This window comes from Lynx canadensis, chromosome F2 (assembly GCF_007474595.2).
Source record: "Lynx canadensis isolate LIC74 chromosome F2, mLynCan4.pri.v2, whole genome shotgun sequence".
In the NCBI taxonomy this organism is placed as follows: Eukaryota; Metazoa; Chordata; class Mammalia; order Carnivora; family Felidae; genus Lynx; species Lynx canadensis.
The window spans coordinates 34,895,117-34,967,016 of NC_044320.2; the positions used below are offsets into that span (position 1 = coordinate 34,895,117).

At 46.4% G+C, this 71,900-nt stretch overlaps 1 protein-coding gene across 1 annotated transcript; it reads right to left on the reverse strand.

The window, feature by feature from the left end:
• Positions 1 to 38,535: 38,535 nt before the first annotated feature.
• ODF1 (outer dense fiber of sperm tails 1) lies at positions 38,536 to 47,442 on the reverse strand. The gene is made up of 2 exons (XM_030304524.1): positions 47,126 to 47,442; positions 38,536 to 38,977 (listed from the first exon to the last, which is right to left on the reverse strand). Exons 1-2 carry the CDS (start codon positions 47,440 to 47,442, stop codon positions 38,536 to 38,538), a joined length of 759 nt encoding a protein of 252 aa, XP_030160384.1.
• Positions 47,443 to 71,900: the final 24,458 nt, after the last annotated feature.

Sequence of the window (71,900 nt, forward strand, 5' to 3'; positions counted from 1 at the left end):
GACTGTTCTATTGCTTTAAATGTGTAAACTCATTTAATCCCACAGCAGTCCTGTAAGGTAGGTCCCTTATTCTACCTCATATCCCCAGTCCCAGACATCACTGACCCACTGAATCCACCAACTCTCAATTTGCCTACCTCCTGACTTCTTATGCTACATAATATAGCACTCACTGCTTACGCCACTTTGTTTTTTTGGTTTTTTGTTTTTAATTTTTTTTTCTTAATGTTTTTATTTATTTTTGAGACAGAGAGAGACAGAGCATGAGCAGGGAAGGGGCAGAGAGAGAGGGAGACACAGAATTGGAAGCAGACTCCAGGCTCTGAGCCATCAGCACAGAGCCCGATGTGGAGCTCGAACTCACAGACTGTGAGATCATGACCTGAGCCGAAGTCGGACGCCCAACCGACTGAGCCACCCAGGCGCCCCTGCTTATGCCACTTTGAATGAATTAGTCTGTTTCTTGGAGCCAAGAGCACTCTAATTTGTCTATACTTCCTACCCGCCTCCCATCCACCTAGACCCTAAGTTCTATGAGGGCAAAGGCTGTGTCATTTGAGTCCAGCAGCTCTGGGAACAGTGCCTGGCACATAGGAGTGCTCGACAAATATTTGTTGAATGATGGATTAATCAAGTGTTTTGAAATTGAAGCTAAGGACACAACTGTTTTTGGTATGAGTATTGTTGAGAAAGTCATCGCCATCATCGTCGTGGGAGATGGAACCCAAAAGACAGGTGGGTGTCCATTTGGTGAGAAATGGCACTCATGCAGAAGGAAAAGTCTAAGCAAGCCCTGGAGCTGTGAGCACGTGGCCCATGGTTCTGGCACCAAGGAGTGGTCTTACGTAAACCGAAGAAATGGGAACGGCAGGAGTTGAGGTTGGAAAGGTTGGCTCAGATGCCAGAGTCTAAGGAAGGCCATGCTGAAGAATTTGGGCATTCTCCTCAATGGCTGGGGGTCACTGAAGAGTTCTAGGCAGGAAGATGGTGTCTAGATCAGCAGCTTAGAAAGATCCATCTGGCTTGGATGCTGGCAAGCCTGGAGACAGGAAGACCAATTAGGAGATATATTTATCAGGTCCTTTTTTGTTGCAGTTGGCAAAAATCCAATTCAAATGGCTAAAAGTGGAATGTCTGAGCTCCATGACCCCAGGAAGGGCAGATGTATAGTTGGGCTTTAGGAACACCTAGAACCTGGGTCTGGATCGCTGCCAGGCCTCCCCTTGGCTGTCCTGGTCTCAGTCCCAGCTGCAGGTTCCATTGGCTGCCTGGGGACAAGTTCCAAATGGCAGAGGCTTGAAGCTTCCCTTTAGCTGAAGATGAGACTGTTGCCCTGGGCAGGAAGAGAAGCCCATTTTCCACACTGCTGCTACCCACCAAAGGCCACCTCCTGAAGAAATACCATTTGGAACTTTCCATCTGGCCTTGATTCTGGGTGGAAAGAAGGCCAAAGGAACAGAGATGATAGTGTCACTCTTGGTTGACGGGAGGGCCAAGTGGTTGTCCTCAGCTCACCCTGTGGTGGCTGCTGGCTGCAGGTCTCTGGCAGTCTGGCCGGGGCTGGGGGGGTGAGAAGGGGCGCTCAGCCAAGAGAACTCACGGGGACTGGTGTCTGCCCAGCGTCTGTTAGCAGAAGCACATCTGGCTGTGCCCAGTCAGACGCCCAGCAGTTCCACCCAAGGCCCAGGAAGCCCAGGGGCGGGTGGGACCCACTGCACTCGGCCAGCCCCACCGGGAGGGAGAAAGCCAGAGGCCTTCACCAAACCTGGGCCAAGAGAGGCAAGGCCCCCGGCAGTGTAGGTGAAAGTGAGGTGAAGTGGGGGGAGGGGGGTGGTCATTTTAAAGCATGTACCTAAGCTGCCAGGAAAAGCTTACCCCACCTGGAAGATCCAAGGAGGCTCTTAGTGGGTCAGACCTTTGAGTTATTTTTAACTCTGGATCAGGTTACAGAAAGCATTTAGCCCACAGGCTGAACAGCTCTGGAAGGCAGACCACTGTGCTGGCAGGAGCTGGCAGGAGAGGGCCCCGCAGCTGATTCTTAGGTCACGCTGACAGGGACAGCCGCCAACACGGGGGGGGGGGGGGGGGCCAGCTCAAGTGCAAAACCACGGAGCCCTGAGCTTCAGCAGCGACCTAGCTCCCTCCGCGGGTCCCCTTTCCCTTCAGGAAGTTTTGCACTTTAGCAAGAAAGTGGTCATAGAGTTAGATTCGCGGCAAGAGGAAGGAGCAGACGCCTGCGACCCTGCATGTAGGGGAGACAGTGTGCCAAGGGACAAAGCTCAGGGCTGTCCGTCAAGGAGAAGGCATCTGGACGCATCTAGGCAGGCTGGGTCTAGGACCAAACAAGAGTTTATAAGCAAAGGGCCACAAAAGCAGAGAAGCCTGGGTGTTTGGGGTGGGGGGTAGGGGTGGGGTGGGAGCTGGAACTCGAGGCAGGGACATGGGAGGAGGTTGACTGCTGGACCTTGGAGGCTGGGTAGGATTTGCTGGGCACACGGGGTATGGGGCAGGCGGGAAGAGCCACAGAGGAAATAGCCTGAGCCAGAAATAGGAGGGCTCTGGGCCCGCTGGTGAGAGGTTTTGTACCTATGGTTTATAACTCTGGGAGTCCGGGGAGAATCTCCAGAGGGTATACTGTTAACTGCCTCTCCAGGAGCTCTGACTTTCAGCCATAGGCAGGTGGAGTCAAAGAAGGGTTTGAACAGGGAATATCGTGGTCTGAGTCACACTTTATAAACGCTTCTTGGATGGCTGTGAGTAAGGCCAGGCTGGAAGGGGAGAGCCTGAATGCAGAGAGGCTGGGCAGGAGGCTTGTACGGCAGCTCGGGTGGTGGGAAGAAGGAAATGGACAGGAACGGACAGGAGCCCTTATCTGGGGATCGCTCAGTCATGTGGGAGCACGAGGCACCAGGGCTTGGGGACGGGAGTTGATGATACCAAATTTGGGGCCTGAGTGACCAGGAGTGTGGTGGCTCCTCTAGAGGACAGGGAAGGCAGAGGGAGGTCATGGGGGGAGCGTGCAGGTGGATCTGGGTGTGGGGCAGCCCGGGATGCAGTCGGGCTGGAACCTCGCGGGTCACCGTGTGGAGGACAGAGTGGAGACAGGGTGAGGTGCCCAGGGAGAGAAGACAGAGAAAGAAGCCAGGGATGCTGGCAGAGACTGCTCATTGTTGCCGGGATCCACTGTCCCTAGTTGGAGCCGGGCACATGGCCACCCAGCTTGAGATGATGTTTCTTTCCCAGGTTGACCGCCCCCCTCACCCCACCTTGCTGTGGCCACGTGACCAAGTGGATGTGAGTGGAAGTGGCGATGTGTGCGACGCCTAGGTCATGCCTTTTAAAAAGGAAACTGTTTCCTTTCTGTCATTCTCTTTTCCCACTGTCAACAGGGGGGGGGGGGGGGGCGGGGGGAGGCAGCTCTGATCACCAAAACAATGATACCTTTCGTAGGAATGGTGGGAGAGCTAGACAGAAATAACCCGGCTCCCGGATGGTCTGTGGAACACAGACGGCTAGCAAGTGAAAGGGAAACACACTTGTCTCTCGTGGGAGCTGGTGTCGTGGGTTACTCTGTGGGGAAGCCGGAGGGCAAGAGTGTCTTTTTTGCCACAGCAGCTAAGCCTGTATCCTAAGATCGACTAAGTTTCATTCTGTGGAGAAGAAAATGTTGAGAGATGCCAACCCTTGTGATGTACAAGTGGGGGAAAGTGGAGATAAAAAAGAGAAGAGAGGGGCCCCTGGGTGGCTCAGCCGGTTGAGCATCTGACTTGGGCCCAGGTCATGTGGTTCGTGAATTCGAGCCCCGCATCAGGCTCCGTGCTGACAGCTTGGAGCCTGGAGCCTGCTTTGGATTCCGTGTCTCCCTCTCTCTCTCTGCCCTTCCCCTGTTCGCACTCTGTCTCTCTCTCTCAAAAATGAATAAACATTTTTAAGAAATTGCTTTAAAAAAAAAAAAAAAGAGAGAAGACAAAGTAAACTGTTAACAGGTATCCAAAGGAAGAGAATAAAAAAGCAGAGGGCAAATAGGGTTAGATGCAGCAGAAAAGTCTACAAAAACAAAGGTCATCAAGAGACGCTCTGCAGCGCAGCAGATTGACAGGGGCTGAAGTGAGGCTAGGGGCTTACACCAGAATGGAGGGAAGAGTCACATTTAGGCCATCCCTGTGCAGACGGCAGACTTTTTGTAAAGGTGTCACTGATTTGGACATTTTTAGTTCTGCATTGACCTTTTAAACATTGCGTTGACCTTAAAAACAATCGAGGCGATACATGTGTGCATACTGGTGCTTATCTGCATGAATCATGATTTTGGTGGTATGATGCCAACACAAAACTTTTAAGCATTTAAGTGTTTGTATTCATCAAAGCATGCTTATTTTTCTCGTCAGTTGACTTTGTAATAGTGAGAAGTTAAATAGGCAGAATTATGCATTTGATGCACTAAGCTGCACTAGCTAGGAATTTTTTTAATTTAATGTTTTCTTTATATTGAGAGAGAGAGAGAGAGAGAGAGAGAGAGCCTGCTTTGGGGGCTCAAACTCACAAACCATGAGATCATGACCTGAATCAAAGTCAGATGCTCGACCGAAGGAGCCACCCAGGTGCCCCATAGCTAGGAATTTTTTTTTTTTTTTTTTTTACTGCAAGTCAAAGATAAGTCAAACCAATCTTTTTTAAACAGAAAAGTAATTCACTAGCTCACCAAACTGAAAAAGTCAGAAGTAGGCCTGCCTTCAGGCACAGTTTGATCAGGGGCTCCCAGTTTGTTGCTGAGACTTAGTTTCTCTCTTTCTTTCCCTCAGTCCTATAATGGCTTCCTTCATAAAGAATGTGGGGGCAGGGGGCTGGCTGCACTGCTCCTCACATCTACCCTACTTCAAGCACAAGTGAGAACAAAAGTCTCTTATGGAGAAGCCCCAGCAATTGCATCATATAGGCTCTTATTTGCTCCCAGGTACAATGCTGAACCAATCATACTAGTGAGAGGAAAATACAGCTTATTAGCTGTGTGCCTTGGGCAAGTGATTTAAGTTCTCTTAATGTTCTCCTTTCCAAAATGAGAATGGTACTCCTCCGATAGGGTTGTCATGTAGCCTAAATAAGTTAACATTTAGAAAGTAGTTAGGAGGGGGTTGCCCGGGTGGCCCAGTCTGTTAAGCAACCAACTCTTGATTTTGGCTGAGGTCGTGAGATCGAGCCCCACATCGGGCTCTGCCTTGACAGTGTGGAGCCTGCTCGGGATTCTCTCTTTCCCACTCTCTCTGCCCCTCCCCCCCTCAAAACAAAAAAACAGACTTAAAAAATATATTTTAAAAAAGTACTTAGAAGAGTGCCTCGGTCAGTGTAAGCAGCAAGTATCTGTTGACCAGGCCCGAGTCACAGGCCCCCGTAACTTCCCCCCTTACACCATAGTGACTGTGTGGGAAGGATGGCAGGTATAGGACAGAGGGGAGATGGATCCCAGGGACACGAGTGACCCATGTTCCTAAAGGGCTGGAACAGCAGGAATGGAAGACCTCACTGTTGGGTGAGGTGGAAGGCTAGATTTAGGAGGGTAGGAGAGTGTAATCAGGGAGGGGAATTTGGGGGGTGGAGGCTTAAACAGTGCTACAGTTCATGAAAAGGATCCACGAGTGGTTCTGCCTTGGGTTACTGAAGTAAATAAAGCTGGAAGCTAAGGATAATTATAAGTTCAAATTATCCAAAGATTTATCTGTGACAATCCTTGGAGACCTTTTTTTTTTTTGGTAGGAGACCTGCCCTCATTCCTTTTTCTAGTCTTTTTTTTTTTCCCCCTTTGGATAAATTTCATAAGATTTTAGGTCCAAAGCGATCTAAGAGGTCCCCACCAGCCCAACTTCTTCTGGTCTTGAGGGTCAAGGGAGGGTAAAGAGATTTAACCTGAAATCCAAGGGTGGTGGGAGCCCCCACCCCATCTCTGACTGCCCTGCCCCATCCTGTTCCCCTCCTGGGCTTTGTCAAATAGACAGCAGGAGCCACAGCGGCAAAGTGAAGCGTGAGTTTCACCACGAGTGGAATTAGATCGAATGACTCAGGACACTTGGGTGGAAATGGGGCTTCTTCTCTCCCGTCAGGGCGGAGCTGCCTGGACTTTGGCCCGCACGAGTGGCCCCAGCACAGCCTGCGGGTGGGTGTGTTACCCTAGGCCTCCCGCAGACAAGCTGTATTATGAGGCCAGGCTGCAACCTGGAACTTGTAGGACTGGGGAGCAGTCAGGGCAGCCCTTCCTCTCCGCGGGGAGGCTGAGCGAAGGGAGAAGGGAGTTTGCCAGCTCAAATATTCCACTCACTATTGCCTTAACGGTCCTCATCTCCTTAAGCCCCATGTCCATGGAGAGTCCTCTGAGAACCTAGATATTCTTCTGTCAAAGCACTGAATCTTTCTTGCATTTTAGTTTAGAAATCCAATCTGGGGGGACTCCACCCTCCTTCCTACACTGATTCCTACTGGGTTTTTTTTTGTCTCAGTGTTAAAACATGCCTAATATGACAGTGTGAGAGGTGGGAAGTTAAAAGGGCATCACACAGACCCCAACTGAATCCCAGCCACCCCCTTGCCATGTGACTTTTGGGAGAGAGAGTAGACCTCTCTGGACATCAGATTTCCTTTCTGTAAAATGGGGATCATGATGACAGTTATCTCACGGGGCTGTGCATGGGGCAGGGGTGGAGGTTAGGAGGAATGATGTTTGCAAAGTGCCCTGCACAGTTCCTGGGATATAGTGATTAATATGTCAGGAAAGTGGGTGATTGTCTTGCTTCCTGGAAATCAGTGAGAGATTTGAGTGGAAGGTTCGTTACAGCCTCATAGCCCGTCTTCACTGGGGGGCTCTCCCCTGAAACACAAGTCTTTGTTTTGAAGAGTCTCAGTGGTTTAGTCCCCTGGGCGCTCAAAAATTGCTTTGTAGCCTTGAAATCACTTCCACAGCAATCTTGTTTGACCATCCTTAATCCTGTTTTTAAGCAGTTTCCTCAAGCGATTAAAAAAGAACAAATGATGCAGGGCAAGTTGGAAAATACGTGCCACACTGAAAGCTGTCTTGAGGTGTATAGGTTGCCTTTTTATAATTATTTTTACTGTTCATTTCATAATAAGCAAAAATTTGAGAGTTGGACCATATTGATGTACTAAAATACATTAAAAAAATTTTTTTAACGTTTATTTATTTTTGAGACAGAGAGAGATAGAGCATGAACAGGGAAGGGCAGAGAGAGAGGGAGACACAGAATCTGAAACAGGCTCCAGGCTCTGAGCTGTCAGCACAAAGCCCGATGCGGGGCTTGAACTCACGGACCGCGAGATCATGACCTGAGCCGAAGTCGGATGCCCAACCGATCAAGCCACCCAGGCGCCCCCTAAAATACATTTTTATGTTTGTGAAATGAAAGTATAATCCCCATAAGCTAGTATCGATATAATGTCCTCAACACAAATACATGTAGAACCGAAAAATAGAAACATTTAGGGGTCTATTTTTCTTGCTTGCTTTTTTTTTTTTTTTTTATTTTTTTTTTTTAATTTTTTTTTTTTTTTCTCAACGTTTATTTATTTTTGGGACAGAGAGAGACAGAGCATGAACGGGGGAGGGGCAGAGAGAGAGAGGGAGACACAGAATCGGAAACAGGCTCCAGGCTCTGAGCCATCAGCCCAGAGCCTGACGCGGGGCTCGAACTCACGGACTGCGAGATCGTGACCTGGCTGAAGTCGGACGCTTAACCGACTGTGCCACCCAGGCGCCCCGCTTGCTTTTATTTTTAATCTCTCAAATCTGAATTTTATTTTAGCTTTTCCCTTGTTTAAAATATTTTTTTATGAATCTGCAGATATTTAAACTTTATGTGATGAAGCTTAAGATGTATGTTTTTTTCTGTAAACAGATTATTAGGGAAACAGCTTTCTTGTACTTCAGTTTTCCTATGGCTACAAACTTAAATCCAGGAGCTGGCTTCCCTGTTCTAAGAACCAGATAGTCTTTCTAGTTACTTTATCTTTGAACTTAAACTATTTCACTTTTTTTTTTTTTTTTTTTAGTAATCTCTACACCCCACATGGGACTCGAACTCACGACCCTGAGATTAAAAGTCACATGCTCTTCTGAGCCAGCCAGGTGCTCCTCAGACTATTTAACTTTTATACAGATGGCATAAATAGTTCAAAAAGCAGTATCTCTTCTTTAGCATTACATAACTGCAATTAACATGTAATTTATAGCTCTAGGTAAAAAAAGAAATCAATCCCTCCCTCAAATATTAAGAGTCAAGTGTCTAATGTTACAGGCTAAACTTAACACCATTTGACCCTATTATATATATTTTTTGCTGTTTATTGAATTATCTTTCCTTTTTCTACCGAAATGGAATCGGTGACTGAACCACATCTGGATCTGTCTCTTCCTCTTCAGCCTCATTTATAATTTTTTTTTAACATTTATTTATTATTGAGAAACAGAGACAGAGCATGAGCAGGGGAGGGGCAGAGAGAGGGGGAGACACACAAACCGGAGCAGGCTCCAGGCTCTGAGATGTCAGCACAGAGCCTGACGTGGGGCTCGAACTCACAAACCGTGAGATCATGACCTGAGCCAAAGTAGGATGCCCAACTGACTGAGCCACCCAGGTGCCCCTGGGATCAGTGCTTTTAAGGCAACTTGAAAAACAGCATGATCTTTTGAGCCGATCCTAAGTTTTAAAATAATTCACCTTTTTAAAACCTTTCCTTCAAAGTTGAGGACATAACATAGGACTCATAAAGCAATACTTAGAAATACAGATCGAGATTTCATACAGAGATGTTTCATCACAGTGAGATGGTGAAATAAACACAGTTTTCATGTATTGCAGGGAAAAATTGTGAGCCACCCAGATGTTAGGAAAAGGTGATCTATTCCGATAGGCTAAAGTATAGCTATTACAAATAATAGATTATGTATCATCTTTCCTTTTTATTTCATTATTGGCTCCTTTTTATTTATAAATTAACTCAGTACAAAGTGTACTGATTGAGAAGCTTCCAGCACAAACACTACAAAGGAAACCTGATTAAAAAAAATTTTTTTTTAAGTTTATTTATTTTGAAAGAGAGAAAATGAAGTAGGGGCAGAGAGAGAGAGAGGAGAGAGAGAATCCAAAGCAGACTCCACACTGTCAGCACAGAGCCTGACGCAGGGCTCGAACTCATGAACTGTGAGATCACGACCTGAGCCAAAATCAAGAGTCGGACACTCAACTGACTGAGCCATCCAGGTGCCCTGGAAAACCTAATTTTTAAGGACTTTACTCACAACCCAACAGTAAGAAAAAGCATAAAATTCAACATATAACCTGATCTCAGTCACATAGATTTATCCGTGGCAATATCCCATACTAATGTCGGCTGTCTCTGGCTTATGGAATTCTAGGGTGTTTTTAATTTTCTCTCTTTCTTTCTTTTACTTTTTAGCATATTCCAGAATCTCTACAATAAACATGTAAACTTTTATAATCAAAATTAATGAAAGGTAAAATTTATTAAAAGAAAAATATCTAGTAGAAATGAAAAGGACAGAAAATACAGAGGCCAAAGAATTTTTTAGACTTTGGGGGGAAAGACCATACCGACTAATGAATGTGTTTCGGGGTATTTCATACCAGCAGACCTCAGCCTGGGGATAGTTTCTGATGTCACTAACAAGCTTTGTTCCACCAGGAAAGGTGCTCATGTGTCAGCCGGGCTGCTGATATGTGGCTCTGCTCTGGGCAAACCATTTCATCTTCAGGGCCCTCCTTTCCTCTTCTGAAGGTTTAGGTCTGTGCAGTGTCCAAGTCCTAAGAGTCCCTTTCCAAAACCGTCTACTGAAAAATATTCCATTTTGGCTAAGAAGGTTGATTTCTACTGAACACACTTGCCCTTTTGCCAGGCACTGGGATGAATTGGCCATAGTCAGGCCAGGAACAATCCCAATCCCTACTTGAAAGGCGTTTGCCATCCGATGAGAGGGCAAGATATGAACAGACAGTGGGGATGTGTTAAAAGAATGCATGGATTGCTGAGAGCACAGAGATGGGAGTTTAGACCAGTCGACTCTGGGCTTAGAGACATTCTGCCAGAAGAGATGACATTCGAGCTGAGTTGTAGAGAAAAAATAAGGTAGCCAGAACCGGGAAGGTATAAAGGTCTTTCTCCTCGCAGCGCACCGGGCAATGCTTAGGCAGTGAGAATGATCAATTTAAAATTTGAGGAATTCAAGACCCAACGACTTTCTAGTGGTTACTCAAGAAGGTCAGTGAGTAGTTAGCACCAAGTAGATCACGTCATCCACTGTGATGCCCCTCAACATCTGGGATGACAAAGACACTATTGTTTTTTTCTGGTAATTAATATACAGGTGTTGTATTAGTTTCAGGTGCAGCAAATAATAATTCAACAATTCTCTACATTACTCAGTGCTCACCATAATTAAGTGTATTCTTTTTTCATTTAAAAAAATTTTTCTTTTTTAATGTTTTATTTATTCTTGAGAGAGAGAGAGAGAGAGAGAGAGAGAGAGAGCATGAACAGGGGAGGGGCAGAGCGAGAGAGGGAGACACAGAATCCGAAGCAGGTTCCAGGCTCTGAGCTGTCAGCATAGAGCCCGATGCGGGGCTCCAACTCACGAACCGTGAGATCATGACCTAAGCCGAAGTCAGATGCTTAACCGACTGAGCCACCTAGGCGCCCCCCCAAAATTTCCTTTTTTAATGTTTTATTTATTCTTGAGAGAGAGAGAAAGAGAGAGAGAGCATGAACAGGGGAGGGGCAGAGCAAGAGAGGAAGACACAGAATCAGAAGCAGGCTCCAGGCTCTGAGCTGTCAGCACAGAGCCCGATGCGGGGCTCGAACCCACAAGCTGTGAGATCATGACCTGAGCCGAAGTTGGACGCTTTACCTAACTGAGCCACCCAGGTGCCCCTTAGGTGTATTCTTAATCCCCTTTATTTCAACCATCCCACCACCTGTCTTTGCTCTGGCAACCACCAGTTTGTTCTCTGCATTTAAGAGTCTGTATTTTTATCTCTTCTTTGTTCATTTGGTTTGTTTCTTAAATTTTACACATAAGTGAAGTCGCATGGTATTTATCTTTCTCTGACTTATTTCACTTAGCGTAATACCCTCTAGGCATCCATGTTGTTGCAAATGGCAAGATCTCATTTTTCTACGGTTGAGTAATATTACAGTGTGTGTGTATATATATATATATACATACACATATATATATATATATATATATACATACACACATATATATATATGTGTATGTATATATTTACGTGTGCTTCCATATCTTGGCTATGGTAAATAATGCTGCAGTAAACATAGGGGTACGTGTATCTTTTTGAGTTAGTGTGTTCATTTTCTTGGGTAGATACCCAGCAGAGGAATTACTGGATCATATGGTAATTCTATTTTTAATTTTTTTGAGGACACTCCATACTGTCTTCCACAGTGGCTGCACCAATTTGTGTTCCCACCAACCGCGGATGAGCCTACATCCTCCCCAATACTTGTTATCTCTTATCGTTTTGATTCTAACCATTCTGACAGGTGTGAGGTGGTAGCTCATTGGGGTTTTGATTTGCCTTTTCCTGATGATGAGTGATGTGGAGCATCTTTTCATGTGTCTGTTGGCCACCTGGATGTCTTCTTTGGAAAAACAGTCTACTCAGTTCCTCTGTCCATTTTTAAATCCGATTATTTGGCGTTCTCTTTGGTGTTGAGTTGTAGGAGTGCTGTATATATTTTGGATATTAGCCCCCGATTGGATATTGTCATTCACAACTATCTTCTCCCATTCAGTAGGTTGCCTTGTTGTTTTGTTGACGGTTTCCTTTGCCGTGCAAAAGCTTTTTATTTTACTGAGCTTCAATTGTTTATTTTTGCTTTTGTTTCCCTTGCCTGAGGAGACGGATGTAGAAAAGTGTTTCTATGGCTGATGTCAAAGACATTACTTCAGGAGACGCCTGTTATTAACAGAAAAAGTAAAATCTGATTTCAAGGGTAGTCCGTAACTTTTCCCACAGAGGCATTTAAGCATTTTTTTAAATGTTTATTCATTTTTAAGACAGAGAGAGAGACACACACACAGAGTGTGAGTGGGGGAGGGGCAGAGAGAGAGGGAGACATAGTATCTGAAAACAGGCTAAAGGCTCCGACCTGTGACCTGTCAGCCCCAAGCCAGAGGCAGGGGGGAGCTCACAAACCGTGAGATCGTGACCTGAGCCAAAGTCAGACACTTAACTGACTGAACCACCCAGACACTCATCCCACAGAGGCATTTAAAAATTTTTTTTTCTTAATGTTTTTACTTATTTTTGAGACAGAAAGAGACAGAGCATGAGCAGGGAAGGGGCAGAGAGAGAGACACAGAATCGGAAGCAGGCTCCAGGCTCTGAGCCATCAGCACAGAGCCCGGTGCGGGGCTCGAACTCACAGAGTGTGAGATCATGACCTGAGCCGAAGTCGGACGCTCAACCAACTGAGCCACCCAGGTGCCCCCACAGAGGCATTTTAAAATTGCTACCAAGAGACCACCTCCCTTGGAGTCTTTGCCTCTCAGACATCACCGCCCCCCCCTTACCCTTGTCACCGCCCCTGCTGCTGCCACCACCGCCACCATCTGCAAGACAGCCTAACCTGCCTTTTGCGAAATTAGACCTCTCAGAGCACAACTTGCCTGAATTGGGCCAGCGAGCTGCTGTGAGCGTGGTGCATGTCCTTGGACACATGCCTAAGGCCCTTGCCCTTTACCCCACTGATAAGATATAGAAAGAGCAGTAATAAAAGCTGGATATTATAACCAGGCCAAGGCACTCCCCACTGGGCCTGTGTCCTGCTTGGAGGGACCGGAGAAGAATTAGTTATGCAGCACCCGCAGCGGGGCCCCAGGCAGGTTGAAGGGTTTACCTCGGAGCGCTCCTGTGTGTGTTTCCTATGAATTTCCCTGCTCTCACTGCTCTAGCCCATTCCAAAATAGATACAAAGATTGTGCACAGCCTGAGACCTGAGTGAGTGTCGCCAGCTTGCGAGGGAGCTTCTCAGCTCTCAAAGCATGGTTCAGACTAGGGCTGTGGGAAAAGAGAGGAAACAGGGAAGGAAGGGAAGGGATGGAGTGGGTGATGCTCTTGAGACAGCGCAGGTAAGAAGGACCACTGCCTTCAGGCAAATGGAAAGAAGGAGATGGTCTCAGAGATGAACTAACTGCCCTCGATTGTGGTTCCCTCAAGGATCCGTTGTGACTGGACAATTCTAATACTCAGGTTAATGCTAGCTGCTGCTACCCATCAACTGAAGAATTTTCAGTGAATACGACGAAGGTTTATTTCTGGCTCCTGTGACTGTTCCTTGCTGGTCATTTCGAACAGGGGCAGCGTTGCCGGGACAGACACCCGTGTCTGCTGGCTGCAGGGAGCTTTGGCCACAGAGTGTAGGAGGCCTTTGGAAGGAAGGAACGAGGAGGACGAGACTGAAAAGCTGTCATCTAATCCTTCCAGAAAGCCCTGTATGGTATATACCATGCCTCCCCTCGGACTCTTAATTCTCCTGGGTGGAGTGAACACAGACATTGGTTGGTGTTCAAATCCCAGGTCTGTCATTTGCTGGCTGTGCCACTGTGGGCAATTTACTCAATCTCTCTGAACCTTGGCTCTCTCATTTGAGAAACAAGATGCTGACACCTCATGTGGTGGTTGTGGGGATGAAATGACATTTAGAACACTTAGGTCAATCTGTGTTCTTCCTCTCAGCAGGGCCCCTTGACTGGTTCTTGAATGGCTCTTGCTGCTTAAAGGAATCCAGAGAAATGGGGTTAGTGTGACTGCCATCTGGAAAAAAATAAAGCAGAATTTCCTGCCTCTCTCCTCAGCCCCAAATAAAGCCAGGATTTCTTTCATTATCTGGGAGTGAGATGCCTTTCTGAGCAGGATTCAAAATACAGAAACTGTGAAGGAAAGAAATGGTCAGTATGACTACGTAAAGATAAGAAAAAATATCTTCCAGGGGAATAAAATAGACATAGTGAAAGAGAGGTGGCAAATTGTGGAAACATTTGTGACCATATCCTGAAGAACTAATCTCCTTAATAAATAAATAGTTCCTATAAATCCATAAGAAAAAAGCTAACAACCAAATGGAAATGATAAAAGGCTACAAGCAGTTCCCAGAGAAGAAATGCAAATGGCTTTTAAAAGTTGAAAAGGTGCCCAACCTCAATTTTAATAATAAAAATGTAAAGTAAAACTACAATGAGATGCCAACTTAAAACCTTTCAGGGGTGCCTGGGTAGCTCCGTTAAGCATCTGGCTCCTGATTTCAGCTCAGGTCATGATCTGACGATTTGTGAGTTTGAGCCCCACGTCAGGCTCTGCACTGACAGCATGGAGCCTGCTTGGGATTCTCTCTCTCTCCCTCTCTCTCTGCCCCTCCTGCATGCGCTTTCTCTCCCTCACAAAATAAATAAATAAACTTAAAACGCACACACGCACGCACGCACACACGCAAAGCCTTTCAGGTTGGCAAAGGTCAAAAAAATTTAGTGAAGGCATAAGGAAAGAGACCTTTACATATGTTGCTGATAGAAGTGGAACCTGATTCCCTCTTTTATGGAGACTAAGTTGGTGATTCTGCCAACATTTAAATTTCATATTCGCTTTGATTTAGCAATGCTACTTTATGAATTTCATCTTGTAGATACACAGACACAAACTACTTAAAGATCGGAAGCAACCTAAATATCCATAAAGAGAAAAGTTGTTAATTAGAATGTGATAATGGCATATAAGTGAATACAGAGTTAACCCTATATGTGATAATATGCAGATTTTTCCCAAAGTGGAAAAAGATGCAAACAGTGTGTATTTGCAGCGTGCCCTCATTCATGTTTTTAAAGAGTAAGTAGTATTATCCTCATTCTACAGGTGAAGAAAGTGAGGCTCAGAGGACTTAGGTAGCTTGCCCACAGTTATCACATAGTCTGTAATCAGACAACAGAGTCTGGGCCAGGCCCGGGGCTATCTGATCTCTCTGGTAGTGAAATCCAGGTTTTTCACACCATGCTTTAGGGCCCCTAACCTAGTAACCAAGGGACTTTCCTACCCTGTTTTCTACTTCTTCCCTTCATATAGTTCCACAAACAAAGCTGCACTTTTGTGCATTCCTCCACGCACGTCTCTACTTTCCCACGCATCTCTGTGTCCGTGTTCATGCTGCTTAGAGTCCTGGATGAGCCAGATCAAATGCTCCCTCCTCCGGGAAGCCTTCATTGATTCTCCCAGACAAAATTCATCTTTGCCACTTCCAAAGCCTTGAGCACTTCCTCCCTTTGGGCAATCTTGGAGGGTAGGTTCTGGGGAGAATACAAGAAAGGAAGGGGGGAAAGAACAAATAGTTATCGTGGGCCTGCTCTGTGCCAGGCATGACGCCAGTGCTTTCACACGGGTCTTCGCATCTAGTATGTTGCGTATTTATGATTGGGCCATAATGTCACTGAGGGTAGGATCTGGGTCTGATTGACCAAGGGCCTAGCACTCTCCATTCCTTCAATGCAAATAATTTTTGAGATTCCGCTACATGTCAGGTGCTGTGTTTGGTGCTGGGGAAACCAAAATGAATAGGATGAACAGGGCAGAGTGGCAGCGGTCCAGCTGCCTGACTCGTGGGGGAGGCACTAAATCCTATTTGGACATTATCATAAAAGTGGGGGCAAGAGGTTTGTTGGCTGGATGGATGCATGCGTCTGATTGTGTCTGTCTGATGCCTGCCTTCACTTCCGAGCTTGAATCCAGTCCTGTGACTGCCCTTTTCATGCACACGACCGGGGTGACAAAGTTCTCCCTCTCCCACTGTCTAGAACTACACTGTCCCATACTGTGGCCTCTTCCTTCCTCTCAGAGCACAGAACCACAAGGCCTGAGTGGCTTCCACGCCAGCTCCCCTTGCAGGGCTGGGCCCTCCTGCCATCCCCAGGGCAGGGACCTTCTGGGTGCTGCCCTGAGTCAGGAGAGCTCCTGCGGCTGCCGGTGGCCAGGCCTGTTTTCCTGCCTGGGAGCGGGGAGTGGGGCAGAAGACCCTGGCCTCCCTGGGGCAGGAATCTTCCTCCGTCCCTCCCCTGCACAGCCTGGAGACCTTCTCAGGCTCTCCTCCCAGTGGACTCGTGCCCCGCACCCCTGCTGACCCAGCTCCTCTGCGGTTTCAACCTGACAAGGAGACCAGAGCCAGCCACTAGAGGGGAGTGAAAACCCTCTTTTTAATCCTGAATAAAGTGGGTGAGAAGGACAGCTCCCAGGGTGCTCCCCAGCCCCGCAGAAGCGAAAATAAAACAGACAACATTTAAGAAAGAAATGAAGGCAAACAATATTTTCACATTTTCCATGAATCTCTGGGTAGATATGAATCGAAAGAAATCCCTCAGGAAGTCAAATAAGAAACCTCCCAAACCAAGATGTTTCGTGTCCACTCATTACTGTGGGATCTGCATTCACAAATTCCTCTAAGAACGCATCTGCAAAGCCCTGACCATCTAACAGCATTGCAGTAGAACACGTTTTTTTTTTTTTTTTTTTTCCTCCAGGAGGTATTTTACAAGAGAAAGACCAATATGTACATTTCTCTCACTCGGTTGTAATTCTGTCTCTTTTATTCTATTTGTCACACGGCTTAAGAACTAAATTTAGAAATGAGATGAAAATTCAATACCTGCCTCAGCTTAGTTCTTGACAATTAGCTGTGTTCTCTCTTTTCTACCTTCCACAGGGAAAGCAAAGTCACTTTGCCGTCAGGCCACAGTTTAGTTTCCACAGACTGATGCCACCTAGTGGTGACACCAAAGCCTGGACAAGGCTATCACCTTTCTACCTTTCACCTTTCACCCAGCAAGGTGGGGTTTAATTCTCAATAAAACTCAAAAATTCCCCAAACAGCGTTTCTGTCTTTCAGGTTATAATATGCATTACCATGTATTATTCTTATTTTTATCTCCAATGTGTTTGGATATCTTTAGAAAGAAGTAAGTTCCCTTCCTTACGAGGCTGTTCCATTTTTTTCTCGACAGAGAAAACAAAACAGAAAAATTCTTATTGTGTAAATCCGAAGAGCTAGATTGCACCGTGTCACTTTCAAAACAGCCCTGAAAGGTACATGTTACTCCCCCTATTTTGTGGCTGAAGAGATGGGACGTGTCCTTGGAAGTGTCTCAGTCAATGTCACATAACCATCCCCGCCCATGAAGTCCCGATTTGGAACCGACTGCCTTGTTCTCCCCTCTGATGAATTCCTGGAGGACAGGAAATGTGTTGGGTCGTAGTCTCTGAGACCCTCTGGCGCCTGGCCCCGAGGCTGGCACATCCTAGCCCCTCAGGGCACATGCAGTAAGAACAGGGTATGGAATATATGGAATAAGGGAGTAATAAAAATAATCAACAGGCCCAAAATGGAGTCCCTTGTGCTAACGCCATGTCGCCACACTGGGACTTTATACCCAACCTAATTGCAGTTTCAACCCTTCCCAGGAATGTCATCTTAACTGGTCAGTCTGGAATTTCCTGGTTGGCATGGGTAAGGGAATTCACCTAAGAAGACAGGCCTTTTCGTCCCCCAAAGGGAGGTGATATTGCCCAAAATAATTTTCTTTCTTTTTTTTTTTTTTAAATGACTTCCTTGTCTTGCCTTTAAAAACATTTTCCTTTTTGTAGCCCTTTGGAGCTTCTTTCTATTTGCTAGGTGGGATGCTGCCCGATTCATGAATGATTCAGTAAAGCCAATCATTAACATTTACTCAGTTGAGTTTTCATTGTTTAATAGGAGAGAGATCCAGAAATCACCAGACCCCTGGGACCTGAGGGATAGATTGTACTTTAGGGAGCTTGCAGGGGTTGGGGGGGTGGAATGCATAGTCTGCTGGCCTCTCATTCTTGCCCTTTCCTGGCTGATTCATTTTTCAATCCTCAGCTCCAGCCCAGGCCACAGAGAATGGAGGCCACGAGGTGATGACTGCATGGGGGCAGGGAGGCAAAGAGAAATCCAGGGACATGCCTGGACGTGTCTGGGCACATCTCCGCCAACGCCAGCCCTGCTGTACCTGGAGCCATGGGGCTTTCTTTCTTCTTCTTTTTTAATGTTTAATTATTGAGAGAGAGAGTGAGAGAGTGGCAGAGAGAGAGGGAGAGAGAGAGAATCCCAAGCAGGCTCTGTGCTGTCAGCAAGAGCCTGATGTGGGGCTCTGTCTCACGAACTGTGAGACAATGACCTGAGCCGCAATCATGAGTCAGACACTCAACTGACTGAGTCACCCAGGCATCCGCCATGGGGGTTTCTTCTTATCTTCAGCCAAGACTGAGGTGGTTTATTGAGGACCTACTTTGTGCCTCTGATTCTTATTTAGTGCTCTCAAAGCATAGCAGGGCCATATCCTTGCTACCATAAGAAAAAGAAGCCTCAGAGAAACTAGTTACTTGTCCAAGGAATAAAAAAAAAAAAACAACAACCTCCTTTACCCTCCTATGTATACATATTTCCCAATTTAAATGTGCTTTTAAAAAGTGAATGTATGGCAAGGACGTGGAGAAAATGTGGATGCTCTGAGGAGAAATTTTACGGTGCACTGTGGCTGAAGGGGGCAGGGGTGGACAAAGGGTTTATGTTGCTTGGTTAAAGAAGATGTGTATGTTGGTGTGTGGCTGGGGAGGATCTAACAGGCAGAAAGGAACTGATGATATCAGAGAAGGAGGGAAGGTTTGGGGCTGCAACCTTGGGAGTCAGAGAGAGGGGACAGGACCAAGGTCCCTGGGAAGGTCTGATGGCAGGGGCTACTGCATCCACTTTGCTCCCAGCTTATGGCACCAGCTAGACTCAGTGCAGGGAGGAAACCATTTATTCTTTCCCCATCTCTAGGGGTGTTATACCCACAGCGGGTACCTTCTCCAGCCTTCTGCTGGTAAGCAGCACAGGCATCACCCGTCAGACATGGAGAACTTAGGCTCACCTCACCTGTTGAATCAGAATCCACATGTTAACCAGAGGCCCAGGTGATGTGATCAGCAGTCCAGTTTAAGGAGCTCTGGCTTACATCTCCCCCAGCCCCCCAACCTCCAGCAGCATCCCTCTTTGCTGGGTCACCTTCCCCTCCAGACAGATCCTTCACCAGTGTCCGTTTTCAGGCCTCCAAGTGTAGCCCCCTTCCACCCATCTACACCTGGCCCCTGGAAACATGTGTAGGAGGGGGGGCGGGAAACCTTTTTCCTCTGCCCCTCTTAGGTTCTTTGGCTAGGGCCCCACCAATTAGACTGACAAAAGATAGAACAATAAGAGAAAACAAACAGAAGTGTATTAACATGTACATTTGCATGGGGAGCATTCAGCCATGAGTAACTCAAAGGGGTGGTTAGAACTTGGGCTTATATAGCATGACAAAAGAACAAGAAAGTTGTAGAGAAGTGATAAGACAAAGGAAAAAAAAACTTTGAGCTCCTCAGGCTGGCAGATTGTGGGAAAGCAAATATATGGGGAAACGAATGGATAAGGGCTACTTTTAGCAAGGTTTTGGCGCTTGTAAGAGTCTAGAATTGACTCCAGTGATAAACTTCTGTCCCTCCTGGTAGAGAGGGTGGGGGTATACCTTTACAAACGTCCTGCTTTTAGGCAAATAGGGGGAAGGCAGAGACCTTTTCTTGTATCTGCTTCTTCTCGGTTGCCTTTAGCTCAAAATAATCCTTATATCAAAGTGGAAGGTTGGGGGTGTCCTTTTCTGCTACTCTTCACCTGCTCGCCTCTTTCCCTCTCAGATCTGAAGCCGGATGGAGGCACCCTCAGGCAGAAGGGTGTTCCCAAGGTGGGGTCAGGTACCAGCCACTCTTCCCCCTAAATCCAGGGGACACATGTCACACTCTTCAGTTCTCTCAAAGCTTCAGTAGAGAAGGAAAAAGTTTTCCTTGACTCTCTTAGGGTACCAGCTAGGTCTAGTAATTAAACTGACAAAGATATTAACAGGAGAAAAGCATACAGATTTATTTGCTGTAAGTTTTACATGACAGGGGAGCCTTCATAAGGAAATGAAGATCTGCTTATTTTTGTGCTGTGTCTGACGAGGAGTGGTATAGATGAAATTGTGTAGGAATATGATAGACTGAGGAGTATGGAGTAAGCAGAGTGAGCTGGGAGAAGACCTGCTTATTGGGGTTCTTCTTGGCATTGAAGGGGAGCAGATTTTGCCACCCCAAGGAATGCTTCTTTAGCATATTGATTATTTTAAGCTGGTTCTTTTTAAGAAGCTGCAGACACAGAAGAAGCTTTGAAAATGGAGAAGTTCCCCTTTTGTAAAAGACATTTACATTTACAAAGGAAAGCTCCATTAGCAAGGGTGTCTCCCCATCTGTAACTTGAAGAGGAGGATGAACAAATCTTTAGAAACTCTTAGGATGAAGGAGGCAGTAATTTAAATCTGCATAATAACCTTATCCTTATTTATTGTGCTTCCTTGTTTCTTGCGATTCCTGGTAATCTCCCATAACTGACTCCCCACCCCAACACCTGCTCTGTCCTTAGCTTGAGATGGTACTTAAAAGTGATGGCTTCAGCCATTTTGGAGAGTTATACCTCCTTTTCCTGGATCTGTCCCGTGTATACCGGAGGTATATCAGTTATTAAACTTTTGTTTGTTTTCTTCATGTTACTCTGTCTTATGTCAATTTAATTGTTAGACCGGCCAAAGAATTTAGAAGGGAAGAAAGGAAAACTTTTCTGCTCCTACAGTGTCCTGTTGTCTTCCGATATTAGGATGTTCCTTTCCTCCAGGTATAGGGAGGCCACCTCTCACAGGAGGGTTTTATGACCCATTCCGAGAAGGGCAGGGAAAGGTCAAAGTGAACATCCTGCTTCTGTTGTTTTCTCAAACTCCTCCAGTTTAAAATATTCAATATGCTGTTTAAAAAATTTTTTTAAACATTTATTTATTTATTTATTTATTTATAAGAGAGACAGAGAGATAGAGCACAAGCAGGGGAGGGGCAGAGAGAAGAAGAAGACACTGAATCGGAAGCAGGCTCCAGGCTCCAAGCTGTCAGCACGGAGCCCGACGTGGGGCTCGAACTCAAGAACCTTGAGATCATGACCTGAGCCGAAGTCCTAACCTGAACCCCCTGAGCCACCCAGGCGCCCCATATTCAATATGCTGTTGTAAAAAGTTAACCTTAAGAATAAAAATGCCGGGGTGCCTGGGTGGCTCAGTCGGTTGAGCGTCCGACTTCAACTCAGGTCACGATCTCGCGGTCCGTGAGTTCGAGCCCCGCGTCGGGCTCTGGGCTGATGGCTCGGAGCCTGGAGCCTGCTTCCGATTCTGTGTCTCCCTCTCTCTCTGCCCCTCCCCCGTTCATGCTCTGTCTCTCTCTGTCTCAAAAATAAATAAACGTAAAAAAAAGAAATTTTAAAAAAAGAATAAAAATGCCAGTTATGTTACCAGCAAAAATGAGTTTAGTCGGGAATAGCAGAGAGCTGCAATCCAGGACAAGCAAGCTAAGGCAAAACCACGGGCAAGTGCAGGGAACAAAGGAGATGAAGGCTCTGTGATGGAGGAAAGGAGAAATTGGCAAGGCTGGTGTAAACAAAGTCCACTGGAGTAAAATGGGAGTTTGATGTACGGTGGCTTTTTGTTGTGACAGTGTCTCATTGGCTGGGCTATTGCTGGGGAGGAGGAAAGAAAGCCTTCCTTCCTCTTGCGGGAGAGTAAAGTGGTGTCCAGATGGTCATGGCCTTCTGTAGGGTCTGTGATGACAAGTGAGGAGTGATGGGGTGTGAGAGCTCCCCCTGCTGGCTGCCCTACTCCATTGTAAATGAGGTTTCCTTTTATTAATTTTCACACACACACACACACACACACACACACACACACACACATTCAACTGGGTAAATCGAAAGATCTAATTGGCTGTATTCTACAGTTTATGAATTGGGGAGCATCCCCATCTAGCAAACAGAAAGGAGCTCTGAAGAGCTGTACCAGATGGAAGGTTTTTTTTCAGGCAGAGGTGAGGTGGGGCAAAGACCTCGGTGTAAACAACAACAAAAGGATTCTTTTGGGCCAGGTCACCTCCCTTCAGCAGACCAAAGGGTCTTATTAGGTAGATGACCTCACTGGTGCTGACCAGGAAATTCCAGACTGACTGGTTAAGATTACATTCCAGGGAAAGGTTGAAACTGTAACTAGGTTAGGAATTAAGCTGTGCTTTGGTGGCATGGGCCTAGCACAAGCGACTCCATTTTGGACCTGTGGTTTTCTTTTTAACAATGCCAAGGTGCTGTATTTTGGGGTAGCATGTCCTGACATCTGTCACTTCCCACACCAGTTGAGGCGAGGTGGATATGTTCCTTTGCTTCCAGCGATGGGGGTTGGGGAGGATGGTAACCGCTCAGCACACTGACATACATCTCTCTTTACGGAAAGCCTCACTAGTGCCTGCTTCCATGCCCAGTGAAACCCCCCAGTCTTCTTGGAGATGCTTGGAGGGGGGTCATGGACAGAGAGACAGTTTCACAGTCTCTTAGAAAGTCTCACCTAGGCACTTGTATTTGTTATCTATTGCTGTGTTCCAAATTGCCCCAAATATTAGCATTTAAAACAACAAATACTTATTATCTCACAGTTTCTGTGTGTTAAGGATTGAGCTGCGTGGCTCCAGAATTCATAGGTTGAAACTCTAACCCCTAGTGCTTTAGAACGTGATTAGATCTGGAGGTCGTGCCTTTAAAGAGGTAGTTAAGATTAAATGAGGTCATAAGGTGGGCCACGATCCCATATGACTAGTGTCCTTGTAAGAAGTGGGAGAGGTACCAGGGGTTGTTGCCTACAGAGGAAAGGCCCTGTGAGGACACAGAGAGAAGGTGGCCATCTGCAAGCCAAGGAGGGAGGCCTCAGGAGAAACCGAACCTGCCAATGCTTTGACTTTGACTTCCAGCCTCCAGAGCTGTGAGAAAATAAATGTCTGTTGTTTGAGCCACCCGGTCTGTGGGACTTTGTCATGGCAGCCTCAGCAAACTGATACACTGTGAGTCAGCAAAGCACAGCTCAGCTGGGGGCCTTAGGCTTAGGCTCTCTCCCAAGGCTGCAATCAAGATGTCGTTTCAGGCTGCGGTCATTTCAAGGCTTGACTGGGAGCATCCACTTTCAAGCTCATTTTCATGGCTGCTGGCAGGCCTCCGGTCCTCACTGACTTGGCCAGAGATGTGAGTTCTTTGCCAGGTGGGCCTCCTCATAGGGCAGTTCAGAACACGGCAGCTGGATTAACTCAGAATGAGCAAGGGAGCCCAACAGAAGCCATAGTCTTTTAATAACTAATCACATAAGGACATGTGCCACTTTTACAGTATTCTGTTTATTAGGAGTGAATCTCCAGGCCTAGGTCACCCTCGAGAGGAGGCAACGAGGCAAGTGCACGAATACTAGGAGACGAGGACCATGGGGAGCTATCTTAGGGGCTGCTTTCCATTATCAACTGGCACTCCACTTCGGGATTGAGGGGTACTTAGCACCTATGGCAGTGTTTTCTGTCTTTGTCTTCAGTCAAGATGTAGACAACAAAGAAAGGACCATGTGAGAGCCCGTTACACCAGTGTCAAGAGAGAAGCGTGGGTACCTACATTTCCTGGTGGATTTGGTAGTATGAAGATAAGGAAATGTCTGAATGGTTCTATTTTTCAGAGAAGAATGAAGTATGGTCATTAGCTGGAACTGAGGCTATGGAAGGCAGACAAACTTGGCTATTGGTACAGCAAAGACTCATGCTCCCTCACCTTCCCCTTCCATATTATAGAGTAGACAAGCTAGGAACTACACGTCCCAGACTCCCCCACATCCAGATGGGGCCATGTGACTAGTTGCCAATTGACTATAAGTTTGTGGCATTTTCTGGCTAAGGAAGTTACCCGTTTTCCCTCACATATGCACAAGCTGTTGGGTGGGTATGGAGATCTTTAAGGCTGTAGGAGAAAGGGGCCACAAGATGAAAGGCACCTGGGTTTCTGAAAGCCATCTTTCAACCAAAGAAAACCTGGCTCAGACTTGTCCGCAGGACACCGGACAAGGGTGACCCACTCAGATGTCTCCATAGCCAGAAATGGGCCGAGGAAGAGCAGAGCTGCGGGCCAAAGGACTTCTTGACCCTGTATGCCCCAGGACCCGAGTACAACCGTAAGAGAAGAGTGCCCCCCAAAATGACTCAAAACGACTTCCCAGCACCCACATGAAAAATTACATGAAATTGCAGTGACTTGTGCTTCGTCAATACGGGTGTGCCAGAAACATCACACGTTTTTACTTTGTTAAATTAAATTTAGTTTCTAAGCCTCCACCCTGCCAAAGTGGTGGAAAGTCAGTTGCAGGCGTTATTGGTGCTCCAACCCTCTCCCCAATGTCGCAGAGCGTGCGGGAGGCCAGCGTGGTGTCCCCAAACAAGGCAAGGCCTATGGTCTTCGATTCAGCGCTGATATTCGTAAAGGGAGTACCCAAAGTCCTCAGTAGCCCTGCTGTGTTCTCTGGGCACAGTTCTAAGAATAGGACCAGGTCCGTTAACTACCTAGGAAGGCACCAACCTCAGGAATCTTGCCGCATCTTCAAGTTTCCTGTCATTATTACACGTCTTTGTCCTCTGCTTTCCACGGTCCTTGAGCTTGTCATCACAAAAAACAAGCTGAGTGAAAGTTTCAGGCAAGTCCTAGAAAAAATTTAAATAGAGGTGCCACCACTCCCTGAATGATGTCATGACCGTAGTCCAAGCATAGACATTAGGCCAGTTCACAAACATTTGTGGACAAAACTGAGTTTGCCAGTGGTGGCTACCAGAATGCATCACTCATATGCAACTGCGGGTAGTGCAACTGACCAAAGGCCTCAGCCGCGGCTCCAAAATCTTTCACGTTTCACGCCAAGGCCACGCCTCCCCACCATGCTTCCCATTGCTAGGGGGCGTGCCCATTGCTAGGGGGCGTGGCCTCCTCTGCCTTGTGACTGCTTGGGAACTCCCTGACAGCCATATCATATCAATCCTTCTTTAGATTGCAAGGCAATGTAAGTCAATTCTCCCCCAGAGTGCCTTCCCCCTTTCCATTGCTCAGTGCCAGACCCACATTATGGTTCGAAGCCAGGCTCCCCCACTCTCTTCTGGCTCCCTCCGGTTTGCTGTCTCTGATGCCTCCCCTAATAAATTTCTCCTATCTTTTATCATCTCACATCTGCTCCTGGGAGGACCCAGACGAACCTGTTCTCCCCATTCGGTACGCTCACTTTCCTTTTTATAAGTATATCATGTATTTAGATAGCAAATATTAGTTAAATGTACTTCCTCATTTGAACTGTGAAATGCAACATATAAGGACAAATGTTTTAAGTATAACTGTTAAGACTTCTTCCGACCTTCAAGAGTTAAGTCGTTTCAACTGCACTTGAACATTGATTTTTGCTGAATTTGGCAACTGCTACTATTCATTCTGAGCTTTAAAATCTCAAGTGGCTGTTGAGTTCCCTCATGACCTTTAACTCTCCCTAGAAACTCTGAACTACTTAAAAACAAAAGTCGATGGCATTGAAAATACATAAAAGCAATGCAACATCATTCAGAGTAGTGTCGAAGAGACAGGAAGGAGGTTTCTTATAATGCCACCCATCCAAACACAATAGCTGCCATTTTAGGGGTCCGTGTCTCCCCTACTACCCTCCCTTCTCTCCAGAGCCTCCTCCTGTCTAGACGGTTGTTCACCGAACTGCCTGTGTTCAGCATGAACCTCAGGTTCTTAGACTTGGAGGCACATCAGAATCATCTCTGGAGCTTTTAAAAATGGCCAGGGCCCAGGCCTGAGCTGGATCTCATTAACCTGAATCTATTCTTCTTCCATTTGGGGGTCCGGGTGCAGAATTGAATTGGTCAGACTTTACCATATATACCACTTTACCAGCACTGAGTTATTCAAAGAGTCCTGCTTTTTATTTTCTTTGACCTCTTGGTCCCTGATCCCTACTCTCACCCGAGGTACCCCATGGGCTTTATATACATTCTTAAGTACGCATCTATGTTTGTAAATGGATCATGTTCTGAGTCTTTGTGTTTTTAACGTACATTCATAAATTGTATGCTTTCTTACCTTTTGCTCTCGATACTATGTTTTGAGGTTCTGTGCTGATGGACGTATGAATGCCTATTCATGGCTTCTCATTTCTTCACGGTATCCCTCGCACTTGACTGTCCGTCGCCTAGGGATGGACGCCTGTGTTGCCTTCAGCTGGCCTCTGGCCCCGGCAGTTCTGCAGCGAGCGTCCTCACGCACATCCCCTCGTGAGCCTGGGTGAGAACTCCCCTTGGGAGGAGTGTTCTAAGCATCTTTGACTGATTCTGATCTCATGCACAGTCAGGGGTGAGGACCCCTGCCATTCCTCAACAAACTTTGTGATCTTTGAAGGCTTTCTTCACACATCTCTTCTATGGGACTGACTCCTCCCTAGCTGAAATCTGAGATACTTTGGCTACTTCGTTTTTACCCCATAAAAATCTTCCTTTGGGAACTCAGAATACTAAAGTAAAAATGACGGGTCATATCTTAAATGTGACCCTGTGTTTATTTCCTATTGTTGCTCTAACAAAGTACCACAATCTCAGTGGTTTAAAACAACACAAATTTATCTGCTTACAATTCTGGAGGTCAGAAGTCCTAAAATTAAGACGTCCGCAGGACTGTGTTCTCTCTGCAGACTTTGGGGGAGAATTCATTTCCTTGCCTTTTCCACTTCTCAGAGGCCACCTGCATTCCTTGGCTCGTGGCCCCTTGGCTTGCATCACTACAACCTTTGCTCTGTCCTACTCTGGATGGGACCCTCCTGCCTCCTTTATCGAGGGACCCTTGTGATTACATTGGGCTCACCTGGATAACCCAGGATACTCTCCCCATTTCAAAATCTTTACTCACACTTGCAAATATGACTTAAAACATGTAAAGTAACATATCCACAGGTTCCAGGGATTAATACCGGGTGTCTTGGGTGGGTGGGAAAACCACTCTGCCTACTACGTGACCATAAACTTTCTCATTTAAACGTCATTAAATTTCTTAAAATGTAACACACGCTTGTTCTGTGTTACAAACGATACAGAGCTGCATCAGGAAAAAGATGATGGCTTGGCCCACCCTTTCCTGATAATTCCTGTGGGGAAACAGCCTTGCGTCCACGCCTAACCTCACACATGCAGATCTGCATGTTGTGCTGCGTGGTACAGAACCAGGACCATAAACATTAACCTGCAACGTTTTCCTCTTCATGTGTCATGGAATCCCTCCAGGCCAACCCAGAGGGACCTCACCCATCATTTCTTTTAACTAGCCAAATAAATATTCCACAGGATGGGTAGACTAACTGATTCAGCTATTCTCTCGTTGGGAGATATTCAGATGGTGTTCTGATAGCCCCACCTTCAAACCCAGCTTCAAAATGTGCCCTTTTGTTTGTTTGCACCACTGCTCTTATTTCCGGAAGATTCCCCAAAGTAGAATCGGGCCTCCAAAGATAAGCACATTCTTAGGGGACAATGTCAGGTTATTGTCCCAAAGTTTTAGTCATTTACACTTTTACCATCAAGAAATGAGTGTGTCCACTTTCCTGCAAAACTGCCTCTCAGCCACAGTTAAATAGTATTGTTCTCTATAGCGTATGCTAATTGGATGTGCGAACGAAGAGTGTGCCATTGTTATTTTGATTCATATTTCCACGAAGACCACAGGCGTCGTGGGGTTTTTTCCGTGTTTATTGACTACTTGCATTTTCTCTTCCACAAATTGCCTGCTTATATTCTTGCTTATCGTTTACAAATTTTTTTTTATTTTATTATTTTTGAACGCATTTTGTATTTAAGAAGAGTTTTAGATTTACAGAAAAAAATTGTGAAGCTCGGGTAGAGTCCAAGCCCATTTCCCCTACTAATAACATCTTAGGTTACTATGGTACATTTGTTACAATGAATGAACGAATATCGATACATCTTTATTAAAGTGAATACTTTATCCAGATTTCCTTAGTTTTTACCTACTGTACTTTTTCTGTTCCAGAATGCCACTTTACGGTTGGTTGCTGTATCTCCTCAGGCTCCCCTCGGCTTTGACAGCTTCTCAGACTTGCCTTGTTTTTGATGACCTTGACAATTTGGGGGAGTACTGGTCAGGCATTGTTTTTGTTTTGTTTTGTTTTGTTTTTTAATTTTTTTTTCAACGTTTATTTATTTTTTGGGGGACAGAGAGAGACAGAGCATGAACGGGGGAGGGGCAGAGAGAGAGGGAGACACAGAATCAGAAACAGGCTCCAGGCTCTGAGCCATCAGCCCAGAGCCCGACGCGGGGCTCGAACTCACGGACCGCGAGATCGTGACCTGGCTGAAGTCGGATGCTTAACCGACTGCACCACCCAGGCGCCCCAGGCATTGTTTTTTTCAGAATGTCCCTGTGCTGAGATTTGCCTGAGCCTTTTCTCGTGACAAGACGGGTGTTAGAGCACATACCATCAACGTGACTCATCACTGTTGGTGTTGACTTTGATCACCTGGCTGAGGTTGTATTTGTCAGATTTCTCCGCTCCAGTTCCTCTTCCCGCCTGCCTTTTCCGTGCTGTATACTCTTTGGAAGGAGGTCATGTAGACACCTCACACCTAAGGAGTAGGGAGTTATGCTCTGCCTCTTTGAGGACAGAGTCTTTGTGAATAATTTGGAATTCTTCTGCGGGAGAGATTTGTTTCCTCTCCCTTATTTAATTATTTAAGCATTCATTTCTATCCTTGTAGATGCACGCATATTTACTTTACACTTTGGGCTTAATGCAATACTACTTTAGATATTCTGGTTGTTCCAGCTTTGACCACTGGGACCTCTTTCAGTTGGCTCCCATGTCCCTTCGACATGCCCCCACCAATGTGATTTTGGTTGCTTTGTTTTTATGAGTACTTCCTTGCTTTGTGCCACTACAGGATCCTCCAGGTTCCTCTTGTATATTCCTTCCCTTCCTAGAATCAGCTATTTCTCCAAGCAGTCTTGGTTTCTTTATTGGAGAATGGTTTTACAAACCAAGACCTGGGCATAAGATATGCCCATTACTAGTTGAGTGTTGCTGCTTCTACGTCCTCTCCGCTGGCAAAGCAAAGGAAATACATGTGCACCATAGAAACTAATGTTTATACACATATCTATAAGTATTTCCATATGAACATGGGTTCATTCCTATGTCTGCAACTCTAGTCCATGGCCACTCCAACAGTGAGAAGCCTGGCTCCCGCCATCCCCCAATATTTACTTAACTGTTCATTTCCAGCAGACAGGTCTCACTGTATCAGAATTGTTAACCTCCATCCCCTGATGGGAAACTTCATCAACAAGAGTAAAGTTTTATGTACAGTTCTTTTTGCCTTCAGTCTTATAATTCCACTCATTTCCAAAGCTATTCAGGTCACCACCTTCTTCTCCCACCTACTTCAGTAAGATGTTTTAATACATTTATAATACAGATTATTTTGCCACGGTCTATGCTCTATCCTGGTATCCCTTGACCTCCTAAATGGTTTTTTAAAATTTGTATATACTGGTTCACTCTTTGTGCTTTAAAATTCTGTGGGTTTTAACAAATTATGTAGTGTCCTGTGCCTATAGTCTCAGTATCATACAGAAGAGCCAGGCTTCTCACTGTTGGAGTGGCCATGGACTAGAGTTGCAGACATAGGAATGAACTCATGTTCATATGGAAATGCTTATCGATATGTATATAAACATTAGTTTCTATGGCACACATATATTTCCTTGCTTTGTCAGCTGAGAGGACGTAGAAGCAGCAACACTCAACTAGCAATGGGCTTATCTTATGCTCAGGCCTTGGTTTGTTGAAGTCCCTTGCGTCATTTATCCAAGCCTCCACCCCCTCCTGCCAAACCCCCAGCGATCACCGTTTCTACTGTCTCTTCTAGTCTGGCTTTCCCAGATCTCCTATCACTGGAATCATACAGTAGATAGGCATTCATTGAGAACATGTAGTTAAGTTTTACCTGTGTCTTTTTGTGACTTGATACTTTAAAAAATATTACCACCCTATTCTGTGGATGTACCACAGTTTATTTATCCGCTCAGTGTCCTATTGAAGGACATCTTTGCTGTTTCCAGTCTGGGGAGATTATGAATAAAGCTGCCATGAGCCTTCTTCTTGCCCATTTTTAAGTTGCTTGTCTTCTGTTTTCCACATTGTCCATTAAGGATATATGCTTTGTCAAGTTACAACTGTTTTTCTCTAGTCTATTATTTTTCTTTTGACTTGATTTTTGCCTCAATATTGTAAAATGTAATTGACTACATCTGTATTTTCTGTTATGGCTACTGGATATCCCATCTTTTGTTTGTTTGTTTCTTCGTTTTTGAGGTATTGTCAGGTTGTAAATATATTTTTAAAACTTACAGTTGACATACAATATTATATCCGTTTATGCATTATGAAAAGCTCACCATGGGTGTAGTCACCATCTGTCACCTTACAAAGTTATTACAATACTGTTGACTATACTCTCTATGCCGGACTGTCCACCCCATGACTTACTTATTTTATAACTGGAAGTCTGCAGCTCTCAATCTCTTTCACCTGTTTGGCCCATTTCCCCCTACCTCTCTTACCTCTGGCAACTACCAGTTTGTTCTCTGTATTTATTCATCCGTTTCTATTTTGTTTTGGTTGTTCATTTGTTTTGTTTTTAAGAGTCCACATATAAGTGAAATCATATGGTATTTGTCTTCCTCTGACTTATTTCACTTAGCATAACACCCTCTAGTTCCATCCATGTGGTTGCAAATGGCAAGATCTCACTCTTTTTGATTGCTGAGTAATACTCCGTTGTATATATATATACACCGCATCTTCTTTATCCAATCATCTGTCGATGGGCACTTGGATTGCTTCTATATCTTGGCTATTGTAAATAATGCTGCAATACACATAGGGGTGGAGGTATTTTTTCAAATTAGTGTTTTCGTTTTCTTTGGGTAAATACCTAGAAGTGAAGTTGCTGGATCGCACTGTATTTCAACTTTTAATCTTTTGAGGAAATTCTGTACTGTTTTTCACCGTCGCCGTACCAATTGCATTCTCACCAACAGTGTGCAAGGCTTCCCCTTTCTCCAAATCCTTGCCAACACATATTTCTTGGTTTTTTTTGACACTAGCCATCCTGACAGGTGTGAAGTGGTATCTCATTGTGGTTTTGATTTGTATTTCCCTGATTAGCAATGCTGAGCATCTTTTCGTGTGTCTGTTGGCCATTGGCAGGTCTTCTCTGGGAAAAGGTCTGTTCAGTTCCTCTGCCCGGTTTTTAATCAAATTGTCTGGGTGATTTTTGTTTGTTTTTTTTTTTTTTTTGGAAGGGGGTGTTGAGTTGTATAAGTTCTTTATCTGTTTTGGATATTAATTCCTTATTGGATATATCGTTTGCAAATATCTTCTCTCATTCAGTAGGTTGACTTGTCATTTTGTTGATGGTTTCCTTCACTGTGCACTGGGAACCCCATCTTGCTCTGATGGTTTTCCTCCTCCCAAGGTTAAAAAACATCCTCCTGAATTTCTCTTCTGTTACATATTATGGAAGAGTGTATAGGTTTAAGCAAAAGCCATAGCAATGCTGAAGAATAACAGAGGATCTGGGGACAGTGACTGTGGGGCTGAGAAGCGTTTTGCCCCTGAATTTTGAGTGGTCCATCATGTGGGCTTTCTAGGACCTGCTCTCAGCGAGAGTTTTCATGGGATCTCTTCAGACACTGTAGTTCTAGGAGCAACAAGCTATGTGGCCGCCTTTGGAGAATCAAAACCAGACCTCAGGGTTGTTTCTCTGAGCTCGTCCATCCCATTCCTGTATCCCTTTATTTGTATGCTTTATATTTGTCTCCCACCTAGACTATGAGCTCCATAAAGTGGAGATCCAGGTCTGGCCTGTTGATCCCTGATCCTTTAATGCCTGGCATGCGGCCCTGTCTAGCAGGAAGGCAGGTAAGGAGGAAAGATAAAAGGAAAGAGCCTTGGCTATTTTCCATTAACCCTGAAGTTTCATATTAAGGTCTTCTCTGTTTTGTTGTTACCCCTCAGTGGCTAACCTCATCAAAGCACATCACCAGGGCTCCCTCACCTTCCACTGTGGTTGGTCAATGGGATGCACTCTCAGGGAGGAAAGAGTGGGCGAGAGTATCTATTCCTCTCACTCCCCACCTGCTGGGCAGTCCTTCTGGCGGCAGGTGCACCCTTCTATAGCCACACCCTTCAAGCAGCTCCTCGCCCAGGGTCCCAGATGTCATCTGGACACCGGTGATCCCATTTCTTCCCCTGCCTCTGCAGGTCAGGTTGAGAGCAGCTTCTCTCTGTTGGTAGTTACCGTGGGCATCAACATCCCTTATTACTCAAGGCTTTAAAAAATTCCAGCTGAGTGTAGGCTCAGTTTCCTGCCTGGACTCTGACAGATCCCTAAAGGGCAGAAAATAGGGAAAGCAGCAAAAGAGCTTGGAAAGATAAGGGGGCTCCTCAGAAGAGCTCACACAGACCCAGGAGGAGCAATTCATTTGTCCACTGAGGGAGTGAGGACTTAGAAAGGGCGTGTGTCAGGCCTGCCACCCGACGGGCCACCTGAGTCACCCCAGCTGCCCTGTGGCTAGTGGAGCTGTCCTCTGTGTGTCCTTCAGTGCTTGGTTCTGTCTGAACAGGAATCCTTGATAAGGCGTAATTATAACTTTTCACTTTGTGTGTCTCCCACGCTGGACTGAAAACTCATCAAAGGCAAAGATTTGGGTGTGGGCCCTTTCTGCATCCTGCCTGCTTCTCTCAGGCTGCTGGGCACAGAGCACGTCTTTGTGAGGGTTCACGTGAAGAAGGAACGAAGGCTCCTCCCACAGCTGAACCCCATGGGCCCACTCTTCCAGAACCCACCCCTTCGTAGGAGGTGGATCCGCCTCAGAAGGCCCTGGCCAGGTCCTGAAGGCTAAAAATATTGGATCCTGATAATACCGGAAGGTGACTAAGCTGCTGACTCAAGAAAACCAACTTCCTCTTCCAAAATAGTTGCCTACTCTATCATCGAGTTGTTTTGCCCAGATACATGCTGGTCTCAGGCATTCCTGCCTCCTTTGAAAGCTTCTTCAAGGGCTGCCAGTTTGGCTCAAACACCTTTTTTGCTACTGTGCCTTTTCACTCCGTTGCTGTTATCTGATATAACCTGTCCCAGCCCCTTAACACCTCAGTCAGCAGACCCTGACTCCCACACGGGCAATACGCCTGGACCACAATATTCCATCCCCAAACCAGGACTCGGTCACCGGGCTGTCCTGGAAAATCTGGGATACAGACTATATTTGTATAATTTATAGAAACTATATTTATAGAAACAACAGTAAGCCTTGATCCATTTTCAATCTAAATGGTTTTAATAACCACAAACATATGGGAAAGAAACTAGTGAACAAAACTTATTTGTGTTTGACTCTAGTAGTTATTTTCACAGGCATGGTGACTGTATTCCTATAATCTTTTAATGCAGTATTAATTTCAAATGTTCCATGAGTAAAAATATTTTTAAATGTTGAATATTATGTTTTAATATTGTTGTATTGCTTTCAATAAAAGCAATTGTTTACACATATGATGACATTTCGTATACCGCTGTTTAAGATTTTTCACCTGAAATCACTGACCAGGTGACCACATCAGCTAACCTCAACCCTGCAGTCATCCCATCCCAGGTGCCAGAGAGTGAGTGAAGAAGCCTCCAGAAGATTCCTGCCATGCTCTGTCTGAATTTCTTACCTATGAATTTATGAGTGTAAAAAATAAATTGACAAACCAGGGTAAAACTCTTTTCAGATCATTTTCTTTAGTTTAGTGGGTGAAAATACAGTTATACAGTTCAAATTTCAGTTGAAGGGGAGGGGTATCTTCCCCCAGAACCTTCCAGGCTAGTAATTCCAGATACTCTAATGCTTGGTGGTCCCAGTTCTACTAAGGGAAGAAGTTATTCCAGCTGTGCAGGGTTATGTGCATGCCTGTAGGGGAGCTCTCTACTATGCAAAGAGAAAGATGACCCTACTGGAAAAGGTTCTAACTGGTAGACCAGTTGCCTCAGGAACAGTGAATTCTGGATTTCCAACATCTCTTCTTGCATCCTGGCTCTAGGAGTCCTCCGTTACTGACACATTCTCTGAAACACACCCAAGGCCCTCGAATCACGGGCCTCATCACCTGTCAAAGCCAGGTTTATTGACCTTTGGGTGACTAAAAGTGGTACCAGAACTTGGGAGTGGTTAGGGAGAAGAGTACTTAAAGTTGTCAAATTTTAGCCATTCATCAAGATCCAGTGGCCTAAGCAGTGATGTAGTTAGTTTTTGTTTTATAATTTTAGAAACAGCCCCCAATACTTCCTGTACAGCTCCAGACTGGAAAGAAGTGCTTCTGGGTCAGTGTGGAAAGCAGGTGCTCCCTGAGGGCAACTTGTGAGTTCATCTTCTACCCATGATCACAAATCATGCAACTCCTCCGAGAGTCTGTTGAGAATGCTACGGTACATGCCCACAACCCTACAAACTTCGCTTGATTTCATCTAGGTCACCCAGCAAGACCCTCCCTCCCTTACTTTTCTTACAAACCCACAGTTTCTTCTGGCTCGGGTATCAATTTTCCCTTAACTTTCAGCATAATGTCCTCAGCCGGAAGGCTTTATCGGAGTGTCCCAACCTCTTCCAGCGTGTGACACTCCTAGGTTTGTGTGGGAGAGAGGGAGACAGAGAAAGAGAAACAGACACAGAGGGAGACAGAGACAGAAGGAATTTTTGTGCAGGGAAGAGAAGTTGGGATTCCAGATGGTCCAATGGTTGGTGGTCCCCATTCTACTAAGGGCGGAAGTGACTCCAACAGAGCGGGGTTGTGTGCGTGCCTGTGGGGCCTGTGCGTGTGTGCCTGTTCCATTAGTTCTGGGGACATGAACAATTTGTAAATAAGATGACTTTACAATGACTGAAGAACAGTCAACTGAAGATCTTTAATGTCACTTTATACAATCCTTTCCTACACAAGTTTTAAAAGAGAACGCTCAGTACATGGGAGCCAGGGGGTATGGATTCCCCTCAATCCTGTCCCTGAGAAGCTTTTTCAGGAGAATACTATTAAACAGCTCCCTAGCTCTAGAATGTATTCGGTGTCCACTAAGAAATGCAACAATCTTCATCTCCAACCCGAGTTCTACAATGTTTACCAAGCACGTGTATTAGAAGGTGGTGTATTAATTTGTACGTCCGTTCGCCAGAACATGCTGGACAGCGAAGTAGCCCAGAGGCTCCCTCATCTTTCAGTTACCCCCTGGGCCAGTGTCTCACCTCTGCTCACTCCAGAGTCTCCCCCTTTCCCATCTCCCACCCTGGTGGATGAAGGACGGTGTTTCAGTTAGACTCTGAGCTGCAAGTGTACCAAAGGCCGCAGCAGAGCTATGTAAGCCCCAGCGGCCCGTCTGACCAGTGAAAGACAGTTCTGAGAACAGCAAATGTTCCCTCTTTCTCCTCGCTCGTCTCTGCTTTTTTCCTCATTCTCCGGAGCCTGGTTAGTTCACGGAACGAACCCTGCTTTACGCCTTTCCTCAAGGATGCAGACAAGACCCACACCCAAGCTCTGCCTCCTCTGCCTGGCTTCACCCTCCCCCACCCCTTCCCCTTGAACGGAAGGCACTTAACACCTACACGGCACAATTTAGTTCTTGATTCCACGCTGCCAGGTGTCATGACAATTAGATCACGGGTGTTGGTCTTGTCTTTGCTATGAGAAGCTCCCGGACAGGTACTGCTCATTGATGATATCTCCTGACACTGTGCTTTGCTCATAGCAGGTACTCACCAGACAAACACTTGCCTTTATATAGAGTCTTTCATCGTGAGGGCGGGCGAGCAGAGTCGGGCTACCAACCCACTACAGGCTGGGCTGTGGGCTGAGGGGTGGCCTCCTGCTTCCCTGAAGCATCCCGAGAGGCACTGATGTCCACAATGCATTCCACGGAAATGCCCAAGACCCGGAAGGCCCCTCTGGCCTCTCCTAGCCCTTGTAAACTCAGTTTTTTGGCACTTCTTCCCCAATCCCTCCACGCTACCCCTCCTTGAACTCAATTTGAGGCATTTGTGAAAGGGGTATTTTCTTCTCCCCATCCCTGCCGCAGAGCACAGTACGGGCATTTAAAATCATAAAGTCTGGGGGCGCCTGGGTGGCGCAGTCGGTTAAGCGTCCGACTTCAGCCAGGTCACGATCTCGCGGTCCGGGAGTTCGAGCCCCGCGTCAGGCTCTGGGCTGATGGCTCAGAGCCTGGAGCCTGTTTCCGATTCTGTGTCTCCCTCTCTCTCTGCCCCTCCCCCGTTCATGCTCTGTCTCTCTCTGTCCCAAAAATAAATGTTGAAAAAAAATAAAATAAAATAAAATCATAAAGTCTGGCTGGCAGGTGGGATGAATGAATGAACTGCTGGACTAACAGAGCGTGCGTAGGTAAGTGGGGAAATGAAGGAACGTACCACTGCCAAGAGCACCCTGGGTGGCGCCTTCCAGAGGACAGGGATTCCTGTTTGTTTAGGACCCGTGTGGGGATTCCATGGACTCTACGGGTGAAATGTTTTCAAAATCATTTTCAAAAATTTGTGACTGAGAAACAAGAATATTTATAAATCAAATCATGGCAAGACACTTGTAAGTGTACCTCTACGATTCGGTCCACACAAACATACTTATTTATACCTAGTTCCTGGGTAATCAGTTTTTGAGATGTTCAATGTTTTTGCTTCACCACCTGTATTAGAGGGCCATTACTTCCCCCAATTGAAAGCAAAATAGGTCTGCTATCACCATCAATATTCTTTAACCTTGCACTTGAAGGAAGCTTTTAAAGAAAAAAGGCTGGGAGAGCTTTAAGATCCCATGCAGAGTTTCTTAACCTTAGTTACATGTTTGAATTACCTGGGGAGGCTTTCTAAAGTCTTGAGGCTCAGGCTGTACCTTAAATCTACTACCTTACAGTCTCTGGAGATGGGACCCAAGCATCAGCTTTTTTTTTTCTTTTTTAAAAAAGGTCTCTTTTTTCTTTTTTTTAAATCTTTCTTTCTTTCTTTTCTTTCTTTCTCTCTCCCCTTCCTCCCTCCCTCCCTTCCTTCCTTCCTTCCTTCCTTCCTTCCTTCCCTTCCTTCCTTTCCTTCCTTCCTTTTTCTTCCTTCCTCTGTTTGTTTGGCGTCCATATTTTTTTTTTTTTTTAAATTTTTTTTTTTCAACGTTTATTTATTTTCGGGACAGAGAGAGACAGAGCATGAATGGGGGAGGGGCAGAGAGAGAGGGAGACACAGAATCGGAAACAGGCTACAGGCTCCGAGCCATCAGCCCAGAGCCCGACGCGGGGCTCGAACTCACGGACCGCGAGATCGTGACCTGGCTGAAGTCGGACTTGGCGTCCATATTTTTAAAGCTCCCCCAAGTGATTCCCATGTGCCGCCAAAGGCTGAGAACCACTGTTCAACCCACCCACAGCTGAGACCATTGAACGACTCACCGTGCACACGTGAGCGTGTTTGTTGTGTTCCCTGCAGCAGTCCGCTCTGCAACCCGCCCGTGTCTCATTCTGATCCCTCCCCAAGGGCTCCTTCCTCCTTCGCACTTATTTCTGTCTTGGCAATCATGGATGGCTCATGGGCATGTCCATGAGGATCCGATTCAGGTGAATTAGGCTATCATTCTGTGCTAGCTAGCACTTTGGGAAAGCTGTATTTCTCCACTCATGAACTTTGAACTGAACTTCTGTGCCTACAAGAAATTTCAGGGATTGAGCAGAGCAGATAGTTGAAATCAATCACAGGGAGGTTGCACACCATCCTGAACCCGAGCTGGCCGTTCTCCCTTATCAGTTATGTAGAGAAACGAAAGCTGCCTAGGGACACCCCACCCTCGGTCCGTGGACATGCTTCCCCTCAGTCCCGCGCGTTGGCACTCCGATCTTTGCCCCAGTAAAACCCCGGCCCATTTCGCCGGCCGAGCCACACTCTGCGGTGCTCCCCACTGCAGCAGCTTTAACAGTGCTTGCCTTCTACCTACCGAGTCTCCGTGTCTGCTTCCCCAGTTTGGTTTGTGGGCTAGGCCATTTCACTGGATCTTTTGGAAAAACAGTGTGGGGATGCCCACCCAGAAACTCTCTCTTCCTAGGATTTGGCGGTAGCTGGTGCGGAGGAGGACTCAGAGAGGGCAGACCTCCCCAGCTCGTCTCTCGTGCCCCACCGCCAGTCCTACGCCCACCCACCAGGCAGGGTTCCCGCAGCGATTGAACCAAGAGACCTGCACACAGCGCGGGTGGATTGCAGTTATGTATTCAGTTTCCTACCGACTTAACTAACATGGGCCGCGGGAAGAGAGGAGAGAAACACTGGAAGAGCTGCCTGACTGAAGTAGGTGCCTTTCACTAAGTCATGCGTTCCTACGCTTTACAAAAGCATCTTCCTACAGGAAAAGCGACTCCCGCAGGGATAGCAGGGGCTGCAAGGGTCACAGGGGTTGCAGGGGTTGCAGGGGCTGCAGGGGCTGCAGGGGCTGCAGGGGTTGCAAGGGTTGCAAGGGTTGCAGGGAGAGGTGCAGGGGTAGCAGGGAGACTCGATCTTGACGCAACTGCCGAGCCCGTAGGAGTACGTCACGTCTTTCTCGTCCACGCAGGGCGGCAGGCTGAACTCTTTGCAGATGTTCATGTAGCTGTACTTTTTCGATCCGAGGCAGTCGTACCTGTTCTCCCGCTCTGCCGACACGCACACCTTTCCGTCCTTCACCCGAACTTTGACTTGATCCGGTTCAAAGCCGCACACGTTTACCGATCCTAAAATGTTACTGCTACAGCAAGAGGAGGCCAGAATTCTATTTGTTGTTCTTCTCAATCTGGAAGTTAGAAAAAAGGAGAGGGTGGGAGGAAGAAGCTCAGATCTCAGACACAGCTTGAGAAGCAATATTTTGATCTGTTTTTCATTATTATTATTATAATTTTTTTTTTTTTTTAAGTTAGCCCTGGGCCCCTCTTGGGGCTTGAACTCAGATCAAAGGTCAAGGGTCACATAGTCTACCACCTGAGCCAGCCAGGCGCCTGATCTCTCTTTTTTTTTTTTTTTTTTTTTTTTAATAGTAAAAGGAACACTAGTCATTCTGAAAAGTCAAACTTTTCCCCAAGTGTATAAAGGAAACGCTGAGAGTCCACCCGTGTAAATCGCATTCTGCCACAGGTAAACCTCTGTTAACAACAGATGGTTGCTTGAAGTTCCAGATCTTTCTCTTGCATTTAAATCCCAGATCCTCCTTTTATTAATTGTGGAAACTTGCTTAGTTTCCTCATCTGTAAAATGGAAATAATAACAGTACCTACACCATAGGTTTTTTGGAAGATTAGATGAAATGATGAGCGTTGCTTAAGATTGTGCTTAGTGCGTTAGAAATCTTGCTTAATTATTACTGTGATCGTTATTATTACTACTATTATATGTAGACTCTTAAGAGTTTTTTTAAGGGGATGCAACTAATAAGATATCATTTAAAATCATTATAAAGATGTCTTTCAGCCTCAGAACCCAGCCCTGCTACCCACAAGATTGGAGCCACCCTGGGCTGTCACACAGACCCAGCCTGAAAGTTCCATCAACAAATGACAAGGCAAAAGTGCCCTGACTCTGCCCTGCCCACCGGGGCCTGTCTCTTCCTGCCACTGTGAGACTGCTCCAAATGCTGGATGGCTGGCACCCTCTGGAACAGTGAGCTTGGAGGGGTCGTGAACCGGATCCGGGTCCCATCAGCGTGCAAGGGCTAATTTTGTACCTCCCTGGCCCCCTCCTACCCCCTGACCTCCTGTTGACCCTTGAAATCCATGTGATGGGGTATTTATACTATGGAAATGGGAAAACTCTACAAATGAGGGCTTTTTATCTCCTGTCTCCCACCCCCACGTGGCTAGCTGTTAAATACCACTGTCTGCGGCCCCTGGAGCGGCAAACACGGGTCCCCGGGGTCCCTATAGAGCTGCCTTGTTGCCGCTCAACAGTCCTGTGTGAATCCTTCATAATAACAAAATAACAACAGCAGCTCAGGCTAATTGAACACCCGTGGTGTGTCGAGAACTAGTAACACAAAGTGCCTAAGGGCACAGGCTCTGGAGCCAGAGCATTTAGGTTCAAGCGTTGGTTCTGCCGCGTGGACAAATTACTTCGATTCTCTGTGCCTCAGTTTCCTCATCTGTCAAATTGGGACAAGAGTAGTAACCTACTTCTAGGGTTGTTGGGAGGTTTAAATCAGTTAATGAACGAAAAGGATTTATTGTAGTGCTTGGCACACAGGTTGGGCAGCCCGGCATTAGCCTTACGTGCTCTGGCTTTCCCTAGGGTCCATTTTCTTTCTACTTGGCGATCCTTCCAAAGACAACCTAATGTTCTGAAATGGTCTTCTTTTTATCCTTTAACATAAAAAAAAAATTTTTTTTTTAAACTCCGTGTTCTAAGAGACACCTGGCACATCTTGCAACACTTGGCCTCCAAAGGAAGGTTTTGGAGCACGTGATTTCTAGAACTTTTTCCAGTTTGACAAGTCTGAACTTTGCAGTTGGATGATTGGTTTGAGAGACCTTTTTAGTTCTTGCCTTTTAGGCTGAATTTTGTTTGTACCCTGCTTTTTGTTAAGGAAGTTGTATGAGTTCATTGTAGAAAACTTAGAAAATATACAGATAAGCAAAAAAAAAAAGGAATAGGTCGCAAAATACCTGTAATCGTACAGAGCATCTCACATTTTGGTGCTCGATTTTCCTGTGTGTGTGTGTGTGTATTTCTACATACATATGTAGATTCTTGTGTGTGTTCTTATGAAGTCATGCTCTACGTACTGATCTGAATCTGTATTTTTCACATGGTTGGCTTAACAAGCGTGAGCCCTTGTACCAAAGGTTCCGAAGCAAGGCTCTTAGAGGCTAATTTGCAAAATGACGCAATGGACTGCTGTCCTGGAAGACACCAAGGCCAACAGAAACAGCTTGCGCAAGGCACCCAGAGGACTGTGAGGGTCACTGAGCTGCATTTCCGCCTCCGGCCCCAAGGAACCTGGGGAGCATGGGGTACAGATGTCTTTCATGCCCTGGGTGTGCCAGGGTACCCACGGGCCATACTAAGGAGAAAGCAAGAGAACTGGACTAAAAAAAAAAAAAAAAAAAAAAAGGTCTTTATCTCTGTGGAAAAAACAAAACAGGAGAAAACGCACTCTACTTTCCCTGGATGGGCAGAGAGGAGCTCACAAAGATGTCCCTCGCCCTCTCTGGATGGGCCAGGACCGGGAAGCCTGAACAGCCAAAGGCAAGAGTGAAACAGAGAGCAGAATGGGTGCCCCTGGATCTCTCCGGAACCTCCCATGGTGTGGACGTGGAATGAGAAACCTCAAACCCTGGCACGAAGGACCACAAAGGTCCTCACAAAACAGGACCAAGGATCCCAGGCAGGGGTGCCAGGACCCCTCACTACTGCTAAACTGATTCTGCTGAAGGCCTCCTGCCCTCCCAGATATGGATCTGGGAGCCAGTTCTACAAGCCAAAGTGGGCTTCCAGATCCTTCTCCTCCCTCCTGTCATCAATCTGAAGTCTTGGAGTGCAATTGCATGTTGTTGTTGTTGCTCAGATTCCCCCTCTTTCTCTGGCCGGGTCACTCTGGCCCCTTTGCCCCTGCGGCAGCTGCACAGAGGTCTCACAAATCTGAGTCTTTGGGAAATTGCCTAAAAATTCTAGGCCAAGGGAGGTGTCTCCTTCCTTTGGCTTCTTGGTCGGGGCTGATCTGTGGGGTGGGGTGGCTTTAGGAGAAATTGCAGGAGCCACATTTTACTTGTCAGATTTAACTGACTCCTGTCTGGCCAGGTACCTATCACCCCATAAGGGATTTTCCATGGCTCTGTAGTGTTCTGGGCAAAGGTGGTGGGGGCGGGGGGGGGGGGGTTGCCTCCTATAATTGTTATTGTGAGGCTGGAGCTTGGCCACAGCAAACATAGGGAAATCAGCCCCCTGGCTCGTTGCAGAATCCTCTCAGGGAAGCTGAGGGAAAGCGAGTGGACAGATGGGGTCCATGACTGCCACTCGGGAATACACGTCTTCTCCCTACTCGAGCTGCAGTTCACCTGAGTGTATCATCACCAACCTCCCGAATGTGCAACATGCTGCCCTCAGCAACGGTGAGCTGTACGGTCAGCCATTTTCACAAAGCCATAAGTGAGCTTCAGCCTGGTGCTGAATGAAATAATGAAGGTGTCAAAAAGAGGCCTATCTCCACCCAGGACCAAAGGGAGGTAGGCCTTGGAGTACTGTGCTTTTTCTCCTAAGTTTAGACCCCTTCCAAAGACCCACCAAACTCTATTCCTCCTTTCCAACTCATCTTTCCCTTTCTCTTCTTCCTTCTGTCTCTTCGCCTTTCCTGCCTTGTCTCTCTTCTGACTTTTGGATGATATTGAAGAACAGTGTCACTCCGCGGAGGCAGGGTAGCAAATACAGGGGCATCAGAGGCCCCAGCAGTGCTTGTTAGAACACAGGTGCTGGTCCCCACCCCCAGAGTTTCCAACTAGCGGCTTGAGGGAGGAGCCAAGAATTCACATTTCTAAGCAGTTCCACCTGATGCTGGTCCTGAGCCCATTCTTTGAGAACCACTGACGGGCTGGTTAAGCACAGGAATCCCAGACTCAGGCAAATCTGGCTTTCCCAGCTCCTAGTGGTCAAGAACACTGCTCCTAAATCTGTTTCATCATCTCTAAAACAGCCAAGACGTCGCAAGGATCAGGTGAAGATGAAAGGCGGCACATAATTTTCACTCCATAAAGGGTAAGTATCTTTATCAGGCTGGACCGGGCTCCACCTTCCTCAGACTTCCCTGAAACCTGAGGCTTTAAGTGACCCAGCCTCAAGTCCTGTGTCATTAACCAATAAGGTGAAACCAGATAATAGACATGCCTTTGGCCTAGATGGACAGCCATTCCTGCCCCTACCCCCTGGGGTGACTGGGCTCGGAGACCTGTGGGTATGAAGGAATTATGGGGAGGGGTAACAAGGGGCCACACTCTCTTCCCCCTCTGCAGGGACTCTGAGGGAGAGACTGCTCTGCCCTGGCCTATGGGTCAGAGCATGGGGAGGTAGAAAGAGTTCCCTGAGGTACAGCTGGGCCCACAAAGCACTCACCAAGAGGCTGTCATTAGCCTCACCAAATAAGAGCGAGTCGGTGAAAACCTTGGTCTTAGAACAGGAAGGGGTAAACAAGGAACGAAATGAGAGGGCCACTTTTTGAAGTTTGCAGAAGATGGTGCCCCTCATGTGGGGACTTTCAAGAGAGATTGAGACCCATCACAGATAGTTGGGTGAGTGGAGGAAATCAGGCTGAGTTTCTGGGTATTAAGCAGCAAAGGGTGCGAGCCTGAGCCCAATGAGCCCCTCCAGCTCAGCTGCAAATCCAGCATTTGTCTGCAAGGCACCGGGGGTCGGAGCTGAGAAGGGGGCTCCGTCCATTAGATGGTCAACCCCTAAGGGCAGGGCTGAGGAAGGGCTGGTGTGCATTTGTCTGTGCCCCTTCGGTATAGAGGAAAGGGAAGCCCATGAAGTGTGGTAGTGAATCGGGGACAAACTTAAGACAGGCTAGTGGCATGGCTTCTTACAAAGGGAACCAGATTCAGTCACCGTAGTCCCTCTAAATCCAGAAGAGGAAGGAAGAGTCAGGGAAATTGCTAGTGCTTGCGGTGCAAAGGGTAGTTGGGGGAGGAAAAGAGAATATCAAAGAAGGTGAAAAAAAAGTGGAAGTACTTACTTGAGTCTCTACTAAGGAAGATACTGCCAAGGTGCTAGGTAAACAATGGAAATGGATTGGACCTTCTATACCTGGTCTAAAAACACACACGTACAACACACACTCATCAATCAACTAACATACACGCGGGAATGCTCAGGAAACTTATGGGAGAAATGAGCCTTCTTAACCGTTGTTAAAAGAGCAGGTTGACTCTCAGACAGAAAGACAATTCCAATGGGGTAATGGCAGCTATCGACCGGGGAATCTTTCCTGTTGGACAAAGAACCTTCAAGACAATGCAGCCTGGCGTCAGAAAGGGCATGTCATACCTAACCAAACTGTTAGCGTTCTTTAAAGGGATAGAAGATCATGTGAATATGACTACTAAACCCACAAAGCCTTGGGCAAGTTTTCACAGCAAAGATTGTTTAAAAAAAGTGAATCAACATGATATTTCTGGATCTACTTAGTCATGGATTGGGAGCTAGCTGAGAAATAAGGAAAAAGAGGCATTTCACTGGAAGAAAAAAATATTAATAGTCGGAGTCCTCTGGGATTGGGGCTGGATCAGGCTTTAACATTTTCATCCATGGTCAGGAAAATTGAATATTTAGGTTTGCGGGTAACAACACAAAGCCTTTCTGGATAGTGAAATGTCAAGCTATCAGAAATAGAGCATAGGAGGGTTTCACAAGGTGGTATGAATGGGAGGAAAGTGGCTGGGAGGAGACACAGCAGGCAAGACTGAGGTCATTTCCAGAAAGGACTCAGCGTTATCAGTTCAGAGACCAGGGAATTAATGTAAAGACATCACCAGCTTCACATACTGCCTCAGGCACAGGAAAAAAGTCAGCAAAATCCAGACATTGTCAGGAAAAGTATCACAACGCATAGAAAGCATCATCTCTTATATAAACCACACTGCCGAGAAGTAAGTTTGAGGTTGTGTCTATTGCATGCCAAGAAGTAGGGGCTCCTAGAGCTGGTGGAGGGCACCCAGGGGGTGGACAACAGAGAGGCACCCTTATCTGAAGAGTCTGGGGAGGAGGGCCAGTCAGGAGACAAAGGCTGGAAGAACTTGGATCAAGGGTATTCAAGGATTCAGAGGCACAAAGGCAGTAGATACAGGCCTGCTCACAAGTAACCCTTCATGTAGACCAGTTAAAGAAGGAATTCCTAACTCCCAGTGTGCAAAACTTATATAACTTGATACTCTGAGCCGTAAAAATAAAAACTATTTCAGGGGCACAGAGGTGGCTCAGTTGGTTAAGCATCCAACTCCTGATTTCAGCACAGGTCATGATCTCGCAGTTCGTGTGTTCGAGCCCTGAGTTGGGCTCTACGCTGGCAGTGTGGAGCCTGCTTTGGGTTATTTCTCTCTCTCACTCCCTCCCTCTCTCTCTCTGCCCCTCCCCTGCTCTCTCTTTCTCTCTCTCTCTCTCTCAAAATAAATAAACATTAAAATAAAATCTTTTTTTTTTTTTAACGTTTATTTATTTTTGAGACAGAGAGAGACAGAGCATGAACAGGGGAGGGGCAGAGAGAGAGGGAGACACAGAATCTGAAGCAGGCTCCAGGCTCTGAGCTGTCAGCACAGAGCCCGACGCAGGGCTCGAACTCACAGACCGTGAGATCATGACCCGAGCCGAAGTCAGACGCTTAACCGACCGAGCCACCCAGGTGCCCCTAAAATAAAATCTTAAAAAAAAACACAAAACTGTTTCAAATTGAGTGTAGATTTGTCTAAACGCAATAGCCCCATCCCAGACTATTGTCAGAGGTCCATTCCTGATCTTGGTGACTGATGACTTGGACAATAGTTGCCCTATTGTCCTTTCTTCTGGAACATCCTGGTCACTGTTATCAAGTATCTGTCTCTGTCTCAGACTCTATCTCTCCATCTGTCCATCCATCTATCCATCCACCTACCTATCTATCTAATCTATTAATCTATCACCTGCCTCCTTAGCACAGAAGGCAGCACGTCAATCTCAAAACCTATTGATTGTTGGGATAGGAACAATGTTGTTTAAGGATAGAAACTTGCAACGAGTAGTAAATAAGTCTCAGAGATCTAGTGCACAGTATAGTAAATACAGACAACAATGTTGCATTATAATCATCAAACTTGCTAAGAGACTAGAATGTAAATATTCCAACCACTAAAAGGAAATGATAATTATGGAACACGGGAGAGGTGCTAATTGTCACTACAATGGCAATCATTAGAATATAGAAATGTATCAAACATGCTATAAATTTGCACAATCTTACATGTCAAGTATATTTCAATCAAAAAATCTGTCATCCATTTGTGCCCATCTTTTTAAAAGTAGTAGCATATTAAGTAGTTTTTCTTGCCTTTTTCATGTAATACATCAACACATAAAATACTTCATCAGCCTGCTTTACATCTACTTAGCATCCTAGTGTATAGACGTACCATAATTTATTTAACCAGAGGACAGTACTTTCAACAATTGTTTTCGTCAGTTGTACCAGACTGGATGGCATGTAGCGGAAAGTTAGAAAACCTTCTCCAGGCCATAAAAGGAAATGCAATCAAACAAAATTGTAAAAAGTGGCTTTAAACATTACCCAATTCAATTAAAACCCTCTCGACTCTGTTCTGAAAGCTGCGACTCTCAGGTCTGTAGTTCAGGAGCACAACTTTTGCTACTGCCGGAGAGGGCGCCGAGGTAACAGGCCCAGCTCCAGATGGGTTTTAAGTGGGCCTGGGGTTGGGGCATGGGAGAAGGGTTCTCCTACAAAACCGAGGGAACGCCTCTGTTGTTCAATTTTCTCCCCTGCTCTTAGAGCCTCTGGCGAACATTAAGGATTTGATCAATTGTTATTGCTTCTCCTGTAGTCATTTCTGTAAGCCCAAATCTACTCAAATCACTTTACTCATAACCAGAAAAAATGTTTAGTTTGCTCCTTCCAATAGCTTTTTAATGACACCTCCTATTTCTTTCCCTCATTAAAGCCGCATTATTTATCATGTCGGCACTCCTACCATAAACCAACACAACCTTGGCAATCGACATCATTCCGTTGTCTTTTGAGAATCTTACGGTTCCTGTCCTGGACCCATTTACTCTTCTGTTCTTAAATCTTTGCTAAATCACCAGAGTTATTATCTTGAGCCCTTTTCGTCTTTGTCCGAGTACCAGCTGTGGCATCCCCTCCCCCATTTCAGCTCAGAAGGTTAATACACCGGCTATGAAAAATCTTAAAACGTGCTTTTACTTGGCAAGCTCTCTCTTTTCATCTTCTATGGCTCTAATGGCTTTCCTCTCCAAACTTCTGAGAGATGGTCGCAGGCAGTAAAGCTTGACGTCACACAGGCAACACGGATAGAGGTCGCACAGGCCACAGGAGCGCGCTCGCTTCGAGTAGCACAGGCAGTACGGGTAGGGGTGCAGGTCGCAGCAGCAGTATGGGTGCATGTACAAGTCGCAGAGGCATCGCGTGCATTCGTCGATGCATCTCAACTGCCTTAGTTCTCGGTCCACCTTCTTTATGTCCCTTCTAACACTGTCCAAAAGACAACTCAGTGCAGCCATTACAGTCACACCTTATTGTTTTGTGAGTACCTTTGGGAAATGGCACTCAGGGGGGAAAAAATTGTTCTAAGCTCTTCTCAGAAGTTTCTTTTAAAAATAAATGAGGCCCACATGATTCACTTACTTTAAAGCTTGTGTTCTATGACCTCACCACCCTCCAAAGTATGTCATAGTCTTCTGGTTACCATGTGAACTGCACACAGTCACGGTCTCCAGAGGCCCTCCTTAGAGTTACACAGCTACTCGCAGAACCATCCTAATGTTGAGATTTCATTTACCTTGAAGTTGGATGGGTCCCCTCAAGCAGTCATGGCCCTTTGGGGTTCATGGGGGTAACCGTCAATGTCCTTGGCTTGTGTCTGTCCTTAGGCCTGGCTACAGCTGCAAAGGTCTTGGTGTGGGTGATGGAAGGAGCTGCCTGGCTCCTTTCTCTATGCCCTTCCAGCTCCAGCCTTGACTTGACATCTAGCCTTGCCCCTTATACTCTAGGATTTGTTCTGACCCCTACATTTCTACATGTAAAAAGCTTGCTTTCTTCACTGAGCTTTCCTGCGGTTCTTCTTACCAAGTCATCTCAGGTCAGCCTTTGTCCTTGACCTTCTTAGCCCCAAGTCTCTGAGTCCTGCCCATTCTTTGCTATCTGGTATCCTTGCTGTCTCAGAACCTCAGTTCTCCAGTGCCTGGGGTCCTGCTCTTAAGCTCCCATCTCCTAGTGCTCAGGCTCCTGTCTGTCACCACCTCCCAGCAACTTCACCTCGGTCTGTGTCCAAGCCTCTAGATGCCTTGTCCCCAAGGGATTCCCAAGTGTTGACCCTTGATACTCTTGTAGCCAACTGCCTGAAGTTGCTTGAAGTCAACTGCCTGAAACCCTCATTTGGGCCAGTTTCCTGTGCTCTCAGCTGGATCAATATGCTGGACCTTGGGCTCAGCCTCAGCCTTGGTTCAGGTACTTTTACTCCTCTGGGCCATTCCCCTCAACCTGCTCTCCAGCTCTTAAATCCCCCTTTTAAGACGTAGGGTACTTGAGGACAAGCAGTTGGATGTGGCAACCAGAGAAGGAGGTAAGAGCCAGGTTTGAAGGGACTTGTGGGCCGGCTAAGGAGTTTGAACGAGCACAATGAAGAATGACTAATTTTCTTTTCTGTTGAGAGAAATTGAAAGGAAAGTCTGATAGCTGCATAGAGTCCCCAGCATTGTAAGGGGACAACAGCAGAGGTGACTCCTGATGGAAAGCAAAGACTGCCGAAGTCTGGACTGGGGATCATGGCTGTAGGATGGCAAGAAGGAACCCAGTGGGGTCACCTTCCCCTCCCATCCACTCAGGCGCATCCAATATACTCTCCGCATGGCAGCCAGAGTGATTTTCATGTGTAAATCTGTCATCCGCCCCAATCCCACCCACCCTTTTCTGTCCTCCTAGAGCAAGGGCCAAAATCCTTATAAGATGCTGAATAATAGGGCCTTTGCCTACCTCCCCATCTCCGCCCCCATCATTATTCCTGTAATTCATTATGCTTTGGCCACAATGGCCTTTCTCAAAGTCTCACTCATTCCACCTCATTCAGGACTTGTGCATACACTGTTCTCTCTGCTTAGAAATTAAACTCCCCACCCCATGCCCTTGATCTAGTTAACTCCTGAGGCATTCTTTAAATCTCTTCTTAAAGGTCCCTTCCTCAGAGAAGCCCTCCCGGTCCCCCAACTAAGCACTTATAACTCTGCGTACTCCTTTCATAACATCGTTTCTCTGTTTCCCCGACTAGACTGTGAGCTCTATGAAGGCAGGGACCTCGTCTACTTTTGCTCACCATTAGAGACCTAATGCAATGCCTAGGGCTCAAGACTTACTAAGTGAACAAATGAGTGAATTAAACAGAACTTCGTGAACAGAATGAGGACGGAGTGAGGGAGGAATCCGTAATGATTCCTAGGTTTCTAGCTTGGCAGGATCGTTGCCATTGACTGAGGAAGAAAAGTAAGTTGGGGGGATATGCTGAATACGAGGTACTGACAACTTTAAGGTGGCAATGTGGAATAGCCTGCAGATAAGTGGGTCTGAAACTCCAAAGAAAGCTTGGCCAGAGATAGAAATTCAGGAGTCACAATTCCATACATAGTTGGAATCCTGGAGTGGCCAAGATCATTCAGGAGAAGAAATAGATTGAGAAAAGAAGAGGGCTCAGGTAGAATCACTCAAGGAACAATAACAAGAAATGGAGGAAGTGATGGAGTTCATGATGACTCATAGAGAGGTGAGAGCCTCCTACACTGAAGTCCCTTGTGTATGACTAGACCAAGCCTAGTATTCCCCAGTATTCCCCAGTGTTCTCCAGCTATGAGCCAGGGGGCCCCTCTCTGTGCAGATGAGATGTCTTAGTAAAGGAAATAAGTTTCCCTGGAGGTATTAGAATGGGAGGCTGGCCCCTGACTCACATGGGATATGTCAAAGCAAAAATGAATCATCCTCCTCTTTGGACAAATGCTAAAGTCTTTCAAGAGTGATTCCACCCAATTCCGAAGAGTGAACTCTGTTAATGGGAATATGGCCCACTTTTTTCCTGAGGGCTCACTGCAGGAATTATAGAGCTTTCTCTAGCTCCAAGTGATAGACTTCTGAACTCTTATATCATGATGAATTCTATCCCTTAGCAAATGTCAGCAAAGGTTAGAACAAGCAAGCTTTTGGTTTTTGATTCTTAAATACACAGGTTCAGGAATTTAAGTACACACACCTGAATATACATGGCACATTATGAAGCTGGTTACAGCTTTATTTTAGCTAGGGTTCTCCTGTGATCCTATTCTGCCAGTGATTTTACTCTTCATCATAAAGCATATTTTTGACATCATTTCAAGTGACTTAGCAAAGGTTAACGGCTCCTTTAAAGATCAGATGGAAACGGGATCTATTCAGGTCAGAAGGAGTAGAAACTCACCAGATTCTACAGAAACCCACAGAAGTGATCTACAGTCAGTCTCCTGAAGCACAAGCACAAGGAACTTCCATGGGCTCTAACATGGAGGTGGGGGCCCTTTCCCACATAGCAGTATGCCTGTGGAGGCTCCCATCTACCCTGGCTCATGTCCAGAGAGAACCTGGACCATGGGACTTTTATAGGCTGCGTATATACATGAGTAAACTTCCTCGTTAAGATTTGAGGAGTGGATATGGTATTCGTGATCACCACCCTGCTTTGCCTGGGACTGAATAGTTTCCTGGATGTGGGCCTTTAATGTCAAAACTGGGCCAGGGGATGCAGGCTGGAGAAGAAGGTGGGAATACAAAGTGCCTGTGGTGGCCCATCCACAGTACGCTGGCCTCAGCAAGGTGCAGTCCTGTGTTTCTGCTTTAAAGGCTACTACGGAGCCTCATCCTGAGCGCTGAGTTGTCTGTGACAGCGGTAGGCTCTGACTCCTCTTTCCCCCACCCTCTCATGTACCCACAGCTCCCTTCTCCTCCCCCTCCCCTTGAATTCTGCAAGACAAATGGTTAGCTCCAATCTGGATTGTTCTTGATGACGACAGAGACCAAAACATTTCCTTGAACTTCACGCTGGAATCATTCACACGGAAGAGGCCATTTCCTTGGACGCCTGCCAGACACAGAAGGGCTTGCTTCTACCGCAGACAGTGTCCTGATTAGTTTGAGGGGGTCGAGAATGTTTATTCTCCATCTACCACCACGTAAGTGCCTAACTCCTAACAGATGCTTACTTGAACAGTAATGATAGTTTACATTTAATGAGTACGTGAGTCTGTCTGTGTCAGGCTAATCCTCACAATAACGCTATGAAGTAGAGACTATCCCCATTTTACAGATGAGACTGAGGCACAGAGTTCACCCGCAAGTGGCAAAGCTAGGGTTCCACCCAGGCGGCCGGCTTCCAGTCTCTGTGTCTTCAAAGACCAGTGACCCTTAAGACAATTTCTCTTCTCTCTTCACCTTAAAGATGAAAGAGAAATTCCATTTGAACATTAGGATTTGGGGGATTCCTGCTTCTGTCATTAGCCATACGCCTGTAGCTTGATTGCTGCACATTTTGTCCTTCAAACGGAGTAATGTGCTTTGCTAAACTGCTTCGCCCTGGGTCCCACCGACAGTCACCCTGCCATGGGTGTGACGGCTTCCTGAGTGCCTCCTCAGGGACGCGGATGCAGTCCTCAGGAGGACTTGTTTCCTCAGGAAACAAGTTTCCCCTCTCTCCCAAAAGAACACCTCTTACCAAGAATTCCTTCCCTCACGCAGCATGGAGGGCTTACTTTGTAAAGAAGCAAGAACTTTCTCTGTCAACTCATGCCAAGGAAGATGCATGCAGAACAAATAATTCCCACAAAGGAGATGCCACCTGTTTCCGCCATGGTTCTCCACAAGGCAGTGGCTTTTCTGCCTCTAGCTGGGGTTGCTTTTAACCGAAGAACATGAAAAGGAAATCCCTCTTTTGACCTAATGTTCGTCTGACTTGGCTTTGCAGGGAAAGCTCCTAGGAGCTGAAATATATTCAGATTCCTGACTCTTTCTCAACGCCCTGCAGAAACCCAGCAAAGACAGGACAAGGTACGACCCTCGATGCCAGAGCTGGAGAGATGCCAAGACCCAGGGTCCCTCTGAGCTGAGGGTCAGGAAGCCCAAGGAGGAGGTTAGGTGGGTCTTATTCATCAATATGTACATATTATTACAGACTATGTAATCACTTAAAAATAGTAATAGCAACCCCATTACATGTTAATACAAGTAATGCGTTTTTATGGGAGCTCTGTTTTCCATAACAACAAAAAAAATGAAAATGGTGGCAATATTTTGCATTTTTACAAATCTTTCCAATGTTCGGCTTTATAGAGGATGGCTAAAATATCTCCTGCTGCCTTTCAGCCTGTTGTGATATGTCCTCTTTTGTCACTGTACGTTTGCGTTAAGTAGAAAAGAGAATCTGGCTTTGCACAAATGTGTAGTTGAAAAAGGAAGAACACTTCACACCCCCGAAAGGGTCTTAGGATCACATGTTGAGAATCGCTGCTTTACTTATAGTTCTGGAAGTTATTCAGTACCTTGGCGCTTCAAAGTCACAATAACTACACTTTCCCTAAAGCATTTAAGTCAGCCTCACATTGTGGAACTTTATTATAGAGCTTTTGAGGCCTCTACCTACCTATTGGTCCCCTTCTCAAAGAACTGAACCCCAGGGAGCCTGGGTGGCTCAGTTGGTTAAGCGTCTGACTCTTGGTTTCGGCTCAGGCCATGATCTCGTGGTTGGTGGGTTCAGTCCCAGCATTCGGCTCTGTGCTGACAGCACGGAGCCTGCTTGGGATTCTCTCTCGCTCCCTCTCTTTCTCTGCCCCCCTAGCCCCCTGCTTGTGCTTGCTCTCTGTCTCTCAAAATAAAAGAACTAAAGCCCACTCCCACCCATCAGGGGGAACATCTGGGGAGACCCTGGTAAGAGTCCTTCTAAGATGTGACCTGCTTCCCATCCTAGGTGTAAATTTCTGCACCAAGTGAGGTCCCCAACCATAGCTACTCAGCCGGGTTCTTTCTTCCAGAACTTGAGCATTTGGGGACACGGACTAAGGGAATTTGAACTAAGAAATCGAGGCTGACAGTGTGGGTCAACCTCCTTAGCTGTGGAGTCCATGACTTCTAGGTCCTCCTTCAAATCTCCAATGATGAGACTCCTGTTTTAATGCATTGTTAACTTATTATCCCATTTATTTGTTCTTCTAGCAAACTTCCAAAGGTCAATGGCAACCTTGCTTCGGGTGAGCCCCACTTCTCTCTCCCTCTCTCTCTCTCTCTCTCTCAGTCCCTCATGGGATTCTCTCTCTCTCCCTCTCTCTCTCTGCCCCTTGGTCATTTGAGCTCTCTCTCTCTCTCCCCAAAAAAAGGAAAAAGCAGCTCTTTCTGTTAGCTGTTCTGTAAGATGGGGTTCTAAGCAGCAATGATAACTACGCATCCCAGGCAATATTCGAGGTGTTGGTCACGTGTTTCTGCATTCTGTCCCCACTGCCAACCCTTTGGGGTGGCTGTTGTCACTGTTTCACAGATGAGGGATCTGCAGCACCCAAAAGTGATGGCACTTTCCACGACCGCCCAGCTGGCAAGTCCCAGAGGAGAAGGGTGTGCCTGGGGCCATCCCTGCGGCCCCAGGCACGACCACCACAGGCCTTCAGGGCTGCCTGCCCCTCCACCAGCCCCCCTAACACTTCCGGTGGGAGATGGCGTTCTTGGAAGCGGGCACAAGGGATCTCCCTTAGGGAAGAAACTCTCTCTGTTCAAGAAGGGGAGGGGGAGAGGGGTCAGAGGAGTGAACCCTGAGGGATGGGGAGCCAGGGCAGAGAGACCGTTCACTCCTTGTGCCTTAGAAACCAACAAACAGGACCTGCAGGGTCCAAGACATGAGCGGGAAGGGGGAGGAGAGGGAGGAAGGTGAGGTGCAGGCCAACATGGCCAACAGAAAATTCCTCGGGCAGGAGGGTCTTTTATTTAACATACTCTTTATTGAAGAATAACATCCCTACTGAAAAGTGACAAATCAGGAGCATCCGGCCGGGTGAATTTCACAAGTAAACATACCCACAGAACGCTTACTTACATCAAGAAAAAGGGCGTTCTGAGCATGCCAGAAGTCCCTGTCCTGCCTCTTTCTTGGCGTTAGCCTCCCCGCCTGCTCTCTGGTTTTGCCAAACACTCATTTTGCCCGCTTTTGAACTTCAGGTAAGTGGAAATATACAAAAGTCTGCCTCTCACATCTCACTTCTCTGAGTCAACGTTCCAGTGGTCTCATCTCCGTTGGGACCTGCAGTTGTGTTTTGTTCCTTTTCATCGCCGTGTGGTAACCTGGGACCTAAATGCGTCGCGCAAACGCGTGCTTCCTCCGTGGATGGGCACGTGTAGGTGGACATGTAGGCGTTCTCCATCTGGGGCTGTTGTTGGGACTAAGGCCATGTGTGGTCCTTCTCATACACACCTTGGCGAACACTTATAGCGTTTTTGTGGGATGGAATCGCTGGCTCAGAGTATAAGGTATGCACGTGTTCAACTCGACCAGACGCTGCTGAACGGTTTTGCTAAGTGTGTGTACCCGTATGCAATCAGTAGCGGGCTATTTTTTTTTTTTTAATGTTTATGTATCTTTGAGAGAGAGAGAGGGCAGGAGAGGGGCGGAGAGAGGGGAAGAGAGAATCCCAAACAGGCTCTGCACTGTCAGCACAGAGCCCGGTGCGGGGCTTGAGCCCCCAAACTGTGAGATCATGGCCTGAGCTGAAATCAAGAGTTGGATGCTTAACCGACTGAGTCAGGCACCCCAGGAGTGGGTTATTTTTAGGACTAGACAATGTCCAGTCTCTGGACGCATTTGTGCTAGTGGGATAGAAACTTCCACCCCCTCCTCAATGTTCAGTAATATCAAGCACATCTCACAGATCACTTATGTGAATGGAGGGGTGTTTTTTTTTTGACAAAAATCAAAGAATAAGCTGAGGTTCGTGGCAGGGCCACGCTGATGTAAAACAGAAAATAGCACGTGGGAGCGGGCGAGGGACCCATGAGCTGTGGGTGACACCAGAAGCCCAAGCCCCGGGATGACCATGAGAATGCCAGTCCTCTATAGGGATCTTAGAGGGCACCGTGGGCATGCGCAGAAGGACCCAGCCTCTAAGTAGCCAGGGCCAGAGGGACCTCAGCCGACTTTTGGATCGCACACAGAAAAGGAGGGAAATAGTCTGCTTACTTTGACATGAAGCAGGAGACGGCTTTGTTGCGCCAAAGGCTCCGGGACACAGAGCAAAGCTCCGTCGCCTTCCACCCTTCCCCAGCAGTGGCCCCAGAGGTGCCCAGAGCAGGAGGCCTCGAGGAGGTCCCAGCAGTGCTAACAGAGGCATCCAAGAGCAGTGCGGTTCCAGGAAGCTGCCAGAGGCAGCACCCGTGCTGGGAGTCCCAGGAGATGGCACCCTTAGCTTGGATGTCAGAACTGCCCTGGGAAAGGTGACGAGAAACCTGCAGGTGGCTTCTAGGCTAGAGGACCAGGAACGTCCACAGAATGAGCTGGAGCAGTAGACTCGCAGTGGGGCGGAGAGGGCCATTGTGAGCTTCTGGGAACAGTTGTGCAGAGCTCCCCTAAATAACTAGGAAAGGCCCAGCAGAAGGCTGGGGGTGCCCAACCATGGGTGGGCGCCACCCAAAGAAGAGTGGTTTGTTACTGTTTAAGTTACTCCTCCAGGGGTGCATCTGGGTGGCCAGAGAGCCAGGGTATCGTCAGAATACTAATAATGCCTGAGTTTATGTTTCCCTTTTTAAATTTTATTTACTCCTAGTTTTGGAAACAAGTGTTTATCTCTTACATAAACAAAACTGGAGTGTTGTTTTCCTGATTTTCTCAAAGATCTGTCCCCAAGCCCCAGCTTTTCACAGGGTCCTAGTTACACCATCCCCCACAGCAGTACAGTTCACCGCCAGAAGCAGAGAAATGGGGGTGGGGGTGGGGGATGGTTGCAGGTGGGGGGTGGGGGTGGGGGGATGGTCGCGGGTTGGGGGGGTGGGGGGATGATTGCAGGTGGGGGGTGGGGGGATGGTGAGGGTGGGGGGTGGGGGATGGTGGGGGTGGGGGGTGGGGGGATGGTGAGGGTGGGGGGTGAGGGGATGGTTCTATCATCTCCTGGAGTTGCCTCATCTCTCTGATCTTAATTCGGGAAACTCCACTTTCTCAACTCAGTCCCTCAGTCTCTAACTTTCTTGTTTTTGTTTTTTTTTTTCAACAATATACTGAAGGTTTTTTGTTTTTGTTTTTGTTTTTACTGTTTATCTATTTTTGAGGGAAGGGAGGGGCAGAGAGTAAGGGGGACAGAGGATCCCAAGCAGGCTCTGCACGGACAGCAGCAGTGAGCCAGATATGGGGCTCGAACTCACGAACCTGAACCCATGAGATCATGACCTGAGTGGAAGGAAGTTGGATGCTTAACCAATTGGGCTACCTAGGTGCCTCCTGAAGGTTTTATTTATTTAGTTTTTACACTCATGGGGGACTGAAGTCCCTGAACAATCCCCCCAGCCACCCCTGCTCCCCCTCCCTCTAGCCTATGAGTTCCTCCTCGCCTCTCGCCCCCTCCCTACCGAACAAGGACTCCGGGGCTCATCTGAGCTGGGTGAGGGGCTGACAGGACACATTCCCAAAGTGAAGGGGAGCAGTGACCGCAGACATCAACACGCACCTCGCTCCTTCTTCCTCAGTGCCTTGGCAAAGCGGCTTGCTCTGTGTCACCCATGCTCAAGCCCCTCTGCTTAGCTAACACTACTCAGGCTTCAGATCTCAGTTCAAACACCACTTCCCCTGGGCGTCCGCCTCCTCTCTCCTCCTGTGTCTTGTCCTGCCTCAAGCATGCATCACAGTGGTGACAGTGTGCTCCCATGTCCAGAGCCTAAGCCTGCCTCGTGCACCCCTGTGCACGTTGCGCCCGGCACAGTGCCTGTCACACCGCAGACGACGGAGAGGATCGTTTGGGTGAAGGGACTGACAGAACACGCAAGAGGCTGCAGCTGATGGCAGAGAAGCAGAGGCGGGGAGGAAGCGCCAGGCAGGCAGGGGTGTCTGTTAGACCCACACCCCCCCCACCCCGCTCCGCTCCGCCCCCCGGACCTGTCTCCTCCCCTTTGGCTGTGGACTGCTCAGCCGATAGCCAGCACCGCCAAAGGATGAGACCAGCCTCCCCGACTCTGAGCCCAGGCATATCCTTGTGGGGGGGTTCTAAGGTTCCCACACCGCTGGCACCTTCAAGGGGACGGCTGAAGGAGACTTCGTCCAGTTCTATTGCCACAGCCCCGTCCTGCAGGACTTTCTTGCTCCTCCCACCATTCCCTCTTCTCTCTCGTGGGATATATACGTGCATATGCACGTTTGAACCGTTCGTTGGTCGAGATGGGGATAGTGAGTGATTTGAATGGATGTATGATAATGTGACTGAAACACTGAACTGGTACCTACAGCTTACTTGAACCACCTCCCACACCTCCCACACACAGCGCTCTTGTATTATCACCCCTAAGAAGATTATTTTTACTGTGAGTAACAGAAAGCCCAGTAAAAGTGAAAACGAGGCTAGAAAATAAAAGGGATTTGTTAACTTAGATAATTAACACATATAATCTGCATGTGTGTACAGGAGGGCTGCAGGCATGGTGTGATCAAGGCTTCACCTCTCTGGGCTTCTTCCCTCTCTGCCCTCCTCAGAGGGTTGGCCTCCTGCTCAGGCCTTCTTCCCCTATGCTCACAAGATGGCTAATAATAGTAACCAAGGGTACACATTTCCTGAGTTACGCCTGGATGAGAAAGAGTGTCTGCACTATAGCTCTCAGTGAATCCCGGGCTTCGTTCTGATGGCACCAACTGATGTCACATGCCTAGTCCTTATTGCTGTAAAAAGTCTTTACTCTTATGACAGTGCTCAGCACGTCCTGTGTAAATACTCGGTCTGGAAATTTCAAAGTCTGCGCTTCTCTGGGATTCCATCTTTAAGAACAAGGCTGATAGCTGCTGCCCTTTTTTCTCTATTTCACCAAGTTGTAAATGATGCAGGACCTGGCACCAAGGTCTCCCAGGGCTCCCGGGGAGCAGACGAGTGTTTCCTGACACTTACATTGCTAGTAGGACCACGGCCAAAGTGAAGGTTCCTTTGATTCACAAAATTATTACCCCCTTCCCATGGCCAACCATGCCAGCAGGCTTGAAATCCCTGTACCTACACTGCCCTGAAAATAAAATGCGTCCTCCCCAACTGTCTGTCATACAGTGTAATGGGCTGAATTTTGTCACCCCTGGAATTCATATGTTGAAGTCCTTTCTCCCAATATGACTATTTGAAGTTGGGACCTATAAGGAGATCATTAAGGTCAAATGAGGCCGTATAAACGGGCCCTAATTCAATATGACGGGTGTCCTTGTAAGGGGGAGGAAAAGACATGAGGGAGGTGCACTAGGGAAAGGCCACGTGAGGTCTCAGTGACAAGGCGGCCATCTGCAATCCCGGGAGGGAGGCCTCAGAAGAAACCAACCCTGCAGATACCTTGAATTTAAACTTCTAGTTTCCAGAACCGTGAGAAAGTAAATTTGTGTTGTTTCAGCTGCCTGGTCTGTGATCTTTTGTTACGGCAGCCGACCAGACCGACGCACTTGGTTTTGATCCGACTTCTCAACAGGATAACTTGCCGGCAGCGGTAGACCTGTGAGGACTGCTTCTCCAGCGACAACTGGCCCGATTTGCAGGATTTGCCAGGCACTGTGGTGTAAATGTCCTTACCGTGGCCCATTTTAAGGTGGCGGTGTGCTATCGCTGATGATCTACCAAGCCGAGAAGAGATGTATGCCATTAAATTTCACCAGCAGTCCCACCAGCTAGTGGCCCAATGTTTGTCAGCCAATCCCAGGAGCAAATATTTATAGTAGCTCGTTGTATAGCAGGATCTCATTTGCTTATTTTTGTTTTGTTTAATTTTTTAAATGTTTATTTATATTTGAGAGAGAGAGAGAGAGAGAGAGACAGAGACAGTGTGCAAATGGGGGGGGTGGGCAGAGAGAGAGAGGGACACACAGAATCTGAGGCAGGCTCCGAGCTGTCAGCACAGAGCCTGACGCGGGGCTCAAACTCACAAGCCGTGAGATCATGACCTGAGCCAAAGGCATGACCTGAGCCTTAACAGACTGAGCCACCCAGGCTCTGTTTTTGTTTTTGTTTTTAACGGTATTTTACTAGCTTTGCCTTATTCCCACCCCTAGGCTAGGATTCTCAGAACCGGAAGTAGCTTGAAAATAAAGCCATCCATGTTTCCCACTGTCTCTCTACTCCTCATCTTGTGCACTAAATCTGGTTGGCACGCTTATGGAACCAGTTCCCCTCGAGGGTCGAAAGTGGCAAGGATGTTTCCCATCTAACGTGAGATCTGCATTTTCGTCTCTTCCTTGTTTCTTCACCCGTGCAAAAGAGGTAGTTCCCAGAAACCTCTGCTTTCTTCCCATTTCCCCAACACGTTAGCCTACCTGGGAAAATATGTGCCAATTTTATATCCATCATGGGTTTCACATCTCTCCCCAGAGCGGTTCTTTAAAGTACTTCAGAATCACACCTGAGCATCGGGGTTACTTAGACACAAATCTGAATGATTAATTGATATTTTGCACTCCACTTCAATTCAGGTTGTACAGAATGTGTTCTACCAACCTCTCCCACCCCTGCCTGTGGCTGCAGCTAATGTTGAAGAATCTCCCTATCCGTATACCACGGCTGCAGGCAGCATCTCCATTTCCTTTAGTGTGAACTCTGAGTCTTTACTGAGTGATTACTAGCCGAGGTCAGAAAGAAAACCCTAGCCACTTCCGGGACCTGAAATGCTTAGTTCCCGTTTCTTCTGTATGTCCCCACTTCCCTAGGAAACTGGGCTCCGCCATAGGCACGCTGCTGACTTTTTGTTCAGGAAGCATGTGCTTGGGCATCAAGCATCAGCTCCTGGCGGGGAACAGGCTGGTGTTCACACCGCTGGGTGCAGAGCTCGCCCTGATGGCGTGGTCGGTGTGCCCTCGGGCCCAGTTACTCCTCCTGTTCTGGTCCCAGGGGGTTCCAGTATGGCACATTTTGGTGATGGTCCTGCAGATACTGCTGGATTTTTTTTTTTTTTTTTTGCCGGAAGATCTCCTTTGCATCTGGGGACTGGCTGAGGTGTGCTGAAACAGGCTTGTGCCAGTGGAGAGACCTAATCTGTGCCTCTCCTCTCACCTTCATGCTCAGTGATATCGTGTCGGAGGTTGGTACGGCCATGGGGGCAGTATTTACCGGAGGGAAACCAGCAAACAGTAGAAATCAAGACTAATTCTTTTTTTTCCCCCAGAGCGCCCACTGACAGCACGTCACTGGAAATACCCCTTTAAAAAAAGTCTCTCAGAGGAACCAGCAGCCTGTGCAATTAGAATCTTCTCCATGCCACTCCCCACCTCTCTGGAAGCTCCGGTGCTAAGTGGGCGCAAAACAAATGTGAATTACACAATCTCTCTGGAAGGGCCCGTTTTCTTTTCAGTTCTCATCGATCGCCATCCCCTTATCAGGATTTCTGGTAGACTTCACTGACTGCAGAATCACAGTTCCCCTGCCATGTTCTTTTCATTACGTTGCCTTCTCTGTGGGTTTATTCCTAATAACCCTCGGAGCCAACAAGCAGGGCTGTCTGCTCGCAGGGGTTCCAGAGCCCTAGGGAGGATTGCTATGAATATGGATTTCGAGGCCCAGCCTCCAAGACAGTCTATCCGAGGCTCTGGGTGGGGGCCCAGGAATCTGTATGTTGAATAAGCTCCCCGGGTGGGTCTGGTGGAGGCAGCCGAGGCCCAGAAACCTGGGTGGGGCAGACTTTTGGAAACCGCTGCATAAGTGTCTGCGGATATGCGGGGCTCCTGCGAGGCAGCTTGTGTGTTTGTTCAGAGCCAGCTGGGGTTTTCCTGGTTGACAGGCAACGTCTGAGGGCTTCTGCTCGGTCATCCTTCAGCCCGGAAGACATGGGGAGTCTCGGTGACCTTCCTGATGACCCAGGGACACAAAGGCTGGCTCGGAGGTCCAAGAGGGGGTGAACTGATTACCTGCCTCTTGAGAAGCTCAATTCCACATCATTTTCTAATTTGTCATTTCCAAATGAAGCCCAGAGGCTGCCAGGGGAGCTCGGCTGCGCCCAGTCGAAGGTCAGGCACATCATGCCCTTACTCATCGTTGCACCCCAGTTTTGCACTGATGATGAGTGGGTGCCCCCCCAACCCCCCCGCCCCGCCCCGTGACTCCCAAACTTCAGGATGCAAATGAATCACCCAAGGAGCTTGTGAAAAAGCCTGATTCCCAGGCTCCTGCCCAGGTTCCTGTTACACAATGTCCAGGGTGGATCCGGGAAACCCCTCGTTCAACAAGCTCACCAGGTGAATTTATTTAATATTAGCTAGTTGCATTTACAGCAAAAAGTTTTACATGAAACGTCTAGTCTTCAGGGTATTCTCTTCCCTTAAGGAATTCCTCTGGAGAAACAATGAATCAGCTTTTTCCACAGCTCTTCTTAAAACTAAAAACCGAGTTCTAGAAACCCAACCACGCATTCCAGCAGAGGAAAGTGAGTAATGTTGGGGGCCGGCTGGCCAGTGACACTTCCACTCAGAAAACCGGTATATGGTGAGTGGCGAGGGAGCACCCCCAAGCAGGTGGGTTCTTCCTCCCAGAAAACCCCGGCTGTAACAGCTGGATGCAATGGTCCCCCACCAGGGTTCATTCAAGTGGCTCCTTTTTGTGAGGGTAATCATCCAATTAAATGTTTTAATTACTGAAATTATATATGCGTTCCTTCCGAGGAAAGAGCATCATCGGAACACGGTCTCCACTCCCCAGAGGGTAAGGCTGCTTTGCTTGCTGGGAAGGGGCTGTCTGGAGGAGTCCATTTTAATTTCATTACGAAACCAGCTTGAGAAATAAAGGCATAGATTGACACGTATTCCCAGCCAGCTGTGACTTAATGAGCACAATTCAGAGCTTGGAACCCGCCAGCCGCATCCATATTAATATGTCTGTGGAAAAAAACAACAGAGAAAGTGACAAACTGCTATTCCTAGTATTGGAAATGAATTTTAAATCACGGGTAAAATGGCTAACGCGGGGGCGCCTCACTTGGAGGCGGCCGGGCTGTCGGCCTCCCTGCCTGTCAATAACGCCCCTTGCAGCAGCGGCGGCCAGGGTCCTGGAAGGAAGAAACCGCTTGCACGCGCGTTGGCAAGCCCGGACTCCCGGGTTTAGCAGCAGCGGTGTGGCTGCTCTGCTCCCCGTTCTGAGCCAGATCCCTGTCCCCGCCGCTGGCGCCCGGCAGGCCCCCCCACCTCCGATGCTTTTTATCTTGTATGATTTGTTGCGTAACCGTCCAAGTCATCACGATCGTAACGGTCTTTGTGATTCTGATTTCCCTAGTCACGAGCACAGGAAAATAATAAAAATGTCTTGTTTCCACATTTTGAGATCCTAAAAATAAAAGGTGCCGGGTAAGCCTGCAGCGTTAATAAGTACAAAGTGAGAGGGTGGGTGTGGGTGTGGGAGACAAAGGAAACGCAGCGTGAAGAGGAACCTCAGTCTGTGTACTTTGACATTCAATACGAAATAGCCACCTGCTCCAGCAGGGAGAGAGGGCCCCTGGGTGCATGAGCCTTTCTTACAGTACGATGTGGGTGGGGGGTAAGGCCCCCTCTCAACGGTGCTGGAGAGCAGGGCATGAACACTTGAACACTCTCAAGGTGAAGATCTCTGCGTCTCCCTAAGCTTGACCGCGTCTGAGGGTTTATTTGTTGTCGGTGGTGATGGGGGTGTGTGCGTGGTGGGCGGGGGAGGGGAGGCCCGTGTGTTGTGTAACTGGGGGGCAGTCATGATTCAGAGCCTGGGTTTTCAAACCAAACCCTGACTCTCCCACTTAAAAGAGTTTCAATTAGAGCGTGGGCCTCCAATTTTTCATCTGGAAGTGGAGCTAGAATACCGACGTCATTGGGCATTTCCTGATGGTTAAATGAGAAAGTATATATGCGTGTTTAGACTTGGGGCCTGGCGTGGGGGTAATGATTCTTGGTACCGTCTCTGAACGTGTTTCAGTGACACGAGGTTTCAGGTTATTCTTCCATTAAAAATGTCTTTCAGCACATGCTGGGCACTTGAAAATCAGCGTTTCGATTCAGCGCCTAGTTGTAAAAGTCAGAGCTGCGGCACCTTTGAGAAAAAGAGCAAGATGTTTCACTTCTTCTTTCAAATGATGCTCATGGGTAAATCCAGATAAAGGATGTGACTCAATGAGTCATGTCTAAAACTGAGAGAGGACACTGTCTCTGTAATCATTGACTAGATTCTAAACACACCCACAGTCCAGAAATAAAGGAGGAATGGAAATGACGCAGTCACGAGCACAAGCAGCAAAGCCCGCTCTCTGGTAGACCACAGCTAGAATCCCAAATTGATCAAGTCCTGGTCTATTGGCCTCACCAGGCCTCAGTTTTCTCATCTGTAAAATGGTCACAGTAACACCTACATCACAAGGGGATGGTGTGGATTCAACGGGCGATGTTGGCAACATGCTTTCTATGGCACTGTGCGCATAACAGCACTGAACTCACGCTAGGTTCCTTCTCCAACCCGGTACAGACTCTAACGCATCCACATCCCTGAGGTCTCTTCAGTCCCTCCAGGACACCTAGGCTGCTTAGCAGTTGCTCAAACCTTAGCAGCTTGGACAGTCTTCACTGCCATCTGTTATGGGTTGAATTGTGTCTCCCCTAAAAAAGATATGTTGAAGTCCTACCCCCGGGGCTTCTAACCTTAATTGGTGATAGGGTCTTTACAGAGGTAATGAAGTTAAAATGAGGTCACGAGGGTGGGCCAGAATCCAATCTCACCGGTGACCTTGCAAAGGGGAAATGTGGACACAGAAGACAATGTGAAGACTGGAGTGTCGCATCTGCAAACCAAGGACTGATAGGTATGGCTGGTAAAGCTCCAGAAGCTGGAAGAGGCAGGGAAGGATTCCCCTTCAGCTTTCAGAGGAAGCACAGCCCTGTCAAAACCTTGATTTCAGACTTCTAGTTTCCAGAACTGTGAAAGGATAAATTTTGGTTGTTTTAAGCCATCCACTTTGTGCTAATTTGTTAGGGCAGCCCTAGGAAACTATTACACCACCCTTCTAACGGAGGAAACTTGGTTATGCACAGGATAGAAATGAAGATTTGGGAAGTAGGTCAAAGTAGGCATATGGAAACCCACCAGAGGGTTCCTCTGGGGTAAACTGAGCAACTGGACTGAGAAGAGGAGGTCGTTTTGCTTTGAGATGCACAAACACATGCCCCTTTTCACCTCGAACTACTGTTTTCCAAGCTATGTTCCCTGAAGTCTTACAGCTCCTTGGAGAATTCTATAAACAGTTGCCTTTGGGGTGCCCGGCTGGCCGCGTCAGTAGAGCATGCAACCCTTGATCTCGGGATTGTAAGGTCGAGTTCCACGTTGGGTGTAGAGATTACTTAAGATAAATTTTAAAAGAATCGTTTGCTTTCAATGTACGTTTCTTTAGTATATTTTAATTATTCGCTTCAAATAGCAAAACTCCACCAAGTTCTTTACATGAATCGTTCATTTAATCTTTACAACTACCCTATGAAGTGGGTGCTATTATTACACTCATTTTACAGATGAGAAAACCAGGGCACAAAGAAGCTACGTAGTTTTCCCAAGGCCACGTTGCTAGTAAATGACAGAGCTGGGATTCGAAGTTAGGGACTCTGCCTCCAGAGCCTTTCTTTGTAGCTTCTTCACTACGGTGTCTCTAAAAGCTCTAATAAACAAACACAAACACGTACTCTGACTTTCCGTGTCCGATTGCAACATGGTGGATGCTACCACAGCACAAACTTGTGCCGCCAGACTAACCCCTCTGCAGAGAGTTTCATTCATGTATTCATTCCATTAGCACATGCTCACTGAGTATGTACGATATGCTCCTATGACCTTCCTGTAACTGTATCGATTAGGAAGATCATAGCTTTATCCTCATTTCTGAAAAATATTCACATCTGTTCATCTCTATTCCCTTCAAACCGAACCCCACATCGTAGCGAGTTGTGTAATAATTGATACTCCGGTAATGAACACGTATTAATCATTTTGATGTTTGCCATCGTTTTGGACGATACTCGATTGCCTTTTATACCCACGATAAGGAAGATTAGCAGTTAGAAGAGAACGCTAGTGATTCAGTTTTGGAGTCAAAAAGTCTCTATTACTCTTCTTTCAAGCTTTTGGAGAGTTTAATTGGAGAGTACCCTGAGGTTGCAGAGAAGGCCGTTAGAAGCTGTTACCCTTTGCAATCACACACAAGTGAGAATCAGGGTTTTATTGATTCCATGCGACAGACACATAATCCGAACATAATCTAAACCTAATTTCAATTTGAACTTTTAACCAAACAACCCATTTCCCTTGTTGTTTGATTACTATAAGCAGTAAATATTGCCACTGGAAATTATAAAATAAATTAATACAGATTTAAAACTGGATATATATATATATATATATAGGAATTCAGTGTAAAGTTTCTTTGAAAACAGGTAAAAGGTTTGCCAGACCGCCACTGGTGCAGACCATTACTGGACAAAGAGGACAGAGTTCACTTTTCATCTTTTTTTCAGCTGCCTGGATCTCCTCTAAACTGTGATCATGGACCCAGTCTTGGGATAGTCACTTCCAATCAAATGTGCCATCTGCTCTCGAGCACTTTCAGGGGGCAGGCTGTCACACTTTGTGGCTGGAGGTCACCCTGGAGGCCCCCCATTCTGCCTGTCCCCACAAGGCAGAGCAGGACTTTGGAAAAGTCCGATTCAAACTTGGGGCTGATGAAAGTGTTCTCCTAGAAAGTCTCTGCTCTGATGCGGTTCTGAGCAAAACACAAGGGCTTCTCTTCATAGAAAGGCTTCAGCGTCAGTGCAGTTTTCCACTCCTAAGGAGAATGAATTCCATAGAGTGAGCCTACTTCCCCAGCAAGAATGCAACAGAGCACTTCCACCAGGGGGACATTTATCAACATCACTGGAGGAATAGTTTCTCTTTAGAGAACTGATTTTATAAATAGCTTATTTTCTTCGTTACATAGTTAATATGTGTTCATTACCAATAAAATGAGAACATACAGATAGCAGGGGTGAAAAGTAAATTAAAATATTCATAATGTAAATACTCAGGAAAACTCACTCTTAACATTGTGGGAGACATCCTCCAGATCTAAGCTCAGCAGATTCTTCCTTCAAGGATTAGATGGGAGATATTGCAGGCTGTATAGGACGAGAGCTAAAACTGAGGATGTTATGTAGGTACTTATACAACGAGAGAGAATACAATTTGCCGTAAAATCCTTACTGATGAAATTCAAAATCTAACAACAACAATAACAATGCAAATAATTACAAATAGCAATTACAGATAATTTTCTGTCATGTAGGTCTACTAATCCTAAGAATGCAATTCTTTTTTCAGAACTCACCTTTTGCTTAATTAGGGCTCAAACTTAGTATTCCTACTAGCACTCGTCAAAATCCATTGCAAATGTTCATCTGTTGATACTAATCTGTAATGAAATTTAATATATTTCATCTTTTAAAAAATTTTTTTTAAATGTTTATTTTTGAGAGAGAGAGAGAGACAAAGCGTGAATGGGGAAGGGGCAGAGAGAGAGAGAGGGAGACACAGAATCCGAAGCAGGCTTCAGGCTCCGAGCTGTTAGCACAGAGCCCGATGTGGGGCTCGAACTCACGGACCATGAAATCATGACATGAGCTGAAGTTGGTTGCTTGAGCGACTGAGCCACCCAGCCTCCCCACATATATTTCATCTTTGAAAATGTCTTTTCACACAGCTGGGCACTGTCGAGTACCACTATCAACCCACGAACATAATTTTAACTGAGCGTCTTCATTGCTTGGGAGGCATTATTAGAATTCTGCATTCTCTTCTTATTGGCCTGTTTGCAACTCATTACAATGCAATAATCACTTCCAACTGAAGGTTATGTGGAAGCCCCTCAATTGCAGGCAATTGGATTTTAATACTGAAATTCCCTTTGTACTTCCATGGGGGCTCAAAAAATGCTGCTAGAACTATGGTTTGAGCTCTGAAAGTATTTCCCCTGAAAACGTACGTGGCAATGGGAAATCTCCCGCTTTATTTTAGCTTTCGAAAGCACGGAAAGTATATAAAGCAGGTTGGTACTACTTGTGATTCAAGCAACATTAGGTATTACCAAAATGACATTGCTGCAGTATGTAAGTCTGATACATACACAGTTTTCTCTTTTCATTTTATATTGAATTCCTCAAGAGGCATTATCAAGCCTGCAGCAGAAGTTCGTTTTCAAAGCCACTCATTCGGTGTTCGATAATAACGAGCGCTAAGTAAATAAACAAACAAATAAATATTGAAGGGAAATGCTTCTCATTCAGAAAAATGTGAATCTCAGGCCCAACGTTCAAAAATTGCTATAAATCTTCACCTGTGCTAAGTCCCAGAACTGCAGTGTAGTGGTGAAAGTCAGGGTGTTTGACTTCTATTTGTGACAAAAATCCACAGAACTGACAATGATTAAGTCCACAAAAAATGACATACTGTTTCAATCCCACAGGATAGATTGAATTTTTTTCTGCCAAGTTCCAACTGATGAATGATACAATGAAGAACCACAGATTTTTAAATATCCTACATTTCCACAAACTTTGTAAATTTCCCAACAAATACTTTCTCTTTCTGCCCCATACCTATTTTCAGTTGTGACACATCTTAGCAGATTCCACTTCAGGTTGTACTGAATTGATTTTCTTAACTTCTTTGAAAATATTCTCCACTCTAGGTGTTCCAGGCAGACTATTCACAGAGGCTATTTCCTCAACCCTTTCAAACTTGGCACTGACTTCTCAAATAAACAATTGACTAGTATCAGTAACATCAACTCATCAAGAGCCGTAGAAAACCACTCACCGTTATTTGCTTTGTTTTTTAATTGACTATTTATGTCACCCCAAAGTCCTCAATTCTCTAAGCAGTTGTAGAAAATCGAACAAACACATTTCTTTTCTCTGGACATATTTCTGCAGTGGTTGTGACCAAACGTTATTTAATTAACTCATTATCGATAGTTGTCTTTCCTTGTTTGGCTAACAATGGGCCACTCAAAAATGAGCCACTTTGGTTGTGGGTCTGTTTTCATGTTTTATGTCTGCGACGAAATTTTCCTATCATGAGGAAATTTTAATTTTAAATTTTAAATTTCCTGACTTTTCTGATTATTGCTTTCCTGTGAGTTGGGAGCGCTGTGATGCGTGCTTCATCTAGCAATGCTGGTATGTACTATATTCTTTTAGCACAGCTACGGTGTGATCCTCTTCTTTGCCATCAGATTCAGCAATAACCCACACTCCACTGTACTTCAAACGTGACATTCCAAGTCTACTTTTCTTTTTTTGTTTATTTAAAAAAAATTTTTAAATTTTATTTATGTATTTGCGGGGAGAGGGGAGGGTAGAGAGAATGGGAGAGAGAATCCCAAGCAGGCTCCGTGCTGTTAGCAAAGCCTGACTCGGCGAGGGTGGTGGTGGTGGGGGGACGGAGGTGGGTGCCAAGCGCTCGAACTCACAAACCTTGAGATCATGACCTGAGCTGAAATCCAGAGTCCAACGCTCAACCAACTGAGCCACTCAGATGGTCCTTTTTTTGTTGTTTATTTTGACATGACTGGTATACACATATATGCACATATTATATATGCATAAAATAACAAAATACATTTAATGCCACCACACTGCGATGTGATCGACTCTGAAAATGCTGTTGAGTCATAACCGTGCCACTGCATTTTGTCGTGCACCATTGCCATGCACTTCTGAGTCAGACTACCTGGAGTTGTGTCACATTTCACAAGAGCGTAGTTCTCCACAAGATTCTTCTCACTTCAGACACCCGTCTCAAGCCCTGGGGTTTCCAGGTCATCCGCACTTCTGACCAGCCGGCTATAAATTTAGGAGCTCTCACTATCCCCTCAGGTTCAAAAATTCACTAGAATAACTCACAGAACTCAGCAAAGTGCTATACTTACGATGACTGTTTTATTATAAAGGATACAAATCAGGACCAGCAGAATGCAAAGGCGCACAGGAGGAAGTTTTCCCATTCCCAAACGTGAAGCCGTCCATGTTCTTAGGATGTGTCAGTCTCCCAGCATTTCAATGTGTTTCAGCAACCAGGGAAGCCCATCTAAGGTTCGTGTCTAGAGTTTTTAATGGCGTTTCATTACACAGACACGATTGAATCAATGGCCAAGCAAATTAATTCAAGCTCCAGCCCCACTTCCTTCTCCAGAGGTCAAACTGGTATCGAGTTCCTCAAAAGGTTCTAATCACATGGTGTGGCCTGTCCCCAATCTGTATCACCTCATTAGCACAAACTACCCAGGGAGGACCACGTGTCACCTCTCTAGCATAAACTACCAGGCTACACCATGAATGACAAAGACGCTCCTATCACTTGGGAAATTCCAAGAATTTACAGGGTAACTTCCAGGAACCAGGAACACAGGCCAGCCCACCTCTATCACACAACAGCCACTGAGCCACAGTGCAGATCGGTGAGGGTGCCTCACGCAGTCTCTGTTGCATCTTTTCAACCCTGCCTTTGCAACATGAGAGCGGCCATAGCTGAAACATAAACAAAAAAAAATGTGTTCCAATAAAACTGAATTTATGGACACTGAAATTTGAATTCCCTATGATTTTCATGTATCATAAGATATTCTTCTCCTCTTTGTTTTCCAACCATTTAAAAACACGTTCAAATTATCCTTCGTTCACAAGTTACAAAAACAGGAAGCGGTCAAGATTTGACCCATGGGCCATAGTTTATGGACTCCTCTCTCATTTAGATAAAAGATTGACAGACTATAGCTTGTGGGCCAAATCCTGCCCACTGCCTGCTTTTATAGGTAAAGTTTTATTAGCACAGCCTTGCCCATTCGTTCATGAATTGTCTACGACTCCTTTGGGACTGAGTTGAGTAACAGCAACGCACACTGTGGCCTTCAACGCCTAAAATATCTATAGTTTGGTCCTTTAGAGAGAAATTGGCTGACCCCTGCTAGCTCAGCGAAGAGGGGGAGTCCGGGTACTGCATTGAATACATTGACTTTGTTGCATCTAATACTGTTAACGCTGTTAGGTAGGAGGTATTATTGTCACCTTGCAAATGGGTAACTGAAGCTTAAAGAGGTGAAGGATCTTGTCCAAGGTCACACAGCTTATAAGAGTTGAAATTGGGTTCAAAGGCAGACTTTCTGGCAGCTGGTGGCATTTCTTGGCTTGTGGCCCCATGACTCCATTCTCTGCTCTGTGTCATATTGCCTTCTCCTGGGTCAACTCTCCCTCTGCCTCTCTGTTATAAGGATACTTTGTGATTGCATGTAGTACCTACTTGGATAATCTCTCCAGCACAAGATCCTTAATCACATCGGCAAAGATCTTTCTTCAGTACATGGTAACACTTAGAGGGTCCAGGGATTTGGACCTGATTGTTGAGAATCATTACACAGCTTCCTAAAAGTGGTAATGCCCAGTATTATATGGGTATTCTAAAAAATAGGTGCTCTCTCACACTGCAGTCGGAGTTGAAGTTATTAACACATTTCTTCACAGCACGCTAACCTCCGTTTGCCTCTCCAGGTCCACTCTCTACCCTACTGCATCTTTCTGTGCCTCTGGGGGCTGACCAAGTGTGACCCAGGGCTCTGGTCTCTGGCTGGGCCCTGCTAATGAGAATCATGGGAAGGACCTGGGAAGCATCTTCCTCTGCTGCCTGGATTTGCTGTATCTTTGCACTGAAAGGATCCTATCAGGTGACCCTTCCCATAAGCTACCCTCTCCAGCTTCTGGTAACTGCTTCCTCTCTGCCCCTCAAGCCCAGGGGTAATCTCTGGGCACTGTACCATCAGACGTCCCTCAATTACCCAGTTTTAGTGTGCCACCTGTTTCCTGTCAAGCTTTAACTTGTGCTGGCTGTACGTGTCAGATCAAATACCTATTTATAAGAAAGTTCATTAGCAGAATTATTTATAATAACAGAAACTCAAAACAGCCCAAATAACCAAAAGAGGAGATTGGTTAAGCAAATTATGGTCCCTCCACATAGAACATAAAAATAAATTAACAATCATATTGTAAAAGAATATTACCGAAAGGATAAAATAGTCACAGTATATTCCTAAGCAAAAAACCCCACGAAACTGTATATATAATAATGTCCCATTTCTATAAAGAAAAAAATTAATGAGGCAGAAAATTAAAACGATACATATTACATTTTAATAAAAACGTATCTATATGTGCTTGTATATCTTATATATAAAATATGCTTATTTTGTCGCACGTGTATGTTATATAACATGTTATATAATGTAATCATGTCACATTTATATAATATGTACTGTATATTATTTGGATTTGTTACATTAGATATGATGTCACTTTTGTAAAGAATGATCTACATATCTAATTGTACATGTTTTATGTCATGTATATTATATATAACATAACACATACATATGATAGAAACCATACATGCATATGTATATGCATGCATGAATGTATATTTCTTCCAGATGTGGACTTCAGTCCTTTGGGCTTGAAATAGAATAGGTTGCATCTTCTAGTTCACGTTTACGTGAAGTTCAATATACGATGTCCTTACTCAAGATTTATCCGGATTCCCAGCGGCTCACAACTTTCTCCAGACTCTCCGCCCACTCAGGTTTCTTTTCCCCTTTCACTGCCCCAGCTCAGACGTGGGACTCGGCCTCTTCTCTGGAATTGGAGACATTTGGGATTTCTCCAAAACCACGTGCACAAGGCAAATGT

Excerpts from the sequence above, each read along its gene's own strand:
- ODF1 (XM_030304524.1), bottom strand. The coding sequence starts at position 47,442 with ATGGCTGCACTGAGTTGTCTTTTGGACAGTGTTAGAAGGGACATAAAG. Across the intron at positions 38,978-47,125 it reads GAAAAGAGAGAGCTTGCCAA|ATTGAGAAGAACAACAAATA; the intron begins GTAAAAGCACGT and ends TCTAACTTCCAG.